Source organism: Chenopodium quinoa, unplaced genomic scaffold (assembly GCF_001683475.1).
Source record: "Chenopodium quinoa cultivar QQ74 unplaced genomic scaffold, ASM168347v1, whole genome shotgun sequence".
Lineage (NCBI taxonomy): Eukaryota > Viridiplantae > Streptophyta > Magnoliopsida > Caryophyllales > Amaranthaceae > Chenopodium > Chenopodium quinoa.
Window position 1 is genome coordinate 297,929 of NW_018743591.1, and position 72,089 is coordinate 370,017.

The 72,089-nt window shown below is 38.9% G+C and overlaps 2 protein-coding genes across 2 annotated transcripts; both read right to left on the reverse strand.

Annotated features, from left to right (window-relative positions):
* Window positions 1-20,575: 20,575 nt before the first annotated feature.
* On the reverse strand, window positions 20,576-34,108 carry LOC110682701 (protein POLLEN DEFECTIVE IN GUIDANCE 1-like). Its single transcript, XM_021859027.1, has 11 exons — window positions 31,838-34,108; window positions 29,136-29,287; window positions 28,504-28,607; window positions 27,466-27,554; window positions 27,194-27,267; window positions 23,502-23,652; window positions 23,247-23,414; window positions 22,844-22,941; window positions 22,624-22,746; window positions 21,759-21,827; window positions 20,576-21,576 (listed from the first exon to the last, which is right to left on the reverse strand). Exons 1-11 carry the CDS (start codon window positions 32,355-32,357, stop codon window positions 21,376-21,378), a joined length of 1,749 nt encoding a protein of 582 aa, XP_021714719.1. The 5' UTR covers window positions 32,358-34,108; the 3' UTR covers window positions 20,576-21,375.
* A 3,729-nt stretch (window positions 34,109-37,837) lies between these two features.
* Window positions 37,838-54,099, reverse strand: LOC110682702 (alpha N-terminal protein methyltransferase 1-like). Its single transcript, XM_021859028.1, has 8 exons — window positions 53,709-54,099; window positions 53,455-53,596; window positions 52,617-52,675; window positions 51,429-51,548; window positions 46,945-47,046; window positions 44,203-44,257; window positions 38,914-39,011; window positions 37,838-38,167 (listed from the first exon to the last, which is right to left on the reverse strand). The coding sequence occupies exons 1-8, from the start codon at window positions 53,841-53,843 to the stop codon at window positions 38,042-38,044; spliced, it is 837 nt and encodes a 278-aa protein (XP_021714720.1). The 5' UTR covers window positions 53,844-54,099; the 3' UTR covers window positions 37,838-38,041.
* Window positions 54,100-72,089: the final 17,990 nt, after the last annotated feature.

The following is a 72,089-nucleotide window of genomic DNA, read 5'->3' on the forward strand; positions in this document are numbered from 1 at the left end:
TGGAAAAACCTAAGAAAAATAGGAGGAAAAAGACCTAAACACTAGCCCTAAGAGTGACATAAATGTCACTCATCAAACCCCTCCACGCTAAGCCTTTTCTCGCCCTCGAGCAAAGCAAAAGAAAAGGAACAAGGGAGAAAGATTTACTTATTCAAACAAGCAAGGAACAAATGAAAAGCCGAAATTTCTTTTAGCAAAAGCAACAAGCCATTTTAACCCCAAGGTCGCCGATGAGGACGAGTTGTGATCTCGTGAGCGTTTCCAAAGAGCATACCCCACAACTCTTACAAAATCGTGTTCAAGACAAACCAAAAACAAGGGAAAGAGAAACAACAAATCCAACACAAATCATAGTCAAATCGAGCTTATAGAGATAACAAACATGAATGAATGCCAAACTTTCTGAGTAGTATAAGTGAGCATGCAAGGGGATGCCGAAGGTTAATTGAAGGATAATTCATGCTAAGCATAGAGAACTCTAACATGCACCATTCCCCCCGCATTCCATACAATCTTACCGCGTTCCCTCATCTAGATTCAAATCCGCCCTTGGAGAAAGCATCAAGTGACTCCTCGAAGGAGCCGGAACAAAGATAAAACACTGCAAAATAGAGGAACCCGATATCTTACCAAGTCATGCCCTCTCCATATGCTTGAGATCCAACTCCCTCCACCGACTAGTGACTCAACCAACCTAGGTCAAAAGAGCATCGAAAGGGTTGTAACGTTGGCTAAGGGGTAAGGGTGTGGAAAAATTTGGAAATTGGTGCTTAGCCTAATTGTGAAGCAAAGGGTGATCAAACCTCTTTTTAAAAATCAATCATCTACCAATTTTCAAACTACGTTGCCACAAACTTGAGCTACATTGCCAAACACTTTTGAGTTTTCGTTTTCCTCTTACATCTTCATTCATCAACTCCCCTTTTTTTCTCTCTCTCTTTTTTTTCTTTTTTTTTAATATGGAAGGCTTTTTCTAGGATTTACATGTTGGGTTTCGTAGTGACCCACACTACGCGGAAAGAAACCCACCAAGACCCGCCCCCATAATAAATGCAATTAACAAGCAAAACATAATTAAACACAAGAAAGGATAAAAGATTATACCTTTGACGCGTGCTTCGCTCAATAATGAGCTCTTACTTGAACCCCGAAAATACGAGGTCTCCAACGGGATCGTACCCTCGAACCCGACCCGAGCGTCCTAAGCCTCGAAGGTTAGTCGAGGCCCGGACAAATATAAACTTGGAGTTTTACGAATTTCAAGGTTTACTCAACAATAGAGTTGCCTTTACTTTTCACTCAAGTGTTCTTCTCAAAATCCCAATCAAGTGGGTATTTATAGAGAATGGGAACTTGAATTCCATTTCATGATCAATGTGGGATCATGTGCAAAAACATTAATTTATTTAATTCCAAATCAAATAATTAATTAAATGCAATCACAATGCAACAAGTGTCAAGGGGAGAGAGAGGGTTAGGTGAGGACCATGAACCTTAGGGGGGACCATTGCCTTGCTCCCCAAGGCATGCTCCAAGCCCTTGGTCCCCACTCACCTCAAACCGCCTCAAGCTATGGCTGTGTTGGCAGCTTGCTTCGCTGGCCAGCTAGCACAGCTAGCCTAGCTTGCCCAGCTGGCACGCATCACCCAGCCCTGCACTTGCGCGCTGCTAGCAAGCCACACCTTGTGCTGGGCGCTGGGCGCTGCTGCTTGGCTATCGCACACACACGCACAGCCTTGCTGGCTGGGTGCGTAGTCTTGCTGGGATGCTGGGCCTTTGCCTCTCTCGCCATCGCACACGCACACGCAAGGCCCCTCGCACTTCCCAGTCGCACGCACACGCACAAGCCCAGGCACCCTTTGCTGCTGCTACTTGCTAGCAAGCATGCAATGGCACTCGCAAACACATACGCACAGGGCGATGCCTGGCATGGTGCTGCTGTGCGAGGCTGCTGCTGCGATGGTGCGAGGAACACACGCACACGCACACACGCAAGTGTCCAGCACTGCGATGGCTATGCTTGGTGTGTGTGGCCTTGGTTTGCGATGGCTCTAGGCACATGCACATGCATAGACCTAGCCATGCGATAGTCATGTGCATGGTGCGTGTGGCCTGCGATGGTGTTGCCATGCCATGCGAAGGCTGCGATGGGCTGCCTTGTGCACCTAGCACGCATGGCGCGCCTAGCACACCATGGTGCACCTAGCACACACATGGTGCGCCTAAGCTTGCGATGAGCTAGCCTAGCATAGCTACGGCTATGCTCGTACTTGTTGCTTGCGATTTTGCGACGCTCGGTCTCGACGCCCTAGGCTCGATATCCGACGTCTGTATTCGTAAAACTCCGTCGACTCATTAAATCCTTCAGATTAATTCGTCGTCTCGGATCAGTTGTTCGATTGGGTTCGACCCGAAGGGTTCAGTTAAGATTAAGCTGTAATATTAATTATACCTTAATATTACTAATCGGAAGCGGCCTCCACCTAGGCATTCCTATCACTTGACCTTACTGAAGAATTAGCTCTGTAATAATTCTGAATCCTCTATTAGAATAATACACTTGTTGGAAGGACACCATTCCTTTCATTACATTTGTTTTTATTGAACACGTATTCACAAAATCACTACTTCACTTTCCATTTAGAACCATTCCCTTCCAAATTTGAAATCAAAACTACAATAAGCTCACATGGATTGAGTTTCACGATTCTAAGGGTAAAAGTAAAACAAAATGGCCATGGGCTTGCAATGTGCTATAATCAAGGAGGGGAAGACTCAACATGGTAAGGGCAAATGCAATCAAAAACACAAAAGATAATAAAAATAAAAGCTAATCCTAGAAAACAAAAATAGTCACCGAATGAAGAATGCCTTTGTCATTCATAGGTTAGTTCGGTCTCGATCTCGGGAGCCAGACGCCAAGTTCTAGATCTAAGCATGCCTTGGTGAGGATCCTACGCCGCTCATACAAGTAATGTTGGAGGCTTGAACAATAAAGCTCACATCGGGTTACAAAAAACCATCTCTAGGGCTTCAAATCCCCTAATGAGAGCAACACCTTCTTACTACAAACAAGTGAATTTGGGTTCGATGGGCCTTACGAGTTCTAGAACAACTACCTTAGCATGAACATGTCCTAGAGTCAACCAATGGCAATCTTGAAGCATGCAAACTTATAACACTCAAGAAGCAAAGTATTCAAACACACAAGTCAACTTTATTATGCTCGAAATGAAAATGAAACAACTAAGCTTTTCGTGGTTTGCCTTGAATAAACAGGAAAATCTTTTTCATTTTTCACATTTTTCAATTTTTTTTAAAGGAAGGAGTACAAGAGAGATAAGAGGCTAGTAAACATATAATTCCCAATCGACAAATAAAGATCGTTCGGCATCAATACCAACGATCACCAGATTCCGTGGAATCAAATGTAAACAACCTCGAACAATAAATTCCATCCTAGTCTAAACTAACTATGCACACAAAGGAAAATAAAGGAAAGTAGGGAAAGATCTCACCAAATGCTACTTGAATTAGAACATAAGACAAATATTGCGATCTCACCAAGGTTTCCGGAGCTTGAGTAGCTCCTTATTCCATCTTTTTGTGTTTCCGTTTTCAAGCCACAAGGAAAGAGAGCCAAAAGAAAAGAAACACTACAACTATACAGAGAAAAGTTAGTGAACAAAAGAAAAAGACTAGAATTATAAACAAAAGAAAATGACTGACAAAAAGTTATCTACAAAATTTGGATTAAGGGATTTGGATTATCGGATCAAGAGAGAAGAGGGAAATTTTTTTTTTTTTTTTTGAAGCTTCATAACATCATCATCATAAGAATATAACCAACTAAAAATCATCACTTACTACAATAAATTCATTATCCTTGATGGTTCTCCATATGCACAAGCTACTATCCTACCACACTACCCTCCTATATACACTTCAACCAAAAGGAATATCCTCCCCCACGCTAGTCTTTTGCACGTCTCGAGCAAAAGGGAAAGGCATGAAAGTCCGGTGGGAAAGGGAGGGAGAGAACCCTCATTGGGGGTTTCTATCCTCCCGTTCCTTAAGAGGGTTCATGAAACCAAACCCGGGGCGATCCATGAATGGATGGAAGGGTTGGTTAAAGTGCTTATAGGGCCAACCTTGGGTACCCCAACCACCGTCAAAAGGATTCGGGGTTGATGAACATGCCGGATCATAGGCATAGTCCCACCCACCCGGCTGATATGGGTTGTATGGTGGGGTACCAACACGTTGGGATGGGTCGATAAGACCTTCCCAATAAGCATAGGTGTTGGGGGTGGGGTTGTTAGGGTCATAGGGGTCCCAATGTGGAACCGGACCCTCTTGAGGCGGGTGGTAGGGATAGTTAACATAGGGCGTTTGAACGCCCGCTTGCACAAGACCATCATAGTTCACCCTTGCGTAGTACCCCCATTGTTCAATAAAAGCCTGATTATCATGACGAATACCATCGAGGGTACTACGGAGGGCACTCATATCAAAAGGAGAAGAGGAAGAAGAAGAAGATGTCTCACCTAGAGGGGAATGGGATGCTCCATTTGGTAGACCGGCTGAGGGTGAGGAATTGCACCGCGTACTTGATTTTTCCTTAATTCATCGGGGATGAATTTCCGCGCAATCTTCCACCTTAGCGGGTTAGAAGGATCTACCAAAGTAAGAGGGGGATCCGGGAGGACACACCATTCTTCTCCAATATCAACCAAGAGGATAAATATGCGATTCTGGGTGGTGTAGTTGATGAAGCGTTGATTGAGGAGTGCAACAATAGAAAGAGAATATGGAGGGTAGCCGACGGCTTCTTCTTCTTTGTTTTGGAGCACATGGGGGAGCAAATCAATTTGGTCCTTGTGAGCTCCACCATTCAAGGAAAGGGCAATGAGGGTGATCATGCCCCCCATGTGTATCTCATTACCAAGCCGCCCCTCTCGAGTGTCCAACAATCTCAAGATAAAAGTGGTGGAGCATTGGAACTTTAAACGCTGAGGATTGTCGGCCAAGTAAAGGCAAGCTACCTCATCTTTCACCATAGAGGCCGAGGTTTGATTTAAAGAATACGGCATACTGAAGGAGCCGGGCAAAGTATCTCAAAGCAATATGAATGATGTTGTTGACCTTTGCGGTGTTAGTGCGAAAGACGGGCTTGGTGGAGATGCTCCGCCACCATTCTTGTTCATTATAGGGGATGTGACACATTGAGGTCATATCGGAGGGTCGATGCAACCCGGTTGTTTGCCAATGGAAGATCTCATTGAGCTCACTCTCGGTTAGGGAAATGGTCTTCGTTGAACATGCGAAAGTGAAGAATAATTTGAGATTCATTCCCTTCATCATCTTCTTCAATGACTTCCTTGCGGAGGGAAGCAAGGAACTCCAATGTGACGCGCTCATAGGTGTGAGCGTGGAGGTCAATGAACTCGCCCCAACCAAAGTTTCGTGAAAGCCGGACTACTTCATCCATGATGCCAAGCTTTCTTAAGGTGTTCCCGCAGAAGAACCTTGTAGATCGTATAGGACGGTCTATGAGGGTCTTATAGACATCCCAAAAGTGTTTGTTCGGAGCGATGATGCCATGATCATTGATGCTGGGCGGAGGAGGAAAATTGGACGACGAGGATTCACCTGTCCTCTTCCTCTTGGACTTGCTTTTGCCAAAAAGATGCATTGTGAATCTACAAAAATCACCAAGAACTAACATTAGGAAGATTCAAGCCAAAAGGAGACACAAGAAGCTTGCCAAGATAAAAAGTGTATGCAATGAGAGTAAAAGCCATGAGTTGTGAAATAGATGTAGAAGGTAACAACAATACAATTCAAGGCATTAATGGACACTTATAAACCAAGGCATGAGCTAAAAATCCTATGGCAATCAAATGCAAACCTAAGAAAACCTAGGCGAAATTGGGCATGATGTCCCCTAAAATTCATGAAATTCACTCAAAACTCATCAAAATCAAACCAAGAACAATGAGTAATAGTCACAAAATTCCATCCAACTCAAGAATTTCTCAATCAAAATGTAGCATGAACAACCTAGTGAAAAATTAACATATTCAAGCAAACAAACTGAAATCATGAAAAAACCAAGGCATACATTCATATTCATCATGAAACAAGTTCTACTATCAACAACCAACCAATTACAACAAGGAAATCCCAATAACCACTTAAATCAAACAAGCCATGACTAACAATTTCAATTATACCACAATTCATACTTGAACATGTAAAACATGGTAAAACTAAGAGAAATTGAAGAAATGAACTTGCAAAAGCTAGAATAACCATACCACAATTGATTGGAAGCAAGTAGAAATCAAGAAGTTTCGAGTCACTCAAACCCTAGAAATTGGGGAAAAATTGAGGAGATTGTAGGAATTGAGTAGTGGATGAAAATGAAGTGAGGAAGGGAAAAGATTGGAGTAATTTTTATGGAGATTTGAGGTTGAAGGAGGGGTGACAATGGAGTAGTAGAGTGAGAAGGAGAAGAGAGGAGAGAAAGAGGGCCAAAAGTATGAAGTAGGAGTGAGAAAGCAGCGGCTCTCGCTTGTTAATTCTGGGCACTTATTCGAAAAAGGTTCGGTCGGACCATAAGAAGTTCGGTCGGACCATAAAAAGTTCGACCAAACTTTTGAAAAGTTCGGCCAAACTCTCGGATTTTCCAGAAACTGCTGGATTTCAGCCTAATTTAACTTCCAGAACAGGAGCGGCCAATTTTTTGGTTAGTTCAGTCGAACGAGCAGAGGTTCGACCAAACTTTTGAAAAGTTCGGTCGAACTTTTTGATTTTCCAGAATCTGACAGATTTCAGCCCATATTGAGTTCTAGTGGTGGAGCGGCCGAACTCTTGGGAGGTTCGGTCAAACTTTTGCAAAGTTCAGCCGAACCTATTTGTAGTTTGGTCGAACACCCCTAAAATCCTCAATTCTGTAAATTTGCACAAAACTTCCCCTCAGGACACACTAAAATACCACACAATCATGCCAAAAGTACATGGAAAATGCATTCCTTTTTAAGGCAAGACAAACAAGAGTACCAACACAAACTAAATACACACAAAACCATCAATCCAAAGTTGTGAAAGAAGAAAAGAAAACATCAAGAAAGTAGAATAGAGGAGGGTTAGAAACTCGGGTTGCCTCCCGGAAGCGCTTCTTTAACGTCACTAGCTTGACGTACTCCACGCTCAAAAGATGAGATTACATTGCAACACTTCAATTAGACTAGCATGAGCACCCTCATAGTAGAGCTTGAGGCGATGCCCATTAACTTTGAACGATCTCAGTCCATCTAAATCTGAAATTTCCACGGCTCCATGAGGGAACACTTCTTTGACGACAAAATGACCACTCCAACTTGACAAAATTTTCCTGGGAAACATTTTCATTCTTGAATTGTAGAGAAGTACCTTGTCACCCACAAGAAATGTCTTCTTTTCAATGTGCCAATCATGTCATTCCTTTGACCGGGCCTTGTATATGCTAGCAAAATCATAGCCATCCAATCAAAGCTCTTCTAGCTCATGCAAATCCAACCATCTTTGCTCTCCTGCACTTGCCAAATCGAAATTTATTTTCTTTATGGCCCCATTGTGCTCGGTGCTCAAGCTCCACTGGACGATGACAAGATTTTCCATACACAAGTCGGTATGGAGTTATGAATATAGGGGTCTTGAATGCTGTTCTATATGCCCAAAGAGCATCATCGAGTTTTTTTGACCAATATTTTCGATTCCTTGCAACCGTCTTCTCAAGAATCAACTTAATTTGACGATTAGACACTTCCGCTTGCCCACTTGTTTGTGGGTGATAGGTCGAACCAAACCGTTGATGAACTCCATGCTTCCTCAACATTCTTTGAAAAGCACTGTGCACGAAATGTGAACCATTATCACTTACCACCGCTCTAGGAATCCCAAATCTCGGAAATATGACTTTCTTCAACAATTTCATCACTACCTTGTGGTCATTAGTTGGGGAGGCAATGGCTTCAACCCATTTTGAGACATAGTCGACCGCCACAAGGATGTATTGATTCCCATGAGAAGAAGGGAATGGTCCCATAAAATCAATACCCCATACATCAAATACCTCTAGCTCAAGTATTGGTTGTTGAGGCATCTCATTTTGCTTGGATACGTTGCCGGTTCGTTGATAATGGTCACAAGTCTTCACAAACCCCCAAGCATCCTTAAAGATGTGAGGCCACCACCAACCGCTTAGCGAGATCTTCAAGGCTGTTTTGTTTGTCCCCATGTGGCCTCCACAAGGATCAGAATGGCACATCTTTAGCACATTTTTCACTTCTTCATTTGGAACACACCTTCGGAGCAAACCATCTACTCCCCTTTTGTAGAGAATGGGGTCATACCACACATAATGTCTTGCTTCTCTTTTAAGTTTCTTCCTTTGATTCTTGGAGAAATAGGGAGGAAACTCCCCACATGCCAAGTAGTTCACCAAGTCGGCGAACCAAGGAAGCTCTTTCTCATTCAAGACATAAAGCACATAATCTCTCATTTCATCACATATAGGGACCTCATCATCACTTGCTTGCACATTCTCTAAACGGGAGAGATTGTTCGCAACTACATTCTCGGCCCCTTTCTTGTCACGGATTTCAACATCAAATTGCTGGAGTGATAGGACCCAACGAAGAAGACGAGGCTTGGACTCTTTCTTTGCCACAAGGTACCTAATAGCTGCATGATCGGTGTAGACAATAGTTTTGGAACCAATGAGGTAGTTCCAAAACTTCTCAAAAGCATGTACCACGGCAAGAAATTCTTTCTTCGTTGTGGTGTAGTTCCGTTGAGCTTCATTCAAGGTCTTGGACATGTAGTAGATCACATGAAGTCTCTTTTCAACTCTTTGTCCAAGCACACCCCCAATAGCTACATCACTAGCATCACACAAAAGCTCAAAGGGCAAATCCCATCTCGGCCCTTGCACAATAGGAGTGGAAATCAAAGCTTGCTTTAACTTGTTGAAAGCATTGAGGCACTCTTCATTAAACACGAAATCAGCCTCCTTTTGAAGAAGAGCATTAAGGGTCCTAGCAATTAATGAGAAGTCTTTGATAAACCTTCTATAAAACCCCGCATGCCCAAGAAATGATCTTACTCCCTTCACGTTGATAGGGGGTGATAGCTTCTCGATTACTTCAACCTTGGCTTTGTCAACCTCAATTCCTTTATTGGAGATCTTATGCCCAAGGAAAATTCCTTCTTCAACCAAAAAGTGGCACTTCTCCCAATTCAAGACTAAATTGACTTTTTCGCACCTTTCCAAGCATTTGCCTAAATTTGTCAAGCAATCCTCAAATGAAAGGCCACCAACCGAAAAGTCATCCATGAATACCTCCATCTCCTCTTCGAACTTGTCACCAAATATGCTCATCATGCATCTTTGAAACATCCCAGGTGCATTGCATAGACCAAATGGCATTCTCCTGTAAGCAAAAGTTCCATAAGGACAAGTAAAGGTTGTTTTCTCTTGGTCATCCGGGGTTTATGGGAATTTGGAAGAAACCCGAATAACCGTCGAGAAAGCAATAATACTTGTGCCTAGTTAGTATTTCAAGCATTTGATCTATTAAGGGGAGGGGGAAATGATCCTATTTGGTAGATGCATTTAGACGTCTATAGTCTATACACATCCGCCAACCGGTCACCGTCCTAGTTGAGATGAGATCACCTTCCTCATTCTCAACTACGGTCATACCCCCTTTCTTAGGAACAACATGCACAGGGGAAACCCACCTTGAGCTCAAAATGGGGAAGATGATGCCGGCATCTAGGAGCTTGGTGATTTCCCACCACAATCTTTAATTGTTTATTTGGTTGGAACTTTGATTGCTAAATTCCATGTTGAACTAATTTTTGGATTTAATCATTTTTATGTTGATTAAAGTCATTAAAGTTCAAAACTTGTGATTGAATTTTGATTAATATTCATATTGGAAGATGTAATTTTTCAATTTTACACAAGTTATTGTTGGGAAATTTTTCATTGGATGAAAGGGTTTATTTTTCCAACCCCTTTAATTTTGTCAAATATCATTATTAATTTACATTTGATTAAATTAATTATGAGTGTAGCCCTTCAATTTTGAAGCATCAAGATAGACCTAAATTGATTTAAAGAATGGTTCTTGAATAATTTAGGCTTGTGCACTATTTAAATTGCATTTAATTAAGTTGGACTTATTTTAATCTTTCATTTTGCTCTAAATTGATTCTAAAATAAATTTAGAGTTAACTTTATGTCGCACATATAGCAGGATTAAAATCCCGAAATAATAGCACGCAAATCAAGGTAAAATCACCCAAACGCCACCAAGGCTAGCCGGGCTGCTCATGCAACCCACATGTGGTTGCCTTGGTGCGCATGGTGGTGCTCCCACCTCGAAGAGTTGCGGCTGTGTGGCAGGGCTAGGAGTGCGCAAGGGATATACTTGTGGCTTGTGGTGCGTGGCTGCTAGGATGCTCGCAATGCTGTTGGGCAGCAAGGTAGTGAGCCCTAAGCAGGCCCAGCCACACCTGCCAGCACGCATGCTAGCATGCGCAACATGCTGCGATGCATGCTGGTGCCAGTAGGCGCAGTAGTGCCTTGCTAGGCATGCTGCCAGCGCCCAAGAAACCCCCCAGTCGTAGCCTTGGTGCCTAAAAAGCCTAGCCCCATGGCTAGGATGCTAGACACTCGGTTTTGAGTAGGCTGATTTTTTGTTGCGTGGGCTATGTGTTTTGCAAATTTTTGTCGTTTTAATTTATTTAATTATTTTAACGAGGCTAGGCCTCAATTTTTCCGGCTCTTGCAAAATTTTAATTTTGACAAAATTTGGGTTAACTGGCTTAATTTATTGGATTGATTAAGTTTGATGCCGAATTTTGTTGGAGCTTCGTTAATTGCATGAAATAATTGCGTCTTAATCACATAAAATGTTAAACAACTTTGGCTAGTTTTAATTAGGAGCGTTAATTGGATTAACCACCTAATTTAGTTACTAGTTCGCGCCCGTTATGCATTGTTAGTTGTTTTTCGTTGTAAAATGCATGGGCCATTCACATATAGTGAATGGATGAATGGAAGATATATTGTTTCACAAGTTTCGTGAAAATGGCAACTAGTAGAGCCCGATTAGGATAGTAAATACGAACTGCGATCCATTATGTATTTTTGTAAATCTAAATACGGTCTGCATACCGTTGCGTATTTTTGTACCTTAATATTTAGATTACTCCTAGTCGTAGTAGCTAGTAATTTTGTTTTTGCGAAGATGTCTCAAGACAGCGTTTCTATGAAGACGAGCCAAGATGAAGACTCTTGATGATTTGAAGATTTCAAGGGGTCATGCTAGTTGCTAATTGCATCTTATTTCATGTTTTCTATATATAATTGTTCTTATATATATGCGAATGATATGTTAGATGCATGTTTAGGTTTTCAAATGTTGTGATGATTAATTGAGTTCACGTAAATCAACCAATATAGAAGTCTTAGGTCCCTAAAATATTGAGCTAAAATATGCCATTCCAAGAACAACACTTACCGAACTAATGCACGTATGTGATAGGCTACGCCAAATCGAGGCATCACTACTTCCCTAAGAACGTAAAGTATACTAGGTATACAAGTTTTCTTGGTTAAGCTCAATGATATCGGTAAGGAGTCCTTAGATGTCGTGGCAATGGAGATAAAATGTCAAGGAGGCATTAAATGCGACGTTTTATCGAACCAAGAGTAGCTTGGAGCTATTAGCAATTGGATTGCTTACCCTAAAATATTAAGTGTTAAGACAAGCCAAAGCATGCTTAATCACTTTTTGATTTTTAGGATCTTGGAATCATTTTATTCTCGGCTAAAGGGGACTAATGTTAATGCGTGGATAAAATGCTCAATAAGATTGAAAATTTGCACGAACGCTTTAAATTTTAAACTTATTGGTTTATGAATGGTTTTTCATTTCAAATTCTTTCAATTGTAGAAACATGTCTGCAAGTAACTCAAACAATCAGTTTTCATTACGCTCAATTCTCGACAAGGAGAAGTTGAGTGGGCCAACTTTTCTTGATTGGCAAAGGAATTTGCGTATTGTTCTCATGCAAGAACAAAAGGAATACATCCTTGATGAGGAAATGCCCGACACTCCCAATGAGGAGGTCACCCAGGCTGCCCTTTACCGATGGCAAAGTGTCATTCGGGATGTCAAGTACATCATGTTTACCACTATGTCTCCGGACCTTCAAAAGACTTTCTTGAGATCATTTCTGAACTTTAGAATATGTTTCAAGAGCAGGCCCGAACTGAAAGGTTCGAAACCCACAGGCAGATCCTTGAGAGCAAGCTCAAGAAAGGAGAGTCAGTCAGCCCGTATGTTCTTGAAATGATTGGATTATTTGAGAACATGGAAAGGCTCGATGCTGGGTATTCGAGCGAGATGACAATTGACATCATTCTCCACTCGCTGCACAAAGGCTATGATCAGTTCAAAATGAACTATAATATGCACAACATGGAGAAAACTCTCACCGAGCTTCATGGTATGTTGAAGCAGGTTGAGCAAACCCTCAAGGATGAGGGAAAGCATGACATGCTCATGGTGAGAAAGGGCAAGCCATTTAAGCGCTCGGGCAAGAAGAGAAGCTTTAAAGGGAAAAGGAAGAAGAACTTTCCGCCTAAGTCAAGTGCTGCTAAGAGTGGCAAGGACAAGAAGGTAGCCTCTTCTAAGTCCGATTCCGAATGTTTCTATTGCAAGAAGAAGGGACATTGGAAGCGCGATTGCCTCAAATTCAAGGAAGATAAGAAGAACGGCACCGTTGCTTCTTCATTAGGTATTTTTGTTATAGATTTAAACTTCAGTAGCAAAACATCATGGGTATTAGATATCGGATGTGGCTCACACCTTTGCTCCAATGCTTAGGGACTAAGGATAAATAGGAGGCTAGAGAAGGGAGAGGTCAAGCTTCGGGTCGGAAATGGAGCATAGATGTCTGTCGTATCCGTTGGAACTCTCAGTTTGTCTTTGCCCTCTAGGCTTGTTTTAGAACTTGACAATTGCTATCATGTTCCTAGAGTTACCAAAAACATTATTCCAATTTTGGCGTTGGACGCCAAAGGTTTTGAATTTCGAATTAAGAACAATAGTTGTTCATTTTATTTCGATAATATTTTATATGGTAAGGCATATTTAGAAAATGGTCTTTATGTGCTTTCTCTAGACAAACAAGTTTATAACATTAATGATACTGCCAAAAGGGCTAAGACCATCGAGTCGAATCAAACCTACTTGTGGCATTGTCGTCTAAGCCACATTAACGTCAAACGCATCAAGAAACTTCTTCAAGAAGGTGTTCTTTACTCATTCGTCTTGGAGTCGTTTGAAAATTGCGAAGGATGTCTATTAGGCAAGATGATAAAGCAGCCATTCTCCAAGTTGGGAGAAAGGGCATGTGACTTATTGGGTCTAATACATACGAATGTATGTGGACCAATGAGTACACCCGCAAGGCAAGGTTATCGATATTTCATTACCTTCACCGACGACTATAGTAGATATGGTTATGCCTACCTTATGTCGAATAAATCTGAATCATTTGAGAAATTCAAAGAATTTCAGAGTGAAGTTGAAAATAAAATTGGCAAGAAAATAAAAGCACTTCGATCAGATCGAGGTGGCAAGTATTTGAGCCATGAATTCGACGATCACTTGAAAGAAAATGGTATTCTTTCAGAGTTGACACCTCCCGGAACTCCACAATGGAACGGAGTATTCGAACGAAGGAATCGAACCTTGTTAGACATGGTTCGATCAATGATGGGTCTTAGTGAACTTCCTATCTCTTTCTGGGGACACGCACTTCTAACTGCAAGCACTAACACTGAACCGTGCTTCGTCAAAAGCTATCGAAAAGACTCCATAGAATTATGGACGAAGAAACCTCCGAGGTTGTCTTTTCTTAAGATTTGGGGTTGCAAAGCATATGTCAAGAGATTAATTTCTTACAAACTTCACCCAAAATCAAACAAGTGTTTCTTTGTGGGCTACCCAAAAGAAACCAAGGGGTATTACTTCTGCAATAAATCCGAGAACAAAGTGTTTGTTGCTCGTGATGGTGTCTTTTTGGAGAAGGAACACCTTTCCAAAATGACAAGTGGGAGGAAAATCAAACTCGACGAAGTTCGAGAGGTAGAGCAACAAAGTCAACATGACAAAACTGACAATCAAAGTGCTTTAGAAGCAGCTGTTGACATTGGTCAGAGTCAAACCGACAATGCAAATGCTCAACTTATTACCCTGCGTAGGTCGCAACGGCCAAGATCTCAACCAGACAGATACCTTGGTATTGTCTTAACCGAAGATCAAGACATCCTAGTTATGGATGGAGATGAGCCAGCGACATACAAACAAGCTATGACGAGCCCCAACTCTACTAACTGGAAAGAGGCCATAAAATCCGAGAGGGAATAACTCTGACACGATTCAACATGGAAGGGGCCAAGAGAGGGCACCTATGCATGTCCCATGGAAAACTCTCACCAAGAAACAGTGTCCACAGACACCTGATGAGCGAGAGAGAATCAGTCAGATTCCATATGCTTCGCTTATTGGATCGATCATGTATGCTATTTGGGATTTGCCACGTGGCCCAATACCACGCTGACACGTGGCAGCCCATGAAAGGCCCAATGGGATCCAATCGGATGCTGACACGTGGCATTGTAACCCTAATGGGGGAGTAGATCTTCATCTGCTATAAATCGAGGAAACTCCTTATTTATTGCACATTCACAAATATTCACATATACAAACACAAAAAACCGAACAATATTAATTGCAGAATCTCTCTAAATCAGAGAGAAAAACCCATTTACTTTCCGCACTTTTCTACATCCGGAGACATAATAACTTGATCGTCGAAGGCGAAACTCCACCCAACCGGAGTTTCGTGGCTTTGCAGGTACAGACAGTTGGCGCGCATTCCCAGAATTGTAACTCTCCCAAGGGACTCCAAAAACCCCCGAAACATTTGGCGCCGTCTGTGGGGAGAGTACTTCTGAGATGGCATCCGACACTGTACCGCCTGTTGAGGACAGACGGCCTTCGACCGAGCCTGAGGTCCATACGGACTAGGATAGTGGTGACGATTATGAGGTTGACACCTATATGGCCCCAGACGGGTCATTACGAACGAGGCGCATCCGTTCCAAAGAAACAAGGGAACGGGGCCAAGACAAAGCTGGCCCCAGCAACCCAGCCGGCAAGCCTGCTGGGCACCCCCAGGCGGTAAAGGGCACAGCCCCCGTCACCAGAGACGAGGTCATGAAATTCATGACAAGTTTTAAGGGGGATATCAAGGACATCATCAAGAAGTCAACTGGCTCAAACAAGGGTCAGTCGGCAAAGAAGCCTTCTCCCTCCGGAAAGAAGCGAATCAAAGACCGGGTGCCTACTCCTCAGTCTATGTAGCATGTATTAATTTTTCATGGATAAATGCATTGTTACAGTACTATACATCATCTGCTCAAAATTCTGATGTACTAGGCCGGATGTATCGTATGCCTTGAGTGCTACGAGCCGATACCAATCAGACCCAGGAGAGGCGCATTGGTCTGTGGCCAAGAATATCCTAAAGTACCTGAAAAGGAACAAGGATAAATTCCTGGTCTATGGTGGCTATAATAAGTTGGTTGTTGAAGGTTATACTGACGCGAGCTTCCAGACTGACAGAGATGACTCCAAGGCATAGTCGGGGTACATATTCTGCCTTAATGGAGGAGCGTTTAGTTGGAAGAGTGCTAAGCAGAGCATCACTGCAGATTCTACAACCGAAGCCGGATACTTGGCAGCTTCGGAAGCAGCTAAGGAGGCAGTTTGGATTCGTAAGTTCATTGGTGAACTTGGTGTTGTATCCTCAATCAAGGGTCCAATTGACCTCTATTGTGATAACAATGGAGCTATTGCTAAGGCCAGGGAGTCAAGGGAACAACAGAAGGTCAAACATGTCAAGCGGCGGTTTCACATGATAAGGGAATGGAAATCCAAAGGTGAAATTAGAATTTGTAAGATTGGAACGGACGACAATGTAGTCGATCCTCTGACTAAACCTTTGTCTCAAGTGAAGCACAACAAGCACGTTGAGGCAATGGGAATCAAGCACATTGGAGATTGGCTTTGATTTCCTTGTATAGATGTTTTAATTAAACTCGATGTCTTAATGTAAAACACTATATTGAACCATTCGATTTTGGAGCAATTAATTTTTCTACAAATTTATGATTACTCCATATCTATTTAATCGTGGTTTAGAATTAAATAATGAGTCCATTCGATTTTTGAGAATATTCAAAACAGGGTATCAAGACCATGTCTTGGATAAAGAAACACCTGTTAAGTGAACATTGAATATTTTAATCGAAAATTATCCCTAATCAAGGTCATTTAAATGATGGACGATTAATGACCACTTGAGATTAGTGTGTAGTATGATTTATAGCACCGTTTCTTTTGCTACAAGGACATGATAGTCATAAATCATTTGCACAGGTACTAGTTTGGAACTATACCGGATAGACCTATGAGAATACTTTAAGATATATCAAATCGTCACAAGTATATTTCTCATTATAGCTATCGGAACCTTTTTCCTCGACCATGAGTATTGCAAGTTCTCTTGTTTGAGTACTAGTCGTTTTGATGTTGTTAAACGTCTGCCATAAATGGGGATTATAACGGCAGCACTCAGGCGACTAGGTCCTCTTAGTAAGGGAAGCTTTCAGTACAAGACTGGGAATGTCCCCCTATTAACAATAGGGAATATGTCTTTGTTGTTTACAAGGCCTCTCGAAGAGCGAGGCTATGAAAATGCATGACCGTGCTCAGATGGATTTTAGAAATCATCTGTTTATTAACAGTCAAACTCGGGAATCGAGAAACACTTCTGGACGTAATAAGGATGACGAAAAATTTTACCTTATAGTTCAAGAAGAGACATTAAACGACATAGGAAAAGGGTTGTACACAAATTGCACACTTACCCGAAAGGACAAGTGGGAGATTAAAAAGAATGGTGTCCTCACAACAAGTGTATTATTCCGATAGAGGGTTCAGAATTATTGGAAAGTTAATTCCTCAATAAGGTCAAGTGATCGGAATGCTTAGGTGGAGGCCACTTCCGATCAGTAATATTAATGTACAATTAATATTACAGCTTAATCTTGACTGAACCCTTTAGGTCAAACCCAATCGAACAACCGATCCGAGACGACGAGTCAATTCGAAGATTTTGTTGAGTCGTCAGAGTTTTACGAACAAAGACGTCGGATATCGAGCTTAGAGCGTCGAGACCGATCGTCGCAAGTCGAGTCGAATTTAGAATTCGACGAAACGCGAAATCAATCAAGTTACAAGTTCGAGTTAGGCCGTAGCCTCGCATTGGCCTAGCCATGCGAGGGCTAGGCTATCTCGAGCTAGCATGTGTATCGCAATGCTAGTCGCAAGCCTAGCATGCTAGGCGTGGTAGGCCCATGCATGCTGGCTAGCCACCGCAAGTATCGCAGCCTTGCGTGTGTACTAGCATGCCATGCGCCCAGGCATCGCAAGGCTAGGCCTTGCTAGCATGCTAGGCGCATGCAGCCTCGCACAACATCGCACAGCACCACGCACCAGCCAGCAGGGTGTTGGGCTGTGCATGTGTGTGCGTGTGCCTCGCATAGCATCGCACAGCACCACGCACCAGCCAACAGCGTGCTGGGTTGTGCGTGTGGGTACGTGTACTTAACATAGCAGCGCCCAGCATGCGTAGCTCGCTAGCAGCACGCATGCACTGGCTGGCTGCGCATGCGAGCTCGCTGTGCGTGTGGGATGTTAGCTGGCTGGCCAGGTTGCCCAACTTTGGTGCTAGGCGCCAGCTGGCAGCCAAGGCAGGCTGCCAGCTAGCCACTTGGATGGGGAGAGTCGGTTTGCTAGTGGGGACCAAAGGATGTGAACTTTACCTGGGGAGCAAGGCTATGGTCCCCCCCTAGGAAATGGTCCTCACCTAATCTCTCATCCTCCTTTGGCCACTTGTAACTTATTGATTGAATTGCAATTTTATTTTTGTTTTTAATTAAAATAAAATTGGAAAATTGCAAATCTCCCACATTGATTGAGAGTGGGAATTCAAGGTTCATTTCCCTATAAATATCAAAGTTTTGGGATTTGGGAAGAACACTTGAGTGGAACTAAAAAGGCATCTCCTTAGAAAAGTGAGAAAACCTTAAATTCGTAAAAATCTAGTTTTTATTGGTCGGGTCCCGACTAACCTTCGGGACTTGGATCGTTCGGGTCGGGTTCGTGGGTACGAGCCGTCGGAAACCTTCGCATTTGCGGGGTTCGAGTTTTGAAGTAAGAGATCGGGATTCGAGTGAAGCACGCGCCAAGGGTAAGAATGTCTTTTCCTTCTCTCTCTTAATTGTTGTTTAATTAGTGATTGCATGCTTAGTCGCTTTAATTAGTGTGCAGGTCTTGGGTGGGTTTCTTTTCCGCATAGAGTCGGACTCTACGAAACCCAACAATGTGAAGCTGGGCTTGTTAGCATGGTGGTGCTGCTGGACGTAATGCTTGTTGGTGGTGCTTTCTACAAAAGAGGCAATAGCTTAAGTTGGCAGGTCAGTCTCCTCTCATGAGTTGGTAGAAAGTAATGATTAGATTGGTTTTTCAGGTGAATTCGGGCCTAAACGACAAGGATTAATTGCCATATTTCATGTTTGCTTGTTTTCAACTCTGTATTATCACAATCCAGGTTATATGACCAATATGAGGTTCGTTATACCAGTACTTATCTAGCGTGTTTCTTTAACCAGTTCATATTCTGTTAGCAATACATAGCTCTATGTCACCACATTGACAATTCATTTGTTTGTTTTACATTACAGATAATAAAAAGCTGGAAATTGGTATAGGTAATTAAATATTTTTTTCGAAATTAGCCAATTCCATTTTTTCTTATTCTGTACCTTGATAAGAATTTAGCTGCTGGATCCTATAAATTAACTGATAAAACTTTACTTACCAATGATAAGGCATTGGAGGAGGTTTACTTGTTCTTGTAGTAATATGCATAGCTATCTGGTTCCGGAAGACAAAGCCTGGTCACTCAATTTTCATAGCCCGAAGTGCCTCTCTTGACAGTAGTGCATCAGACCTCGAAAAGGGAAGCAATTCTTTAACGTGCCACTCTTCTCCTATACCCAACTTGTAGAGTGGTAATGGTGGCTTTGTTACTGATTGTGGCTAATATGGACAAGCTGTAAGTTTAGTAATCTAAGTTTGGAAAGTGGACTATAATTGGGGGACAATCCAAATATAATTGTGTTCTGTTATGTATGGTTTCTTTATTTATAGTGCTTCAACTATATTAGATTTTAATGGTCTCACAAAGTTCTGAATTTGGTTCTGTCTCATTGTTGTTTAATTTCAGGCAGCTTGGGTTGCTGGCCAATATGCTCACATTGAATTCTCCGACCAGAACAATTTCCGGAAAGCACATCATAGTGTGGTGGCTGGGCTGCGTGATCCGGAGCTACCTGTTCGTGTGGATTCAGTCTTTGCACTGCGTTCTTTTGTTGAAGCTAGCAAAGGTTCTTTTTGCTTGGTTGCTGAGATCTGTTATATGTATTCACTCTGTTCTTCATTGATGGCATGTCAAGAATACATGTTCTCTTATTTAAATCCCGATTTTGCATGCAGATTTAGGAGAAATAAGTCTCATTTTACCACAACTACTAGATGGTACGTAATATATAGATACCTGGTTCATTTTATATATGACATTTTCATTTACAACCTTTTCATGAGCTTTTGTTCTCGTAGAATTTTCAAACTTATGAACGAGGTTGAGAATGAAGACCTTGTATTCGCTCTGGAGACTGTTGTTGACATATTTGGGGAAGAGATGGCACCTTATGCTTTTGGACTATGGTAGAATTTAGCAATTATTTTTTTAAAATGTTTGACACTTCATATTTAATAAGTGGTCAGTTTAATGAATACTTATCCCTTGTCAGGCTGCTGCATTCTGGAATGAGTACAGTTGAAGCTGACGAGGAGGAGGAGGGTGATGATCCAGGCAGTGCATTGGCGACTGTTGGTTGTTTACGAGCTATAAGCACAATTCTTGAATCTGTCTGCAGACTTCCTCTTCTATTTGGCCAAATTGAGCCTACTCTTCTGCCTATAATGCGGAGGATGTTGACTACTGATGGCCAAGGTCTGGCTTTAGTTTAGCAAGTTCCCCTGAAATTGTTTCATTCTTGATTCTACATTTATATGATTTTAGGTTAAGGGAGGGAAGAGCAGGTGTTCGCGTTTTAAAATAAGAGATATAATTCTCCATTTGTGAACTATCACTCAAGGAAATTATAAATTTCTACAAAGTAAAAGTATATGCAAGAGAGAGAAAGAGAGAGAGAAGTAGATGGTTTGGGCATCACCTACTTTTTATTAGAATGCCATTCATATGGGAAGAGAGAGAAAATAATAAAACAAACTACATTCTAAATTTCTAATTGTACCACTAAAAACTTATAGTTACCACTCATTTATTCAAGTACCATTGGAATTTGGAAGTGTCATTGGTACATCTACGTAGCACTGGAAGTGATGTGATTTGACAACCCAATTTGCCAATATTTACGAAAATGCCACGTTAGGCATTTATCAAATGCACATCAGTTAGCCGCTAGAAATGCCTCGATATGTTGAATATTTTGAAGCTAACTAGGTATTTCAAGAAAACATTTCTGTGAGATAAATGTATGTATTACTTGTGCTAACTGAAAACCAATAAATGTGTGCTCATCTACATTATATAAACAACGATTAAGGCATCGAGCTCTTGCTAACCAAACATTGAACCCCCATTTTCTCTCCCATTTCCATACACAAGCTGAAAATCTTAATTTTATGTAAAGAACCCCAAATTGGTTTACAATAGTGCATCCTCCGAAGAACAAAGCACAACCATTTGCCCTATCACCGTGTTCAACCAATTGGCCTTGTGGATTTCTATCCTTCACACCAAACAAGAGTAGCAATGAATGATCAACTTATGTCTGCTTGCCACTATATACACATTGCTGTTTGAGGCGATTGCAGTGGCTGAACTATGATGGTTTTAAGGCAATACCATCAACTCAGGCATTTGTTCATCATGGTTCACACATTATCTAAATCAGAGTATAACTCATTCTGCAAGATTCCGCCCCTCAACTTGTGTTGATCCCCATACCAAAAAGGTAAGACATTTACCTTGGTAACCCTCCACTTCCCATCATCAGCAATCAGTCCTTCCTCATAACAATGTCATTTAGTCAGAGTGAAGTTTCCTCTTCTGGCACCTTTTGATGTACCAAGCTGCATGCTTTTGAAGCCCCATCCCTATCATCACCTTCAGGCTCACAAGCATCACATAGGTCAACATTGTCAAACATAACATCCAGAAAAGTCTCCAAGCCAGAGGACTGCAGGGAAGACGAGCAGCATATACAGGGGTGAGCACCCTGATGACCTGGTGTTTACAAGTACAAGATAGAAGATTTAGCCAGAGCCCCATACATACTGTGAAAAGATATTCATCAAATAGAAGATATGCAGTCTAGCGCTCTGCCTCTAAGTACATGACACAAATAGATGACAAATACCTATAGGAAGAATTTCCCCAAGGTACAACATAAAAGATAAAGAACTTACTACACAAGCTGGGGCCACAGGAACGAAAGTGAGTGTCTTTTTTTCACCATCAGTCTGAATGTTCAGAGTCTAAAGTAAGAAAAACATAAGCAGTGGTAAGTACAAGAACAATTCAAAATAATAAAAACAATACTAAAACTACACATGCGGATATAAAATCTTAAAGATTAAGGCCTTATTTGGAGATGGGATATTTGACAAGATGGTAATTTTGTAGTTTTGTACCAACTATTGCCTTACTTTTTAGTTCTTAATACTTTCTATCTTCAACCGTCACAGAAAGTTCACACTTCACTTTCTTGCATTTTTGGCAAACCTCTTGTACCCCATACGTCCATACCCCATCTTACCCCACAATGGTATTACCTTCTTCGTCATTTCTTAGCAAAGCATCTCTCAGTACCTTGTCATACACTTCTAGATTAATAAAGCCCATGTGTAGGTCCTTCTTTCTTGCACTATAGTACTCCATTTTTTGTCTAATAGGGTGAATAGCTTCTATTGTAGATCATGTGGCATGAATCCAAACCAATTCTTCGAGATACTAGCACATTTTCTCATTTTATATTTTATCACTTTCTCATAACTAAAACAACCAAATAAGTGGTGAACAGTCCCTGTCCTGCTGTGTATCAGTGAGGAAAGAAAAAGGATGAAAAGCTAAGGAAGTTATCAAGTTCCGCTGGTCAATATTCTAGTGGTCAATGTTTAGAAGGCATGAGGTACAATTCATACTTAGGCAATATGAGTCCTGGAGTACAGGCTTGAAACAAGAGGTGAAGCAAGGCCAATAATGTAGAATAACACACAATCTCCCAGTTTACATGCATGCACGATCTGCAAGATAATAAAGCAAGTAGTGTACCTGTTTGCAGAGATCTTCAAGAAACTCAGAGTACACAATGGGTTTTATGTCATTAAATTTGGCAATAAATGAATGCTTAATGACATCAACTGCCATTTCGGAGAAATAAACCAAGAGAGCATTCTGTCAAAAGTAGCACATTCAGTAAGTTAAAAATAAGGTCAGTAAAATGGACACTTGTTTGTAAATTAATTAAGTGAAAAGTAATCTTCAAACTCACTGAAAAGAAATTTCCGAACCATGGACCCTCAGCTTCCTGAATATTTTGTGCCAAAACAAATATGACAAATGCTGTGATATGGAACCTCTCAATTGAATCTGATCATGTAAAAGAACAAAGGAGACACAGTAAGTACCATCAGAAATCAGTTATCAGTCACATCACAACCACCTAAATCAAAAGGGAGATGCAGTAAGATTATTTAATAACAGCAATAATATTCATTGCTGCATTTAAATTAAAATGTTACATTGACTACTAGATTACACTTGCTCATTGGATCTTATTTTAAAAATATTTGTTTAAGCTTCTGAAAATTTCACTTTTTCTTTTTTACCCAAAAGACAATAAAAGAGAAGAGAGTTAATTGATGGTTACTGATAGTAGCAGAAACAATGCTTACCAGAGTATACAATGCTATGAACATTATCTTTACTGAATCTCTTGAACACATTGCTTTTGATCTCTGCAAAATTATTTGAGACTAGAAGAGCAAGTAAAGCATTATTATGAGCCACTATACAGGTTGACAAGGTTATTGCCTGAGCTAATAATATAAAAGAATGAACAAGTAAAAATAAGAGTCAAGGAACCCAACAAAACTAGAAGTACAACAATAATTTCAAGAGCAAACATATATATTCAATATGAAGGATATTTGAAGCAGCTGCAGCCAACAATAAATCAATGGTATATCTTTCCAGCCAATATCTTGATAACTCTGGTGAAGAACATGCAAACCCCTCAGCAGTATTGAATAATGTCTGAAACACATCACCTCCAAAACTTTGCCATAGTTTATCAAATATCTGCCATGGATATGAAATAAATAAAATTTGTCAATACCTACAAAAATCAATAATGTTAAGCAACAGATGCATTTACAAAATGAGCTTAGATATGCAATGCCACATTCACAGATGCATTCTACTACCCCCTCCCCACACCAGAATGAGCAGTAGGAAAAAGAAACATATCAAAAGCAACACATACAACAATCTTGGTTTTGGATCGAAAGTGCCAACAACAAAACAAATATGCCGGAACCATCAGTACATCACCTATTATTACAAACTATAGTCATAAAGTAGAGTGGAAGAAAGCCTTATCAGGAAGTCATACTAGAATAAATCTAGTTGGTGTGGAAGGAGAGGCAGATAATTCTATAGATCTCATCCATCAAGCATGGGAAACGTTCTTCCCCAGCTGTAAGTTTTGAAACATTCAAGTATGGGTATGAAATGCCAGAAAACCCAAGCTGGAAAACAAAAGGCTTCAGAAAAGGGATGCTGGAATGAAGTTTAAAACAGGCATAATGGCCTTATGTGTGTTTACTACCCAGCAATGTCCAGCCAAGGTACAAAATTAACTGAAAACCCTAGCTGCTGAAAAAGTCATATAGACCTGTTTCACTTTCTGTCCAAGTCTTGGTCTCTCTAAGGTGCACACAATAAGAAACGATTTTATCTAGCAGTAAGGTTGCCATTCTCATCTTTCCTTACTCTCGTATTATAAAAAGCTTCCCAATGAAGAACCCACCCACCTCCCACAATGGCGAGCTCATCAATCTCATTTTCATGGGATGCCTCCGCATGTGAAAACCCCAAAAACTGTCAATATAGCATACAGGTACTAGAGGCCAAACACCATAACAATTGAAATGTTAAATAATAATGGGAAAGAGACACAAAAATGAGGCTCTCATCCCACACATCCTGAATGTGTTACCCAGGATGAGGCTCCCATCCCACAAATCCTGAATGTTTTACCCACACAAAGTGCAATGACTAATCTTGAACCTAACAAGCGGCAAAAAAAAAACCTGAGAATTAATTTTTCATGCGCAAGCATATGTCACAATGTCACTGTTTCACCACACAAAGCATCTCACCTGTTTTATAGTAGCCCATATTGACTTTGGCTATATGAGTGAGTACCAGTAGGTTTTAAAATAGATATATCTATCTTATATTTTTCTCCTTCACCATTACTCTCATTTCATTCATAAAAATGATCCAACTATTTTCTCATCAGATAAGGCTTAAAATTTTCAAATTCCAAGCAGAGTAATATATAAATTTAATAACTTTTCCTTCATTTTATTCAAGATATTTTTTCTGTACTTTGTTTCTAAGTTTTCCCTGTTTATTAGTCATTGCACTTTGTCATTTTCTTGTTTCAATTTCTGTTGTCATCAGTAGTATAGAATAATAATGGGATGAAGTCATGAAATTAATTAGACTGGTTAAGTACAGAACAAAGAAGAAAGAAACAGAGAAGAGAAAAAAGATATAGACAGAGTGAAGCAACAATCTAGAGTAGGAATCTTAATTTATCATTATGATGCTACCATTATCAATCATCAATGATCATACAAAGTTACAAATATCCATAGCTGCAGGCAACCATGATTTATACAAGTAATAAGTTACTTCCAGAAAGAAATAAAAGAGACTTGAAAAGAAAGGACCTTACTATAACAACAAAGCCTTAGCCTCAAAATGATTTGGGGTTGGATAACATGAAATGTCATAAGGAACCGACCGAAAAGCATAAGGGGTATAGAAAAATAATTGATCGAATAAAAGTTGGAAAAAAGTGTGTAAAGTGAAAAACAGAAAGAGAATACAAATAAAATTTATTAGAGTTTTAAAAAAAGTGGTAAAGGGATAAAAAAAAATTATAAAAAAAAAAAACATACTTGATTTCCTCTTACTCTTTCTAAGTCATTCATTAAAATTATGACGATTGATTCCATTAAATAGAAAAGACAGAATTCGTTTATAGTGTAATTGGTCACTTGAATTTCATTAGAAATTCTGGAATTGGATTAATCAAGTGTTTGGATGATGAAGAATTTCAAATGTAGAATAGGCCCAATTCCAAACGCAATCAATAAGGCTCATGGCTTTGAAATTACAATTTTTACAATGTCATTTGAAATTACTATACTCCTCTACAACATACAGCCCAACCTAATTCTACAAGCCCACAGCTCAAACCTAAAACACAAACTAGGATTTCAAATTCCCTCTCAATCTCTCTTTCCTCTGCGGTTCATACCCCCAATTTCTCTCTCTTAAAGAGTCGTATATATTAATGCTTATCGACTTTGAGAAAAAGCATGAGAGAATGAAAACGGTGTATAAGAATGTGTGGATTGGAAGCTATTATGTTAAAATTGAAGAAGAAGAAGGAATTAAGCTTCTTTTTATTTTATTTTTATTTTTGAGGTCATTGTGAATTTTTGAAAATCATTTTCTTCATCACTTAAAGAATCAAATATCAGAAGATCCAATGTACCATTTTTTTTGTTTGAATTTTACTTTTTAGTGTTGATTATTATGGTTTTGGAGTTAGTTTTCCTAGTCATTAACGTATTTAAAATATTTCGGAATTATATAATTATTCAGTGGTTAGGAAGTATTTAACTTTAGTCAAAGTTTAAATTTCTTCCAAAATAGCAGAGGATCTAAAATAATGGATTCAGAATTCTTGTAATTTCCAAACAGGTTATTTGGAATCAAAACTCAGAATTTGAAATCAGATGAAGAATTTGAAATCAAATCCTGGTATCCAAAGTCCAAACACTACCTTAACAAATTGCAAAAGGGAGTAAGTACATCAATCAAATTTTTAGAGCATTTATAGGACTCCTACATGAGTTTTGGCAGCCATAAAGACTGGAGAAATCTATAGCATTCAGATTCTTTGCTGATATTGTAAGAGATTCTGTATTGATGAATTATAAAATTTCTGAGTCAATGTTTCTAAGCAAGACTTCATAATAGATAGGGTACTTATCCTGACACCTCTTTTTCCTCAAGCCAAAGGCCTACTGGATTTCTACAAGTGAAGGCCAAATAGATTGGCAATTTGGCATAATTTCAAGTAGTATATTAGTATTCCCTCCATTCCATGAAAGTTCTTATTTGCCTTTTATGCAGTCTGCGATGCACACATTCGACCATTAATGAGAATCATGGCCCGACAAAGCAGGGCTGACAGTAACATAAAGATTTGAATGAGTTGACTACGTGCTATTTCTATATGAATAAAATTATGAAAAGTTGATACATTTCACATAATGAATTCAACAAGATCCTACATGATATTATTATTTCTATACAAGTATATAAGTTACTAAAGGTCAAATTTTCTTATCTTTGACTACATAAAAAGTGAATAGGAAGAATACTATGGAACAAGAAAGTATAATATACCAATTAGAAACACATTGCTCCAGTTCTGCACATCACAAAAAGGGAAATCTAAAAGAAAAGACAAAAGAACCTTGAGATAGGAACTGTCTTCAAATCTTCAATGCAGATATCTCTGACTATAGCTTACCTCTAAAACATTATAGACAACATAAAGCTTGATAATTCCTTGACCACGAATCATATGGTATATGAGGCTTATATCTGAAATATTATCAAAGAAGGAAATAAGTTCAAAGATTAATGAAATAAAATCAAGTTACAAACACCAGATTCCTTCACAAAGTCCAATAGAAAATGTTATGCTTAATATATCAACATAAAAGCCTAATTCCCAAAATATTATGCTGCACTCACACACGCACACACGAGAGAGAGAGAGAGATGAACTTATAGTCATACCTGTCCTCCCCAAAAGCGTAACTCCAACAGCTAGAACAAAGAGACAACCAAAATCTGACAGCTCTGCAGCAGAAGGTGTTTTGGGCTGCCTGCCACAAACATGATTATCATGTAAATATAAGGAGCTACCAATACATCAAACCAAGGAAACTATAAACTATAGTAGTATTCATTAGTGATTGTGAACCACAAGATTGCAACATCCTATATCACCAGTTATATCACCACCTATGGCTATAAAACAAAGTCCTTGAAAATGCTCTGAAACCATTGGGTTTGGACAAAAACCATCAACCTTATCAGCTTTCTGTGGTTGTTTACTACTCTGGATACCAAGATTGTCATCAGAATCTTGTATTAGCAAAGAACAGTGTACTTCTGTGCTTCTTGGAGAATCCCAATAGTTTGCAACTGAATGGTAGATATCTCAGATGCAGGAGATTCCTAGATTTTTTGTTTTTCCCCATCACTTATCCTTGACCTCAAAGTAAAAAGAGATTTCTCCAGTTCCGTAAACAATCATCCCCCTATAAGAAACTTCAATCATCAGCTGAACTGGCATCATCATTCTTTTTAATTCCTTTGCCCAAATTTCTGCTGGATTAGGGCGAAGGTATTTAAAACAATGAGTGTTGACCCTTCTAATCAGTAAATAAGAAAATCGCCCCTTACAAACCAAATACATCCGACCAAGAGGGAGTTTGGGCATTTTCACACCTGACCCCAAAGTTACACTAGCGGCAGAGAACGGGTAATTCAGAACAAGTTCAGTTCAAGGTGACAAGTCATTCATTCCCTTTTAGGCCAGTTCGAGTCATCTACAGGTCTACATCCTATTATGATAGTGTGATAATCTAATCAATATCTACCACATTAACTTTTAGATCAAATTAGGTGGGTTTGGGTTTGGTTAATTATGGTTATGTCACACCCTTAGAGCAGGCATGCACTTGAGCACCTTATTAGTTACTTAGCTGTCTTTGATTCACAAACAACCACAAGAACCTTACAAAAATGAAGCAATGGTAAGCAACAAACCTTTTACTAAGTAACCTCCATAGGGTTGCCAGAGCTCTCATAGGTATTATAGTCAGCAACGACAAAAACGAATTCAAACAGACGAAGAAGCCCACGTCAATAAGCTGCCAAAAAAACAAATGTATTCTAAAGGATCCATCAAAGCTTTAAGTAAACAAGTAAAACATAATCTCTTCTACATCAATAAGCCCACAACTAATAGTAAAAAATTTCTTCCCTGAAAAGATACAATTTAAATTGGATAAGGAAATGGGAATGACAACCAATGCATGAAATAAACTAATGAGTTAGCAATAAGGAAGATGAAATATAGATAAGATCCTAGTAGCATCAATGAGCTTCTTAAATTCAACAGAGCACGCTTGAGAAACTTAACAAGAAACCTCACCATCAATTTGTGCAAAATACTAGAACATATTTAGCAATCATTGAGCTTTAATTCACAGCATAAAGCTAATAGTACTACTTAATAACTAACGCAATATGGGATTGGAATGTAGTGAAAAACTCATGCTATAGCACTTAAATAATGTTAATATAACAAGAACAGCATGCATCACAATACACATGAAGCAACATAAAAAATGACTTTCTCCAACATAAATACAAAGAAAGAGAAGCATAACAAATACCAGTTCACACCTCCATGGCAAGCGGAAGATAGTGTCATAAACTCTCTCTCTTTCTTTCTCAGTTCCTCGTGTCGTTGTGCTTCTAATAGAATTTCCATTGTGCATTTCTTCCATGAAGAATTTTATTGGTGAATTTTCCACAGGAAAAGGATCTAGAGTATAGTGAAGGAGACGAGATAAAAAAAATCCATGATTATAATAAAAAAGACATACCCCATCCATCACATAATAGGTATCTCATTAAAGCCTTGAGTTTAAAGCAGCATGAGAAAGTCACAACTAAGATATTACAAATTTACAATTAAATGAAACTAAACTATTCAATGGAATATTACAAATTAATTAGTAATTCAATTTTCCAGACGCTTTAGGAATTGTAAAAAAAAAAAAAAAAAAAAAAAAAAAAAAAAAAAAAACCAACTAATTGTAAAGGAATTTTAGCATTTTTACAATTAGTTCATCAACCTTGAAATTTATTTTTGACATCCCCATTTGAAAAGAGATTATTATCATAATCTAAAGGAGCTACCCAACTAAAGATGGCTGTCTTCAAGTCAAGCCCGTGTCTCTTAGAGCTCGCAGGCCCACTAGTCAAAATTTTCAAAAGGGCAGTCTAAGCACAACCCAAGTCCACATGCCACCATGTTGTACTTGTGCATATAAGCCGAATTTCACTAATAATAACATGTTTTCTTAAACTATAATTCTTGTTACCTTAATTGGAAAATTTACCTAACCCCATTCATTCAACCCATATGATAAGGGGCCCACCACTATGTCACCCTCATTATCTCTCTTACAAATTATGTGATGTGAGACTCTCCACTAGCTTTTCCTCAATCACATTTTCACACTATTTTCAATATATACCAAAAAAGACTAGACTAACCTACAATCTACTCTTGATATGTGTACCTAAGCCTAAGAGGACAATAATTTGAGGATGGAGGAAGTAACACATCCACACAAAAGAATGATCAACAAGCCCACAACACCATATGAAAGCTTGGACAAACTTTTTCAATATATGCTCTATTGCAGAAAAACAAATAGAAGTATTTCAACCAGACATCAGGCATGAGAAGCATCTAGGTAGAGAGACTAGGAATCAAGCTCCTTTGAACCAAAAAAGGCTGACATTACTCCGCAAAACTGCTAATTGGAAGGGACTTTGGTGCGTGAAATCGGACAAAAATTAGGCCAATTTTGGCTCTTTTGGTACCCTATAATACAAGGAATTCACCTCTACAGGGATTAAGTTGCTAGAAAGAAAAAAAAAATGCTCATAACTTTGAAGCCATCTAATAAGAAATTTGCTACCATGAGTGATATCACTCTAAGAGAAGACCATGCTACCAGCATAGCCACCACAAGTAGTATAGATACAACTATACAAGTATGAAAGACCCTCTCTTTGCACACACATCCTACACCATTGCTAATTTTATCATGAAATTGGCTAGGCCATCTCTACTCAATAAATAGTACAATTATCCAACAAAGAAGAATAGCATTAGAGTACCAAAGGTTTGCAAAGTGCACGTCAAGCAAAGAGTCTTACAAATAGTGTCATAACAAGATATCTTAGCAATAGTGTAGCAAGATATTGAACTCATTGACCTATGGCTTAATGTGAAGAATTAAAGTACGCACTAAATGCCAGCACATTGCAGTGAAAATGTAGAGAAAATGCATTTGATTGGAAAGGCTTATATTAGCAACCCAAGTATATTAGGTAACACACCAAAGTTTTTGAAAAGAAAAATAAGCTATCTATTAAAAAACATAGCACAGAGCAAGAGCATATCATTGGAGAAGGAAGTTAATTTCAATTTTAGTAAGCAATATTTTTTTTAATCAGATTCTCGTCTGCATTGCTATAAGGATGATTACCTTTCTTTGCTGAAAATCTATAAACTACTTCAAGTCAACCCAATGATAGAGGAAAAATACAAGCTGATGAAAGCTAACAAGCATAAAAGCAGATCAGAAACATTACATGACTTCATTTGCATATGGATATTGTTAGTATCACACGAAGCGATAAAAGATGACAGCCTGATGCGTGTGCAAGACAAGCATAAAGATCATGTCAACATGCAAGACGAGCTAAAATTTGCAAGAGAAATTCAATGTATATGCAACCTTTGAATATATAATTAATCTAGCACATCATGAATTAGAGCAAAATTCGGAAGTAAAAAGCTTCCAAATTTAGGTGTATCTCATGGAATGGACTCAACAAAGCTGCTAATCACGAATGTAAAAAAAAAAAAAATTAAAAAAACAAAAACCAAAAAGTTGGAAATGGTGTCGATCACTCGATCAAACTCCTTTAACCCTACAGCTCATCATAGCTCTAAAAACTACAAATTTAGACTGCGAATTGACGAAAGCAATTTCAACTTACTAGCAAGAATCTCATTAGGTTATCAACTCTAACAAAATCAACAATGCATCACTTGAATAAAACAAATACTTGTATCAATTATCAAAATAATTCTAGAGGGCGAATTGACTATCGCGATTTCAATTCTACTAGCAAGCATCTCATTAAGTCTTGGTTCAGCTCAAACAATATCAACAATGCACCACTCCAAATAAAACAAATACTTGTATCAATTACCAAACAATTCAAAAATTAGAACTCTAACTAATCACTACCAAGGACATGAAAAGCCAAATTGAAGTAAAATTCTTACAATTAGGATCTTCTTCTGCCATAAATCGGCTCCAATCCAAAGACTCTGCAGTATCCAACTTCCCATTAACAAGATTAGGTCTCGAATTTGAATTCGCCTCGGCTTCCGATACCTCTACTACCGGAATTGAATCTCCGCCACCACTTCCGCCACTACTGAAACTTCTCTGCCGTAATTCCCCCTGCGAAACCTGGCAAACCGTACTCAAACTCTCTTCTCTCATCTCACAAACCACGAAACTCGGCGCCGAATAACTGTGTGAAGTCATCGACGGCTCCTCCTCCAATACGGCAACACCACCATCACCACCATTTTCAAAGATGGTGTTGAATTCAAATGGTGATGGTGAATTAGGGGTGGATTTCTTCCGCTTTCGCTTCCGCCTTCGGCGATTGGACTTGTTGTTTTGAGGCAAAGGATCGGAGTATGAACGATCGATAATGGTATCATCGGAGTAGACTGGAAAATTGGAAGAAAGGATCTCAAAAGAAAGCTGTTTTCCTTTTGCTTTCAACGCCATTGAAGAAATTGGCTGTTGAATTACTCAATTGTTTGTTTCAAATCATCGAATTCTTGAACAGAAATTGTTTCGAAAAGTGCAAGAAGATCAACCAGAGAGAAGTGTCGAGCAATCGTTGGTTGGGTGGTGCGCTGCTGAGTGCGGGCGGTTGGCTGTTTGGGCGCGAGAGAATGAGTTGTAGTGTGGGTGCTCAGGTGGGATTATTAGTTTACTACGGAGTAGTGCACTAGTCCCCGCCGAGAATTGGTCGGACGAGCCAATCTCAACTCTCAAATCTCAATTCAAGGCAATTTTTATGACTATTACTTTGTTAATTGGGAAAATGTTACGTTTCTATTAGAGGTGATCATTACAGGCCGGATCGGAGCATTTTTTTTTTTTTGAACGGGTTTAGGAATGCGTTTTTATGTATATTTAGTTGATTTTTTAGGCCCGGTCTGAAAATCTCGCACGGCCCGACCATTTTAGGCGGGTTTGAGCACAAAAAATCCGGCCGGAAGCTTGGCCCGGCCCGACTTGAGAAATGGGCCAAACCTAATTTCGGGCCGAAAAATTCTGCCCAAAATCGGGCCGGGCCATACTTGATCAGCTCTAGTTTCTTTCCCCCCACCCCCACATGGATAAAAGGATTAAGGGGTCGTTTGGTTCGCCCAGGGGAATCGGAATGAAATGAACAAAGGGAATGAAGGAGAAAGGAATGGATTGACCCTGATTTAGCCAGGTTGTTTGGTTGTGTCCAAGAAACGGAATGAACTGCTCATTGATTTTTTTTGTGACTGTTTGGTTCAAGCCATGAGTCAAATTATGAGTTTTTAAATTTTTTTAATTTTTTTCCAATAGTAACCTGTTATTATATGATAAACTTGTTTTATGAATTTACCTTATCTTCATGAAAGGAGTATGATAATTCATGAAAACAATTTGAAGATTGGTATATTAAACCAGAAATCATCCAATATTAAAAAAAAAAAAAAAAAAAAAAAGGTAAATTCCATGAAAAAAAACGTATAATTCATGAAAAAATTGAAGATTGGTATATTTAAACAAGAGATCATCCAACATTAAAGAAAAAAAAATAAAAATAAAAAAGGTAAATTCATGGAACCACTGTTCGTCATTGCCAAAAAAAAATTAAAAAAATTAAAAAAAAAAAAAATCAAACCCTTGACAAACGACAGCACTAGTATCAATTACACACCATAATTCAACAAAAATAGGAATAAAGTGTAGTTTCCTCAACAATTCATGAAAAAAAGGAAAAAAAAAAAACTTGATTAAGGTATAAAACACGAAGAAAAAGGAACAAGAACATGACGAAAGATGGTCGGAGATCGTCGTTGGTGGACGTACATTGTCAGAAGCAATCGGAGAACATCACTGGTGCATGCATATCGGCGATGGGAGGGCGATGGCGGCGACATTTTGGTGAGGGGCGGCGACGTTCCGGCGAGAAGTGGGTGAAGGTGGCTAATGTGGGTATGGTGGTTGTTGGGGAAGGGGAATGGGAAAGGCTAGGGGGGTGGGGAAAGGGAGTAGAGGGTTTTTAGGTAATCAAAGGGGAAAGGGAATGATAGAAATGGAAAGAAAAACAACAACAAAGGGAATGATTTCCATGGATTCCCATTCCCTTTGGTTATTACTGCGAACCAAACGGCTAGAGTGAGAGATAGTTGGTTAAAAGGATTAATTAATTAAGGGTTTTTTTACACAGTAACCTCGTTTTTTTCACTTTTCTACGCTGTGACCTAACATATATGACTTTCTACGCTGTAACCCTAAAGTACAAAAAGTCACTATATTGTGAACTCGTCGTTAACTTGTCGTTAGTTGCTTCCGTTAAAATGAAAAAATTAAACTTCTTCTTTTTTTTTTTCATTTCCCCTTCCCCTTTCCCTTCTTCCCTCCATAACCACCAGAGCAGACTAATCGCGACCACCCTCAATAGCTAGCCCCCTCCCGTCAGCCACCCCTCCCTCTCCATTTCCAACGACCCCACCCCCTCCACTTCCCCCACCCAAAAACCGGCCCCCTAACCCTAAACCACCAGCCCGAAACCTTCCCTTCCTCCCCCCTCCCTTTTCCAATTTCCGACCACCCTACTCCCCTGACGCCCCTCACTCTCCCCAGCCGTCTTTATCCCGTCCTTCCCTACATCTACCCCCGAAACCCAGGCCACCCCTTTATCTATGAAACCCAGAATCCAAACACACAAAATCCAAAACCCAGATTTGCGTGGTTGGGGTTCTTGTATTTGAGGGGGGTCAAGATTTAATTTCTTTGGTTTCGAGGAGGGTAGGTGGGGTTCAACGGTGTGATTTGCGTGGATAAGCAGGCTGGAAAATGCTACTCCGTGATGTTTTTGGGTGGGTTGCCAGGAAATTGAAATTGGGGGTGGCCAGAAATTAAGAAGGAATGAGGTGAAGGGGGAGCAGGGGAAAAAGGTTGGCAGGGGAAGGGCGGCCGGAAAGGGAAGTACGAGCGGGGAGGTGAGCTGGCCGAAAATGGAGGGGCTGAATTCATGAAGAGGGGACCGATGCCGGTGAGGGTAATGCCGATGCCGGTGGGGAAGGTGGTGGAGCTGTCAAATTTGAGAAGGGAAGGGGGTGCGCTGGTCGGAATTTGGTAGGGAAGGGGGTGGGGTGGTCGGATTTGGGAGAGGAATATGGTGGGGCTGCCGAATTTGGGAGGGGAAGGCGGTGCAGTGGTCGGAATTTGGAGGGGAAGGGGATGAGCTGCCAGAATTAGGCAGTGGGAGAGGAAGAGGTGGCTGGAAGGAGGGGGAGGGTGGTGGTAGGATGTATAGGGATTGTGGTTGGTGGGGAAGGAGTTTTTTTTTTAAAATTAATTTTTTTATAAATTAAATATTTTTTTTAAAAGAAATATGTTAACAGAAGCAACTAACGGCAGTTTAACGGTGAGGTCACAATGTAGTGACTTTTCGTACTTTACGGTTACAGCGTAGAAAGTCATATATGTTAGGTCACAGAGTAGAAAAGTGAAAAAAAAACGAGGTTATTATGTAGAAAAACCCATTAATTAAATTAGAGTGAGAGATAGCTCAATTGGTTAGAGTTTCCCTTCTAATTTTAATTGATTTTAGGATCAATTCTCATCACTAGTCCACGGAGGAAGTACATATATTTAATCAACTCCCCTGATGAAGCCATGAATGAAAGGTGGGTCACGATCAGAGCAAGGAGGAAGATGATGTTTTTCTTCTTTTCAAAATGTGATATAATTACAATTTTGCCTTCGAGATAAATAGATCCATTTATCACAGAGAGAAACCGGGGCTCCCTCGTTTTTTTTAAGTGCTACACTTTGACTTTTTTCACTATTCTCATATTGATTTTGACTTGACTCTTTAACCAATTCATAAAACACAAATGTTATATATTATATATTTGAAGAAATCATAATGTATACATTCATATTATCAATATTCTTATAATTTTTACTAGCATATAATTGAAAAAACAATGGTCATAGTCGTGTCTTGGTATGCATGTTTAGTCAAAGTGTAATATATAAAAAAAGAAAAAATTCAGATAAAATATTGTACAAGTGTTGCATTTTGAATATGTCTCCCAAGGGAATATACACCCCTAAGGAAAATGCCAAAAATCCCCAAAACAAGTTGAGTTCCCCCCTCCCCCCAAATTCTCATTTATGTCATCCAAAGCAGTGAGAGCAGAAGAAAAATTGGGGGCTTTGAGGGTTTTGTTAGGTGAGGATGTTGAAGTATTTCGAAATTCAAACCACACGGCTTGCTTAAGTTTTGGAAACAATGGGAAGCGGCTTGGCAATGTCATCGACCCGAGCAAAACGCAATAAGATAGATCGACCTCTTCTTCTTATTTTATCATGAATGGATGAAGAAATAAGCAAGTCACTATAATTCTTTGGTTGAGAAGGAAGATGATATGGATGTCAACTTCAATTTAGGGTTTGTTGTGCTTGTTGTGCACAATAGAAAAATGTAGAAAATACAGTGTATTGAAATGAGAGCAAAAAGAGAAAAAAAAGGCATTAAAATAAGGAGGGGTATTAAATGACCAAATGAGGGTAGGTCGGTAAGAGTGGGTAATAGTTTATAATTTCCCATAAGTAGGCGGGCCATAAGAGAAGGGAGAGAAATTGACTTTACTTAAAATGGTAGTATAGCAATTAATTAGAATAGGATGTTAAAGAAAAATATTGTGATTATTCTTAAATGGGTGAGTAATTATTTTCACATTGAACTACTCGTATTTAATTTTTTAAGTTTAATTGGATTGGGGGTTGAGTATATTTGGTTTGTTAGATTTGTAAATATTTAATTGGTTTGGGCTACAATAGTTACAATTTGTAAGGAATTAATTTTATTTGTGGTTGATTTTAAACTAGATTTTTAAAAACTGTTTTTCTTTTGCTTATCTTTGATAAACGCCTTAATTGATATCATGCTTGTAGTAATAGCTTATTAATCGTGTTAAAATGTATTATTGAAAGCAGTTTTCAAGTTAAAAAACCATTAGAGTGTTACAAAGTGAATCTAGGAGTTATTGGAAACACATGAAGTCATGTATATTCTGATTTCATTTGTGGTTTGGGCCATAATAGTTCCAATTTATAAGGAATTAATTTTATTTGTGGTTTGGTTTTAAGCTAGATTTGTGAAAAACTATTTTTCCACTTCTTATCTTATCTTTTGATAAACGTCTTTTCATCATCACACTGACCGTAATAGCTTATTAATTTTGTGAAATGTTTTATATAACGCAATTTTTAATTAAAATGAACTATTAGGGTATTACAAAGTAAAATCTAGAAATGCCAAAGTAAAGGTCGATTGAGGGCGATTAGGCACTCATGACTCATGAGTATTTCTTTGATCCTTTCCACTTTTCATCTCCAATCATATCCTAATCGTATACTTTTTAAAGTGTTGCTTTTGATGGCTTAATCATTTTGATTTATGCATCGGGTTTACAAGTTTATTTACAAGATTTGTTAGTGGCTCCATACTTTATCTTTTACAAACTTTATGCCACACATGTATGTTTTTAACCCGCATAGACAAATTTTCATGCCTACAATAAATTCTCCCGATGATGAATTAGAATGAATTATCACTTCTTTGCCTCAAAGAACCCTAATAGATACAAACACATTCTTAACTACCAAACCTTAAGAGAGATGAAAGTTCCATTAATCTAAGATACCATAGGCGAAATCAATTGTATCCAAGTGTCAAAAGAGAACAAGCGTCAAAAGTAAATCCTGCACAAATCATGATAAATCTGTATATGAAATCCTAATTAGTGTTATTTTTGTACGTTAATTAGATCATCGTAAAACACAAACACAGTATGGTTCAGCTTCGTGCGTGCCACTACAAATGAGAACTAAATATAATTAGCTCTTGTTTTGACATGACCAACAATATCACTTGTTGAAGCACATAAATACACTGACATAAAGCAATTACTTATGCAACATTCACAACAAGTTCCATAGTGCAAAGCTAATATAACGATTTATGTTCAAAGCATCTCCAAAGACATACATTTTGGTTACAATAACTCTTACACTAATTGGCAATTTACCACCATGCACAAACAATGAGGTGAGCATATAAGGGATTAAAAAGTGAATAAACCCAAATCTTTTATAAAAAACGACACTTATACATAAGAATATCATTACTTGATGATGCTCGGTCTATTAGCATGTTGTTTACATCTGGACAAACGACTTCTCTTGGGCACTTCTGTGGTTAGTGCATACATCTTTACCGGAAAGAGTTCTTTAGGAAAATCTCTTTGATCCTGAAATAAGAAATTCAAATAAGAATGATATTTGATATGGTTTGGTTTTGTTTTGTTTTTGGGATTTTTTTTTTGTTTTTTATTTTTTTTTTTAATTTTTTTTTATTTTTTATTTAACATGGTTCCTATACAAAATCATAATTAGGTTACGTTAACCACACTTTGAAATTTCCTTTGATCTTGCAACAAAAAGTTTCATTGCAATTATACTAAAATAAAATTAATATCCCACATATTCCAATACACATATAGTTCATCCATGCACCATACAATTCAGTACGAGTTAAAACCTAAATTGCTGAAACTTTTCTTATCAGTTACAAACATCAATAAAACCTTCCTACAATGAGGCAAGGTTCAACTTCAATGCTAAGATAAGACAAACAAATCAACTTATGAATATAAATTGAAATTTCATCTTAAGAAACTTATGGATATAAATTAAAATTTCTTCTTAAGAAAGATCCTTGTTTATCTAAACTTAAGCAAGGCTAGAGCTTATTTAAAAATTTAAATTAAGCTCAGCAAACATGCAAATCTTCAATTGCTTAATGCAGAGTACCATGAGGAATGTGTATAAAATAGTCTTGGTAGTCGTGGAAACCATTAAAAATCACAAAACACATCTGGAGTCCCAATTACCATAAAACATTTTAGGTATCGAACAATGAAATTTCCAATGACTACTTGAAAAGATGATTTTATTCTATGTTAAGCATGAGGGTATGTGAAATTGTAAATAATACCTTAATTTTATAGAGATGAAGCCCAGACTTTTTGAAAAGTTCCTTGTAATATAAATCTGACCTTGTTATGCTGCAATCATCCTTATCTAACACAAATCCTGAAAGCAAGCAACACAAAATTTCACTTAAAAACTCAATGGACTATGTGAAGCCACCAATATAATGAGGCAAACCAGCTTTTTATTAATAGCCCAAAACCATAACCGATCACAAGATATCTTGTCAATTTTAAACCTGTAGGGCAATCACCCATAATCCAGTCTAATACATAGCAAAAAGATTGTGTAAAACATTAAACTTTATCATCCACTTAGGTGTTAGATTTACGTAGCGAACATGACGCTAGAAGTCATATGGTTTGACATTTGTGATGCAGGTGCATGAAATTTCTTATTTAGCAAAGCTTCAAATATAAGCTTCTTTTGGTACATCAATGTTTATTTATTGTATTTTGCAAAGTGGCCAAACAAAACTAATTTCCACGTGCAAAGGCTTTATAACTTAAATCATTTCAATTCGCTACTATAAACAACCAAGACACAAGACTACTTGATAGGTCCTATTTTGCACATGTTTTAGGTGGGTATCTAAGCTCATTTGATTACAAAATTAGAGATCTTTAATGCAAATTTGCATTATTTGCTTAAGTTGTGCTCTACTACTCTTCGTTTGTGTGTTTTGATGAATTTCAGGTGATTTATATGCAAATGGAGTATGGTTGGCTAATCTTGAGTATAATACTCATGGAGTATGAAAACATATTGCTTAAGAATATCAAAACATGTGTTCGAGACGAACTTGAGTGAAAATGAAGCAAAACGTTGATGAAATACTTGACAAATATGACACCTGTTCACTATTATGCTCATAACTTTTGATATACAAATGATAATGGAGTGATTCAAATTGCATTGGAAAGTAGACTTGAAGACCTTTCCAACGATATATTACACGCCTCAAACGGAGCTCCGGATATGAAGTTGTGACTGATTTAAGATGAGTTAAATACAAACTATTTGCTGCAGCCTCTACGTGCCCGATCGGGCATGGTCCGCCCGGTTGGACCGGGCACATAGGAGTTAGATGATTTTTGGTATTTTCGAAGGTAGCAAGCAATTTATGAAGACCGCCCCACGCGCCCGATCGGGCAAGGTCCGCCCGGTTGGACCGAGCACGTGGTGGAAGAAGTGCTACGAAGGAAAGCAACTCCGTACTCTCACCGCCCGATCGGGAGGTGCTTGCCCGGTTGGACCGAGCACAGTTATGCGGCACTCCGTATTATTATTTTCTTATTTTTAGGTCATTAAGGGTATAAATACCCCTTGTAATCTTCATTAGAAAACGAGTTTTAATTTTCCTTTAGTCCTCTTTCTCTCTCTAGAGTTCTAGTTTATTACTTTGAAGCAATTTTAATTCTTTCCATTAGATTTGAGCATTGTTCTTCAACAATTTAATTCCCTTCAATTGAAGAATCTTTGGTATTTATTTCTACCTCGTTCTCTTTCAATTATTTTTACTTTTCAATTTTGTTTTCTATAATTATGATTGTTATTGTTTATTTCATTATGAGTGAGTAGATCTTGGATGTTTTAATTACTTGATTTCTTCATATTCTTTAGTTTATTTTCGAATTTTCCATACATTAGTTCCTTAGTTAATCGATCATTATTGATTCTTGCTTAGTAGGAATTTGAGTCTACTTAATTAGTTGAACCTTAGTCTCTTGGGATTCGACCCTTACTTGCCTGTCTACATAGTAGTGGTTAGTTAGGTTATTTTTGCTAGGTGTGCGACCGCCTACTAAATTTTGGCGCCGTTGCCGGGGACCAATTTTGGCGCCGTTGCCTGTCTACACATCTCTAGCGACACTTGCTAGACTTCGAGTAGCCTTACACGAGATACACATACTACAACAATTGAAATTAAAAGTACAAACACGTAAACTAAAATTAAGCATCTTGTTTGGATGGCCAGAGAGATTCATTGATGTACCACCTTTCCTCTTCATACCTGCATGAAAATTTGACTTTATGATAGGATAGGCATGGTTAGTGTGCAAACTCTTGCTTCGCTTCCAAATCCTTTCTCTGGTTCTCCTTTTTTGAAGACTGAAAATATTGTCAATGGCTTCTAAAGAGCCTTTCCTCCTCGACTTACTTTTGAACTCTAGTAGAGGTTGAACGGGGTCTTTCCTAATTGGCAAACTGGTATCCTTCTCTTTGGGAGCCTGCACTTAGTACTCATCCTTGATATAGCTAGATTATTGCGGCGGGTGGGCATGATTTGTTCTAACATCAACAAAGGCACTTTCAATTTCATTCACGAATGATGACTGTTTTTGATTGGTGTCATCATCCTTAAAAACACTCGAAGATGGTATCGAGTAAGAGACCCCTGCTTCCCTCGAACTATGGTTGTGGGGGGTCTCCATCTTGTGATCTTTGAGGGTGAAGGTATGTACCTTCAACAAAGACATAGAATGTGGTTGATAGAGCCACAACTCTTTCCCCTGCCTCAATTTATATAAATCTGCACGGATGATTCTCAAACAAGAAGATGGCTTTTTTCGATTGACAAAAGCCACCTTAACCTCACGAAAGGCAAAACTCGAACAATTCGAACCTTTTAAAGTATCCACCTTCATGGGAACTCCACTATCCTTCTTGTAAGACTCCTGACACCATTAACCACTTCAATGGTAGCTTCCAGCTTAGCAACAAAAGTCTCCACCTCCTTCTCCACCTTGGACCCTTCAAGTCTGGTACCAGAATCCATTTCTCTTTCATTAACTGAGCTTATTTGATCTTCACCATATTGAAGATGCATATTATCCTCACTCTTTTCCTCATTACCATCCTGTTTCCTAAACACAACTTCCCTCAGTCTTGCCAATTCCTTCCCAATTTCCTTATTATTAGGTTCAATCTCTTTTGCTGATTTAAAATCATCAAATGCCTTCTCCAAAGCTCCCAACTTCTCCAATGCTACTCCTCTTCTAAACAACGCCTTTACATTTCTCTTATTAGACTCTAGAATCAAAGAACATGAAGTAATGGCATCACTAAATTTGTTGAGCTTAATTGCACTAGCCGCAATATTCAAATGAAGGCTAACACTAGTTCTTTCAACTCAAGGCTAACCTCACACATATGAGAATCATCACTAATGGCACAAATTATAACACACAAACATTTGATGTCCTTATTGTACATCACAACCCTGTTACATGGACTCGGCAAAAATCATCACGTACCCGTGTCGACAAGACACGACGCCGACACGAGTACAAAATCCGGATCCGACCCACCTGAATGCACTCAGACATGGCAGTTTCAGTTGACAACTTCAGCTTCATGTTCTTGAAGCTTCAAAAATGGCAGCAAGCTTGAGGGTGAAGACCGTTCAAATTTACTCCATTTAAGAGAAGAGAGAGGGTATAGGAGAGAGGAGAGAGAAATCAGAAAATTAAGGCTGGAATTAAATGTTTGACTGACACTAGACCCCAAATAACTTTCTTTTTCTGTTTTTTACTTTGTGGACCCACACTCCACTGTCTCATTTCAATTTTTTATTTTTAAGGTACCCCCTCATTGTAATACTTAAATTCCTTGTGTCTGATTACACTTCAGAGTATTTCATTTTTTGTTCACTAACTATTTTTTGTTAAATTTCCTTCACTAAAAAAATAAAAATTATAAGTTATTATACATAAATGCCGTGTCCAGAACTCGGACAGAGTCCCATGTCCTAAATTTTCGAGATTAATGTGTCGGACACTCGGATCAGTACTAGTGATCCTTCTATCCGAGTCCATGTAACAAGCATCACAAAAGCAGTATTAAAATTTCTCAATTTGAACAGGCCATTTGCTTCATCCTTTAGAGCAGTCACATAAGAGATAGCCTCCTCCGAACTACTGTTTTTCTCAAACATTTCCTCAACATCAAAGTCATCCTCCCACAAATGGTCTAAGTGATATAGCAAGATAGGTCCTAAACTTGAATTTTTCCCCAGCCCTTAAAAATACCAGACAGTGATATCCAAACAAACTACTAAGCTAAAGCCAAATTAGCAAACAAGCAACATCCCACGAAGCTAGAAAGATGCACATTCAAAGCAAGAACAAATCTTTTGAAAAGGACTTACAGATTAATCGCAATGCCGACGCCGACGAAAAAAAAAAAAAAAAAAAACCCACGGTTCTTTTAAGAAACACAATTATCGAGACAGAAAGGATTTGGTGCTTTAAGGGAAGCTCGCCGGCAACCAAAGGAGGGGAATTGGCCGCCGACGAGCTTGCAGGTGTTAGGAATGCAGTGGGTAGGGGGAGAGAGAGAGCGGAGTTTACTAAGCTTGGTGTTGACCTTGTACACGTAGGTGGGTAGCACTCTATTTTCAAAAGTTGGCAAAACAAGGAGGAGATGTTATTTCCTCACCAGTAACTTTGCAAACACTTTTTTACAAAACTGATGTGAAATTCTAGTCCAACCTTCTCCTAAAACAGCACATTTATTTAAAGATATAATAGGTTACTTGAGTCTTAAGTTCTTTAACATTTCGCATAGGGTTTCTCAGGGGGACTAAGGAAGTAACTCGAATAAGGAGTGGTTTAAATAAATTCAGTTGCATTGTTCTTATCCATTTCATGTATAATAGCTGGCACCTTCCAACTTGATTAGTTTTTGCTTTGGCGTGTACTAAGCTACGTTAGGAGCTATCTTCAGTATATATTCAGCATTATGAGAACAAAAATTATATGGTAGTAAAGTTTCCATCGGTTCTTGATATGTTTTAAATCTTTCAATTTGCTCTTAGCCAGTTGCTGAAGGCAGTATTATCAAAGCTTAAAACGGCATTTTTGTACATTATGGTTTGTGTTTAACAGATAGTAAATAGTAGTGGAAGAATTTTCCTTGCATATCTTCGATTTGCATGTGAAGCAATTTTTAAGGACCCTTGTAATTTTTTTGTTTGTTTGTGAGAGGGACACTAAATCATTTATTAAAAAGAGGTGATGTGAGCTATATGCTTTTTGAAATTGGTATTGAAATTGTTTGAACGAGATGAGAACATGGACATTACATAAAAAATAATGGTATTGTCATGCGCTGCTTCTAATATATTTCCCTAGCACTGTATCTTAAATAGGTAATTAAGGAAGTCAGAAGCAAATTAGGCTACTTAAAAGGCATCAGCAAGACCAAAAAGAGAATGTTTCTAATGAAACTGTTTGTTAAATGTAATGCCAGAGCATCAGAAGAACTTAAATGTTACAGAGATTGTCCTTACCATTTCTGGCAGTGTTCTCCTTAACGATGAAATATCCACCTGGTTTGAGACCAGCCTGAAATTAATTACAATGATATGAAAATTTTGTGTTGTGAGAACCACTTTATATATATAAAAAACATCAGCTACTAATACTTGAAAAAAAATAGAGAACTTATGAGTCCCAAGTCAACAATAGAAACAAATGACATTGCTTCATGTTGCAGGCAGTACAACCAAAACACACACACAAAGGAGAGTTGAGAAACCAAGGATTAATACTTGACAAAAACATACGAAACGAATAATAGGATGCTTTCTTCCAAAAGATTTTGCACCACAAGTAACTTAAAATATACATGATGAGACATTTTCTTCCAAAAGATATTGTTCAGGAGTTTATTATCAACCGGGTATCCATAGTGTTGATGAGAAGGGCTATATGAAAAAGGAAGAATTGAAGATTGATTGCTTTGTCAAGGTTTGATTCCTTCCATTTCTCAAGGGATGAAAACTTTAAATTTCAAAGGATTTGATGAGGTTGCATATCTACCTACGAGATTTAAAAAGTCAGAAAAAGAGAGAGAGGAAAATAAAACTCCGTACTCTAACTCGAAATCTTTTAAGGGGTTAACTCATAATTATTCATTTAAGGAAGAGAAGGGAAACAAAATAACGATTACACCAGAACAATAGGCTATGAAAGACTATGCTTCAAGTGTCAAGGTAATGAGCTCATTGCTACGCAATGCCACAATTAAGATCATTGCGAGCCTTGCTGAATGCTAATCATCATACACTTTAGATGTATCACATGGAGGGTAAAGTTAAAAATATGCCTTCATTATGAAAGAGCAAGAAGGAAGTGGTTCTGAATATAATTATTCGAAACATTACAAAGGTCTTATATTTGAGGCTGCCCCATTCCACAATATTGTTATCCTTAAAAAAGGTTTCATATTAGTACATCACCAATTGAAGATCGAGTATACGTATACTAATTTTTGTAGAATTAGTACATCATCCATTGAAGATCGAGCATACGTGTACTATTCTTAGGAAAATTTATTTCACACGTAAATTGGGTTTGTAATCAAAACCCATCCTAGTCCCTACAAATCGAATTGGTTGAATGATGAAGCTGATCTATTGAGTAATTTGGGTATGCAATCATAACACCATCCTACTCCCTAGAAGCTGAATCAATTGCATGATGAAGGTGGTCTTTTAGGTGAATAAGCAAGTATTAGCTATTCAGGAAAGACGAGCTATGGAGTGATGTTAATGTTATACTAATGACAGCTCAATAAGTTCTTTATTTTAGGATCATCCATGGCAATGGGATAGGGATGGAGTTCATCTATATAAGAAAAACATCAACAGTTTTTTATGGAGACACAAATTGGCTTGCAACCACTACCTCCAATATTTAAAAAACCTAAGCAAGTTGACAACACAACTAGTGAACCTGATTCCATTTTTTTTTTTTTTAGATTTTGATGACAAGCCTAAAAGAAAGAAGGAAAAGAGAACAGAAAATCAAGAGCATCTCTTAAAAGCTGCGCAAATATCTCCATTTGAAATTGGTGACTATGTACGGCTTTCACATAGTGCTCAAAAGCATTCAAAGGTGAAGAATAAGCCGATTGAAGAAGGTCCATTCAAGATTATGCATAGGGGAAATCACGACACATTTCAACGTCTTCTCAACAAAGGCATATATGCTACTTTATTAATTGTGAATTAATTCCTTGACAAGAAGACTCTCTCAAACATTATTTTAAAGGGGGGACTGATGTGAAGCATCCCTTAATATATTTTTATAGCTTTATTAGAAAAGTTATAAGATTTTACTCGCTCCTTAAGGGTGAAGTTTTACATGAAATAAAAAAGATGTCTTAATAGTAGTAGGAAGTTTTAGGAAAATAATAAAAGTTACTTTCCTATTCTCATTAAGAATTAATAATTTTCCTAGGTCATTTAAAAGTCTAGTCTTGCTGCCTATACACATTAAAGTTTATAATAAGAACAAGCATTTTGATTGCATATTCAGTTTTGTTTGTTGAACCAAAAATTCAGCATGATTATTGATAAGTGACCATCAATGCTTATGAGTTGGGATCTATCTTTTTATTTTCCATTAAGTCTAAATAGATCTACATCAATATGGCAACAAGGTAGAGAGAAGAAAATAAAAGCATAAACAGCACGAGGAGTGATTGACAAGGGTGATAGAGAGAGAGAGAGAGAGAGAGAGAGAGAGAGAGAGAGTAGAAAATGACAATTGTGGAAATTACACATCAAAAATTGTAATGGAAAATTAGGTCATAATTGACCAATAAAGCTTTCTTTCAAAACACCCATATTTTGCCGAATTTTTTAAAAGACCAAAATATGATTTAAGGGGATATTTTAAAGTAATCCTTATGGATAATCGGCCTTGTTGGACTTATTTAACTCATTAGCCTCCCTGCCCTTGTGGCCATGCATTTGCTTATTTTAACTCTTAGACTCCAAAGAACTCAAGAATCCATGAATTATCATCATAAAAACCTACTTCGCTAAACCAGCACTCCCAATCGTTCCATTAACACCATATCCAAGTACAAGTCCCAACAATTAACTCACATGTGTGAAGTTCTAATAATTAACTCACATGTGTCGACATCACCAAAATTTGTCCATCTCCAAAACTTACACAAAAAAAAAAAAAAAACAAAAAAAAAAAAAAAAAAACATCATCAATATGAAGCACCAACTCACCTTGGCTCTTTTAAAGAAAGATACAAAGTCATCATCCGTAAGATGCCCAATGCACCATTGAACCCATATCACATCGTATCTTCCAGAATTCGGCGTAAACTCCTAATACAATACAAATTCAAATCGTTAAAACATCACAAACTCATATTGCTGTTAAGAAAACTAACAAATATTTTTCTAACATCTAAATAAATATAAATGGATCAATCTTCTCTTGTTAAATATAGACATTAACAAACCAAAGAAATCAAAAAATCCTACATTTGCTAGAAAGAAAAGAAAGAAAGGCAAAACAGTAATGGCTAATTGAGAAATTAATGGTAAGGTGTTTGTTCAGTGTTCAATTTGGATATCAGTGTTCAATTTGGATATGAGCCGAATAGAATCTGATCCGAATTAAAATAAACCACCATTTATTTTTTTAGCCAAGTGACCCATTATTGTTGGAACGAAATTAAAAAAATACAAAATGTTACAACTTGGTCTACATCGGTTCACAATCCCAAAATATGTTACGGAGGATTAGGATAGCTTAGTTGTGTTATATTATTGTGTATTCTATGCTATGTTACATTGACACGGGTACGGGTATCCGATATTGGTACGGATCCGAGTGTCCAATACGTCATTTTCAAAAATTTAGGACACGGGAACACCGTCTTAACTTTGGACACGACAATAAAAGAAGAAAAAAAAAAAAAAAAAAAAAAGAAAGAAAGGATAATCGTGGCAAGTCCCCATAATGTACTCTGTAGTACTCAGTACTACTACTTTTTTTTTAACGAAAAGTAGTACTACTACTAGTCTACTACCTAAGTACCTAATAGTCTAATACTGCCAAAACTCTTATTGATACTGCCAAATTTTAAAAGCATACGTTGAATTTTTTGTAAAAAGAGAAAGTGGAGCGTGGGTCCAATAAAAGACTCCACCATTCATTTTTTATTTCTCTCTCCTCTCTCCTCTGTTGAATCTGTTGAGTGTTCGCCATTTTTTAAGCTCCAAGCTCCACCTTCAACCTCTTCTCTGCCATTTTGAAGCTCCAAGACAACTATGCCATACCCGAGAGCCAAGTGGCGTGTCCGGAACAGATTTCATACCCGGATCCGTGTCGAGTCGTACCGACCCAAATATGACGGCAAATTTGCCGTGTCCGAGTAACAGAGATTCTATGTTATCAAATTCAAGTAGTTTAAAAACTAATATTAGACTCCAAGAAAAATTTCAATTATTGTGGATCCAAAGCAATTCAATCCCATCCAGGATGAAAATCAAATTTTTACAAAACTTTAAATCCAATTAGGGTTACTGATTCAGTTTGGATTGGATTAGATTTCGGTTTTCATCCAAAATTTAGACACCTTTAAATTTTTGGAGTCAATTACAAGAGAATCCCGAGAATAATTTGTTAAGATAAAGAAGAGAAAGCTAGGATACCCCAGCAAGGCGGTGAAAATTAAAAAATCTCATTGTTATCTTCATCTCCAACGCAGCAGTTAGAAAGTGGCCAATGAATTTCTTCACCAAAGGATACCCCAATGACTATGGATCTGGATGGGTCCAAAGGATATAAGGCGGTGGGCAGGACATTGAAGGAATAAGAATTAAGAAGCCAAATCCACCTCTTTGCATTACTTCAATTTTAAGATAAAGTGTAGGCTATAATAGTAGTGTGGAGGAGGAGGCATTGCTCTAATTTAAATGGGAGTATACCAATTGAGTGATGGCAAGAGAACTGAGCGCTTTTATCTAATAGTTTCACTCTCTAAGGTATAGGCAAGTACAACACGGGAATATCATTGTTATGAATCAATACAAGGGGGAAAAGCATATTAGGTAGTGTATCTAGAAGAGAGAGATGAGTGAGATGATTAATACAAAAGTATAATTAAGAAGGGACTAACATGTTATGAATGCCCCCTATCGAACATTGCTCCCATTGTTGTTTAAACCCTCTGTTGAGTGTTAGTATCTCTATAGGTGGCTTACTTACCCATAAAACATTCAAAGGCCTTTTGTACCGGTAAAGGTAAAAGCTACCATTTCAAGTCGCAAAGCAACCTCCATAGACAATGAAGATCGCATCAGCACAACCACCAAAAGAATCAAATTAATGAACCTTATAGTTCTAATCCATCGAACTCCAAATCATACTAAAGTGATTTTATAAGAGCAATGTCAACTTATGTTAATCGAACACGGCTAAAATCACGAAGTGTCCGACCCTTCATTGTGCACTTAAACACTTCCATTAAGAGTGGAGAGGAAAAAAGATGAAAAACATGAAAGAAAAACACATCTTGTTCGAAAACCACCATTGATATAGAGAAGATGGAGAGAAGAAGAATGTCATTTATTGGGAGAGTTTATAGAGGAAAGAATTAAAATTAAAAATTAGGGGTGGACGTAATGAATAATTTAAAGCTTTTATAATATACAATTTATGTATTAAAATTTAAGAGACGTATTAACGTGCCCCGTACCCGTATCCAAAGATCGGCCAGAATCCCTGTGTCCTAAAATTTTGGAACTTGCCGGAGCCATTGTAGTAGAAATGTTGTTACTAACACATACTAGTATATTAAAGGTAATCTATACGTATCCATGTTCTTTTAAGAATGCATCTATTTCCATCTTTTTTTATCGTTGGTTAAACTCCCCCCCCCCCAAACTACAACCGCATTATCTTTGTTTTTTATTTGATTAATTAACTTCGTTTGATTAAGCCAAAATTCTTTAAATATCTCCGCCCTCTTTAAAATATCATAAACATTTTGTCGGTTGAGCGCCTCCTACACTTACCACTTACCCACTCTTTCAGCACCCCCGTGAGTCCATATAACATATGCCCGTGTCCAACACCCGACACTTGTTCCTGAATCCATATAACATAGATGTCAACTACTTACACATGCAAATAAAATATAACCAAATTGTCCAATACTAACCAATCTATATCAAATATCTACACCTAGCTCATACGATGCTTCTTCCCATGAAATGATGATGAAGATGACGAGCAAGCATATGCTGAGGAGTAAACCTAGAGGTTGAGAAAGGGTGGTGGACTAGGAGTAACAACTGAAAGTCGAGCAGTAGGAGAGGGAGGAGTATGTAAGGTAGAGTGCAAGAGGGAGTGGGTGGACAAAAGGAGATTTATCTTACAAAAGAAGCAGAAGATGATAGTGTAGTGGACACTTGAGGTTACACAATAAGGTGTGAATGTTCCACCCTAGACAGGTGTGACCACAAAATGAAGTAAGGCTTCATATCGTATAGTGGAGGAGCAATTACTAAAAAGGGATGTGACATTAAGACTCGCATAGTACATGCCAGATGTACTAGGCAATTCATTTCTTAAGGTATTCATACCTTACCCATTCACTTCGGCAATTATCTCTCTTGATTAATTTACCTAGAATTAGTAGTAAAAAGCGATAGGCACACTAAGGTGCAAAGGGTTCTTGGAGCCTAGGCGCAAGGTGCAACTTTAATTTATATAGGTTTGTTTTTAAGTTAATGGTTTTATGTATTAAGAATTTAAAATTTAAATAAAAACATATTGGGTGAGGGAACTTGATTATAAAATTACTAAATCTGAAAGGTTACTTATCACTTTATCAATAAATATGTATTAAAATTTAAAAACAAACAAAAAAGCCCTTAACTTTTAATTATGAGAGCTCAAAAGAGGAGAAAAAAATTTCTGGTTAAGTTTCCAGATCTAAAAGGAAGAGAAAAGAATGAAAAAAATGACACAAAATTAGGAAGAGAAGTTTGAAGGGAGGATGAAGGAAGAAAAGAAAATTGAAGAGAAAGGAGAGTACGCTTACCTAGAAAAGCTTAACCAACGACGGCATAGCGTCTAAATAAAAGGCGACCTAAGTGCACCGCCTTACGAGGCGAGGTAAGGCGCGCACCACGTCTTTCATGTTTATCGTGATTATCTCCACGCCTTGATTCGCCTAGCGCCGAGGCGCATCCAATGCGCACTTTTTAAAACTAAGTTGTGTTATGATAGCTAAGCTTTGAATCAACATAATTCAATTTAAAGCAAAACCATATCTTTCACCCAAGTTCTAACCAAAGTCCAAAACAATTAAATCATAATTATGCTGCAATATAAGCACGGCAGTTTAGCAGTGTGTTATGGTTACTAAATAGGCCGATATCTAACAGTAACAAAACCATGCTATATACAATAAATTGTTAAAATGATTTGCTAAAGCAACAATAGCTACAAAAAAGTCAAAAAAACCAGAGTGCAGACCCCCATCTCTACCCCGTTTCACTCCCACATAAACCAGGAGAAACTGCCAGTCTCAATCATACAAGTGTTCTATGTTCATGAATGCTCAAAAGATTGACCAAGTAAATTTAGTTCATGACAAACTAGTTTAAGATTTCATAGTTGAATCTTAATATGGAAATGTATCTAATTCATACTGGAATAATAAAACAAGTCAGTCCAAAACTAATATTACCTGGAGCGGAACACAATAGAAATTTGTAGCTCTGTGCTCATCAGCACCAATTTTACCATCAAACACCAAACTCTGTTGTGCTGCTTCTAGAAAATGAGGCACTGGCTCGAGAAGATCAACCTGGAGTAAGTTGAAAATATAAAGCTACTTAATTACTTCCAGATAAAGGAACTTAAATCCCAAAAGACTAATCCAACAAGTAAGATATTGAAATTACAATAAGAAAAGCCATTTACAAAATAGTGGCTCGGATTTTTCAGCTTTTCAATTTAAAGTAAGTCCACCTGTTTATCATTTTTTTTTTTAACTATATTTTGAAAGGCTTACAAGTATGCCATATAGATTTCATGGTAGCATTTATAAAATGTTTAACTCTTTAACCCACAATATAGACACAGTAGAAGTAGTAGACTATGCAGATATGTTATACAGAGAGCAAATAAGTAATTGAGAAGATGGTAACACTAATGCAACAAAGTAGGATATAACTAATTACAAAGGCAATAACAAAGGAGGTCTGATGGACATGTATGGCATACGGTGACTAAAACCGATCTTCTAGTTGCTTAACAAATGAAACTAAGCTTCCCAGTTCTACATTAAATATCACTGGAGTAAAAAAGTAAAGAGTTGGCATATTTAGCAAAGAACCAAGGGTCACTAAATTTGCATATCCATCACATTTGAGCCTCAGTCATAAGTCAAAACTCCAATGGTTGGCAATATTGATTCACTTCACTTTTAAAGTACTCTAGACCAAAGTCTGAAGGGAATAAATAAATTGATAAAATAAGATAAACAAATAAATAAAACTACTGTTGTAAAATAGCTCATCGGTCTATTTGAACAAACAGAAATTGCCTCTATTATTTATTACTTGCAAGTTGCAACACTTACCATTTCACATTTTCATCATTTATATCTCTTATTAGTAATAAGTAAAAATTTGATATTATGAAAGTATATATCAAGATGAATCTAACAAGATCCCACGTGACTATATTTTTTCTTTATTATAAATCATCAAAGCTATTCAAAGTGACTGATTCATTTCTTGGAAAGTCATTCTGAAGAAGAAGATCACACAAGTTCTTTGGTTCCCTTGAGAACAACTTTATTTATGTATTTTTTCAAAGAGGAGAAAAAAACATGCAAGAGTCACCACAAAGGTAAATAAGCAAAATATACCTCATTAAAATATCTTATAAGGAGATTCTTAGTCACTCTACCAATGCCAGAGCCACAATCTGCAGCAAGGATAACTGCTTAGAAAAACCAATAGTATTCCCCAGTTGCAATTGTTGTGCGTATTAAATGCAAGAAAAACAAAAATTGGATTCTAGGCACCACTCACTCCCTTAAATTAATACTTCCATGTTTAAAAATAATCAAGGTTGGCTTGACTATGGTTGATTTCAGAAGTGTTACAAGCGGATAAAGGAAGTTCTTTGAAGAGTGTTCTCTTACTTTCACACACGAGTGAACTCTTTTTGAAGAGCACCCTTTGACAGTTACAGAGTATCTTTTAAACATATTGTTCAATATTCCTAAAATCCTAACCACAAGTCACAATACTCCAAGAGAATCTATGCACCTTAATAAACACCCTCTACCTCAAATGTTAGAAGAAGCATAGAGTAAAATAATAATAAAAAATCATCCTATAATGCAAATATAGTTCAATAATGAATCATCAGCTTATTGTTACATTAAAACTTGCAGTGTAGGCTATATTTTAAGTAACACACCAAGACCTCTATTATAACTAAAGTCTTATGCTTAGGAAACAAATTGACAAAGTAATTAGAACGAAAAAATACGACAAAATCTTCCTATAACTCCAATTTACCCTAGTAAATTATTCCACATTTTCTTAAGAAAAATCCTCGTGATCAGCCGTACCACATTCCATATGTTGAAAATAGTAATTAAAATGCACATGTAACAACATTTCATTCCTATTTCAACGTGAATCATGCAACTAACCGAAAAACCAAGTTAAACGAAAGCCGAATTCAGAACATACCAAGAGCAACACGATGACTATTCCCGTTATTGAGCAAAGGGTCTGACAAAAGAGAGTTGAGAAACACCTCACTACCCTTTATATCGGGTTCGGTGACATGCCCGTATCCACCCAATACACCATCCACTGATGCATCCACTTCCTTCAACACAAATCAAAATGCAATCAACAAACATTACAAATTATAATTAAATTTATTATTCAAAACTGATTAAAATTATACCGAAATTGAGTAAAAAAAAGAAGCAACTGACTTGCCAATAACCAACGCCATTGCGATACCAATTGACTTTCTTGTGAGAATCGTCGCCATCGCCGAGTTGTTCTTTCCACATCTCGGCAGCGCTCTTGAATTCGCGCCCTTGATTGTCTGATCCCGCGATTTCCATATTTAGCTTTAAACCCTAAAAACGGTTGGGCGGAATTTGTATTTGAATTGTTAAGTGATGAGGTTGTACTGGTATTCTCGACGGTTATTGCCGCCGGCGACGGTTAGTATATTGGTGTTGCAACCCTTTGAAACCACCCTCAGTCCCTCTGTCAGTCTCTAGTGTATCGGGTTATGGAAGACTGAGAAGTGACGACTTCTTGTCTAGTTGCCTTGTCTTTGAGGGCTCGCGTGTTCCTAATGGACATTAATAGAGTAAAGGGCTTGTTTAGTTAATACACGATAATTTATAACGAAAAAATATGCGGATTTTTCACTTTATACCACTGAGTTAATGCATAATTCACCATATACCACACGAAACTTTCTAATACATCATGTACCACACAGTTAATATACATCAATACAAAATGTCTTTTTTGGTAACTGTCGTTAGTCTGCCGTTAACGCCGTTAGTAATTAAGGTTAATTGTGCCACATGGTTGTCACTTATTGGCTCTTATTAATATTATTAACTAACTTTAAAAAAAAAAAATACCACCAACGCCCCCAGCCCAGCCCCAACCCCCACCCTCAGCTGGTCGGCGCCTTGTCCACTTTTCGGCTGGCCGGCGACCATCCCCCTCCCCCGTCAGCGTCAACCCCGACCCGAGCCACCACCTTAGCCAAATTCCCCAACCACCACCTTAGCCCAATTCCCCACTCCTAGCCTAAAACCCAGCCACCACCCCGAAATCCCTTCGCCAGCAGCCCCTCTTCCTCTTCCCCTTCCTTTTCCGACCACCCCCTCCCCCTCCTTTCCCAAACAATTTCTTCAGCATCGCAAATTCACAGGCAAAGGGTTTGGGGTGATAGAGAGGGAATAAGGGTGCAGTGGTGGGGACTTCAGCCGATTTCAAGGGTTTCGTGGGTGGGGGATTGCCGGAAAGGGACGGGATAGGGGTTACTGCCATGGATTGTTGTCTATGCTCTCAAGAGCAGCAGCAAACTCGGGGAAGAAAACCAGAAGACGGAGGAACCGAGGTGGCCTAACCGTGTTCCGCACTTCTTGATTTGCTGCGAAAACAGGCTGATTGTTTGTTGGATTGAAAGCTGGATTTGGAGGAATTTCTAGGCAGCAACAGGGCGTGAGTTCAGAGGCTTAGCTTGGGAGTTTTCTGGGCAGTGAGCCAGAAGAAAACCAGCAGCAGCCAGTGTTATAGATAGGAGTTACTTAGTCAGTGTTAGAGGTTACTTTGTCCGACCAGATGGTGTGGTTAATCGCATACAAAATGCATTGTTATTTAATTTATTTTAAAAAAATATTAGAGAATTAGTAAAAATAAGTTTTAATCTGTAAAAATAATTTTAGTTTGGTAAAAAAAACTTTCAGTTCAGTGAAAATAATTTAAGTTCAATAAAAACAATTTCAATTCAATAATAACATAGATATCTATTTACAAACAAAACTACAAAAATTACACTATATATAAATATAACCCATATGATATCGTATGTTGAAATATCCTACATTAGAACGAATTATTTGACCATGTTTAACATTCAAGTAAAAATTTTATCTTAAAATTTTATCAACCATTTGGGCATCGCTCGAGCACAAAACTAGTCACTAATAAATAAAGTCAGTCTCGCAGCCAAGCCCGAGACAACGACACTTGACAATCCAGTTTTTCGCCAAGTGTCGAGCCACGTAGGTGACAAATAGGTGTTATTATAACACATATGATGCTAAGTAAGCGAATTTTGGATAGAATTTTTAAGATAAAAATGTTGTATAGAGTTTTATTATCGATATACTTCTAGTTTTCATAACTTTTAGTAAACATCTTATAACTCGGTTCTATTTCAATCATAAAATTCGTTTTAAAAAGTTCTTTAAAATAAGATCCATATATAATATATTTAATTTATTTATATAATAATAGAGAATAGGCTAAAAATAAGCTTTAATCAGTAAAAACAATTTTAGTCAATGTTGTTTCGGGGTTTTTTTATGTCCTGCGGGAGAGTTACAATTCCGGGATTGGGATCCTTGCGCATGTACCTGCAAAGCAACGGAGACTCCGGGTGGTGGGAGCTCCGCCTCCGACGATCAAGTTAGTACTTATATGTGGAGTAAAAAGTGCGGAAAAGTAAAGGTGATCTGCTCTAGGGGGAGGAGTGATCAAGGTGTGCAATTAATTGTTAAGTCTGGTCTAGCAGTCAGAATGCACGTGTGTTTAGGCTTCTCTTGGTGAGATGATTATGTTGTTTAATGGAGGCTAATTACCTGTTTATATATCCTCGAAGTACGTGCCCAATACTAGGTTTTCTGGCGAAACCTAGGACTGATTGGGCTTGCCTCGGCATTCGGGCCTGTGATGGCCGTTTTCCAGGTTGGCGGATTCTTGGCCACATGGCGTGGCCTGATTAGTCCATGTTGGACCTCTCAGAGTGACAAGTGGCGGACGCTGATTGGTCCTTATGGAGGACACGTGGCAGGTCCGGATTGGTCCATTTGTCATGGTTATTTTTTCCCTAATCATTAGCCCCTCGGAAGGAGTAATTCCTCTTTCGAGGAGGGATTGTTCCTTTCGAAAGTTTAGACCCTCGAAGCTTGTTAGGTCGGCATCTTGTCTAGTTCTAATGGAAGATGGACTTGATTAACTTAGAAAATTTTGATACCTTGGGCGGTATGACGTTTTCAAAGTTAATCAATCATAATAGTGATTGCCGCCGAACTAGACAGATGTCGATTCTTAGCCCCACTATGCAGAAAGCCCCTGATCAGGTGGACTGTCGACTATTGAATAGGGGGTAAGCGTTTAATATTATCCGGCCGTTGGCCTCTTTTGGTTCATTCTAAGTTTGGTACTTAGTTTATTTTGTTGGGTGACGGCTGGTGGCTGTATAGAAGTAGGCGTCAGACGGGACGTCCAACCAGGGTAGCTACGCTTGTTGGGTTACAAGCGGAAGCTCAAGTATAGCCAACCTAGTAAGAATAGTGGTCGAGTACCTCTGTTTGCAAAAAAACAAGCGGACTTCTCATACCTTTTAGGTTCCGTACTAGGTTGGTTGAGTGACTATGGGGTAACTTTGGGTTCCCTAGTCTCCGTTACTCAGGTTTGAGTAGTAGAAGAATCAGGCGGCTTAGGCCGGTTGACCCCCCTTTATTCGCCAAGTTTTGCTTGGCTATTAACTCAAGTTCCGCCAAAATGTTTCGGCTTGGTTTTACAAGACTTGTTGAATTTTACCAAGTTTGATGGGGACATGCCCTCTGTTTCCGTAAACGGGACGCCTGGCCGGAGTAGCTACGCCTGTATTGGTTGCAGGCGGTAGCTTGAATCTAGTAGGAATAGTGGTCGAGAGCCCCTGTTTGCCAAAAAACAGGCGGACCTCCCATACCTTTTAGGTTCTGTACTAGGGAGAGCGACTGGTTAACCTTGAGGTTAGTTAATCGTCGTTACTTTGGTTTGAGTAGTAGGGGTACCAGACGGCGGAGGCCGGCTGGTCCCCTTGATTCGTCAAGTTTTGCTTGGCTATTAACTTAAGGAGTGGCAACCTAGTAGGAGTAGTGGTTGAGTACCTCTATTTGCTAAAAAACTGGCAGACTACTCATACCATTTAGGTTCCATACTAAGTTTGAGAGAGTGACTATGAGTTAACATTGGAGTTACTCAGTCTTCGTCACTCCAGCTTGAGTAGTAGAGGTACCAGACGGCGGAGGCCGGCTGGTCCCCTTGATTCGCCAATGTTTGTTGGCTATTAACTCAAGAGGTACCTCCTGCATTTATCCCAAGTAATGATAGGCGGTCTTCCGACTCAGATGTCAACTGACTACCACTAGTTCAGTTAGTGGTAGAGTTATCCTTGTCTCAGTTGTAAACGACTACGTGGTTGTCCTTGGGTACAGTCGTTTAGGGGATGAGTGTTAAGTTTATAGAGCATTACCCAAAAGGGAGCTGCTCTCTACGACGAATCTCATCCGGAAGGATGTCGCCGGACGCCTGCTATGATATTGGGACAGGTTGTATTAATTTAATTTTTAGGTGGGATCAGTCGGCCTGGCGCCTAAGCTGATCATCCGACCCTTGGCTTTTCTTAGTTCTTAGTGATCGTAGGTGCTAGGTTGCCCTAGACTTGAGTAAGAGGAGGGTAGCCGCCTGTTTAGGCACAGGAACAGCCAGGCCCTTTGATATTTTTTAACAAAGTATGGGGGGGGGGGTGGTCGTCTGTTTGGAATCAGTCGACCATCTTCTATGGAGAGTAGCCGACTATATGCCCAGCTGGCATGCCCCTCTGATGATAGAGTAAAATACTCAATGGAGAGTAGCCGACTGTAAAGGTACAGGCGGCATGCCCCTCTGATAACAATACAAAGTATTGAAATGATTGCAAGTGTTTGAGCAGATGGATAAGTTAGTTTCCTTTCATGGAGGATGGATGACATTGGGACGCCTCTTTCTTTGATTGATGACTCTAATTTTTTCGAATGGGGAGAGGTGGTCATGCTAAACTTGTTTTTATGCGGTTTGTGACCTTGCTGTCTATCTCCATCCATTCCCACACTCTGTGGTCAGTGCTCAAGCTATTAACACTCGGCCAACCAGATCGGGGTGCCGCTTGAACATTAACAATTATGATGATTGATGAAGATTTAATTGATGCTCAAGCTACCCAGGCCAGGGTAACCAGGCGATGCTTTTCCAAGGCGCTTGCTTTTTATTTGATTTTCAAATTGAGTAGCACATGCGCTACGCATCCAGACATCTCGGGGCTCGGCCCACACATATGTCGCTGGTCTTTGGCCCCTTGGTGAAATTGCTGGCTGATGTCATTAATGAGGGTCGGCTGCTTTTATAGCTACGAGACTTCGTCGTATAGGGGGCCGGCTACTCTTCAATAGGGTGCCGACTATGCTGCCGGGTTTAATAACCTTAGGCAATATTTTTATCATAATAATGATTAGAATTCTTGTGGCAACGGATATGCATGCGGGCAGCCGTCTAGCTGGTATTGAGCCAAGGACCTGGTATTGAGCTAGTATTGGCTGTTTGTCCATTATGGCCGCCTGTAAGGCTGGTACTAGGCTGGCTGCCGCCTGTTGCTTCGTGGCTAGGCTTAGGCTGGCTGCCACGAGGCCATGTGCTAAGGGATACTGCCACCTGCTCTTGAGGGGCAAGTTTGGGTGCCACATAGTTGGTCACAGGTGCTTCACTTGTGTTTACACGGGGACAAGCATATGCTAAGTGTTGTTCCTTTTGTTTACAAAGCTGGAGGTATCACTCATAACCGTAGCCACCGAATGCCGCCTGACTCTTTGCATTAGTTTTAAGTGATCATGCGTGTTGGCGTCTATCCCAATATTTCTTGTCTTGTCTTTAAAATAATCATAATATTGCTAGTGGTAGCTTAGAGAAAGGCTATGAAACCATGATAATGATACCACCATACATTCGGTATGCCGTTTATTTGGAAAGACATTAATGCCGCCTAGTAGTGATCCTTAGCCATAGGAGCGCTATTCTTCAAACACTACCAAGAGTAATGCTGGCTGTGTGCTTGTAAAACCGTCCGCATGTTTAGGTTGCTTGGCCGACTGTTTTGGTTGAGTTGGTGCGTCTAGCTGGGACTGGGCTGGGGCCGGCTGTTCAAGCATAGGCAGGCCGGGTGTTTTAGACGAGTTCCCTTAGCCGGAGTCTTGTTTTGTATATCTCTCTTAATACCAGGTAAGTAACACAACCGTTTAATGGTGTAATGCATACACATGGCCAGCATGATGCCGTTTGATTCCCATGCTACTTCGAAATTTCAAGAAGCACTCATCTTGAGGTTACATGTGGAGCATGCCGGTTGTTTTAACATGGCTGGCCGGCTGCCTCTTGATTGCTAGCTTGGTATCTTGTTGGAGCATGCCGGCTATATGTAGTTGGTTTAAAAACTTGCTCAACCAGGCTATACATTCGCTTGCTGCAATTACTTTCAAGTGCCGCCTGTTTTAACATGGCTGGCTGCCTCTTACTTGCTTACTTGAGGTACGATGCCTAGGTGCCGGCTGTTATTATAACCATGGGGGGGGGGGCTGCCTGCTTATACGGCCGATTTCAAGGCTGTTAGTTGGGCAACTTGTTGGTACGCAAAGCCACAACATACATGAGGATGCCGAATGTATGTTGTTGGACTTAACAAGTCAAGTAGCCGTTTGTTTGGCAGCCGATTGTTTTCATTTTTCACCATAATGCCGATTGTGATGGCACCTCAATGATGGAGGAGCAATAAGGGCTGCCTAACCTTAAGAGCAGCTTCTCAAATTTTGTCGGTATTCATGCTCGGTATCGAGTTTAGGATGACGCATGGTTGGATGTGAGGGTTGGCTGCTGCGTGCATGGCACTAGGTCGGCCGCCACCTGGCCAAGTGCTGAATAGCTGCCGCCTGTTCCAGCATGGGTGACCATTCTCCGCCTTCACTTGCGAATGATCTCAAAGGCCGACTATTTTAAAGGTGGGCTTTGTTCATCGCATCACAATACAATAAGCCACAACATAAGTGCCGGCTGAAGCTAGGTGACTAGCGCATGATGCCGGTTGCATGCTGTTTACGTGCTTGTTTTCATGCTTAGTTCAAGGCTACACCCACACTCGGTAATGTAACTCGTGTAACTTGAGCCTGCTGGTTACCCAAGAGCCGCCTCCCTTAATGGTTGTATGGTGCCTGCTTTCTTTCGAAGTAAATCATTTCAACATTACCTTTGAAGAAAGATTTGCCTGGCCGTCTCTTTTGCCGTAGGTTGATTGTTGAATCAATCCTCAAAATTCCAGCTTGTAAATGGCTGGCATTTGCTTCTTGTATGATGAGTGCACATCAAATTAGTAGTTAGGCGGCACTTAGCTTTTTGTTTTTATTTTCTAAAATAGGTGGGGGACGACTGATTTCCTATACATGCTTATGCAAATGATATGCATGCCATTTGCATGTATATTGCACGTGTATAAATGTGCATGCAAATTGGTGCTATGCCTACCAGCAACAAATTGATGCATTTTTTTTTAAATCATAATAATGATTTGGCAATAATAACATATAGCTTGACAGCAACTCTGGACAGTCGGTCGTCCGATGCTTGCAATACTTGACTGCTTGGCCGAATGCTGGGAGGCTGGTATTTTGCCGACTGTGATTATTGAGTATCATGCTAGGCACATGTAACTTCAATCGGGGGTGGTTTAACCCTGACTGACTGCTTATGTTGCCGCCTGTCTAACCATGGGACAAGTACGACCCCATGATATAAGACTTGAGGACTCCTTTATCAGCCAGACGGTCCAATAGCCGTTTGAGGCTATAGCATTCGTTGGTGTCGTGGCCAGTATCCTCATGGTAGTGGCAGTATTTGTTTTTGTTCCTATTTTTGGCGGAACCCTTCATAGGAGCCGGCTTGTCAATGGAGACCTGGTCCTTAATCTCCATGAGGATGGAGTAACGGTCTTTATTGAATTCGTACTTTGGGGAGTACGTCTTTGCGTCTCTCTTTTTCTTCTGAGACGGATGTTCAAAGGATTTAGCCACCCAGACTTGTTTTCTTTTCTTGTCTTCTTTATTAGCCGACTGTGTAGGCCGACTCTCTCCGTTGTCAGACCTCTTTGGGTCCAACTGTTTACTGATGTTACAGAGCTCAGTCGCCTGTATATAGGAGTCCGCCTCCATCAGTGCTTCTTAGAGGGTAGCTACCCTCTTCCTGACAAGGTCAAATTTGAAGTTCGACCCGTCCTTCAAACCTTTAAAAAAGTCTGTGTAGGCTACCTCATCAGACAGTCCTTGAATCTGAATTCTCATCAGATGAAACCGCCTAATGTAGGAGCGTAGCCCCTCCTTCTCCCCTTGCCGGATAGCTCCCAAATCGAGGCTTGTTTTCTTGGCAGGAATGTTCATGGAGAAGTTTGACATGAACAAGTATGCAAGCGTGTTAAAGTTGTTGATACTCCCGGCTGGCAAGTTGCCAAACCATTGCTGGGCAAGGCCCTTCAATGTGGCCGGGAAACACTTACACCATGTGGCATCATCCAACCCTTGGAGGTACATAAGGTTGGTGTATGCCATCAAGTGGTCTTCAGGGTTAGTAGTGCCGTCATAAGCCCCTACCAATACATTTTTAACTTTGGTCGGCTTGAAGGCCTCTGTTATTTCCTTGGAGAAGGCGGATGACTATTCTCTAAGTTTGAGCAACCAAAGTTGCCAGTCCAAGGGCTGGACATTCCTTGCCGCCTATCCTCCAAAAGGAGTAGGCTGCATGAAATATTGTGATTGCGGAACGTATGGCTGGGGTGGCACATACGGGGCCGCATGATACTTTTGGGAGCCAAAGCGGGAGGGGGTGCCGTCCGTCTGGCTCTCATAGTTAGATTTTGAACACCTCATGGAGGTATTGAGTGGGCTGTTCTGAAAGTCAAATGTGGAGGTCGACTCCGACAGTTGGTGGTTCCTCCTTTGCTCAATTATCATGCGAGCATCAGAGTATGTCTTCTTTGACCTGTCCGGTTGAACAAGGCGGATGGGTTTCTTCTTCCCTGGAGAAGGGAAGAGATACTTTGCTAGGTCGATCACTGGTGACTGCCTTGCCCTAGATTTTGGATAAGGGGTCGCCTCACGATCCTTAACAGGTCTCGTCCTCCTAGGTTGGGAGGGCCTTCTGGCCGACTGTTCCTTTACGGGAACAGGCGCCCTTCTATTGATCAAGTCTTGGATCTCCCCCTTGAAACTACTCATGAGGGTCATGAGTTCGTTCCTAATAATAGGAGCAGATCCCTCGGCCGCCTGGTGATGCTCAGGCGGTGGGCCGGCTGGTAGATTAGGACCAGCCTAGCAGTCTTCCCATTCCCTCCTTTCGGTGGGACGGGTACATCGAGCTCTGAGGGACCCGTCAAGGGCCGTGTGAGTCTCGACCTCAGTCTCATGATCAGTATCCTGGTCCGTGTAGACCTAGGGGTCGTCCATGGGACGCTTGTCACTTAGAACTGGTACAGACTGTGATGCCATCTCAAAAGTACTCTCCCCACAGACAGCGCCAAATGTTTCGTGGTTTTTTGATGTCCTGCGGGAGAGTTACAATTCCGGGACTGGGATCCTTGCGCCTGTACCTGCAAAGCAACGGAGACTCCGGGTGGTGGGAGCTCCGTCTTCGACGATCAAGTTAGTACTTATATGTGGAGTAAAAAGTGCGGAAAAGTAAAGGTGATCTGGTTCCTCTAGGGGGAGGAGTGATCAAGGTGTGTAATTAATTGCTAAGTCTGGTCTAGCAGTCAAAATGCACGTGTGTTTAGGCTTCTCTTGGTGAGATGATTATGTTGTTTAATGGAGGCTAATTACCTGTTTATATATCCTCAAAGTACGTGCCCAATATTAGGTTTTCTGGTGAAACCTAGGACTGATTGGGCTTGCCTCGAGATTCGGGCCTGTGATGGCCGTTTTCCAGGTTGGCGGATTCTGGGCCACATGGCGTGGCTTGATTAGTCCATGTTGGACCTCTCAGAGTGACAAGTGGCGGACGCTGATTGGTCCTTATGGCGAACACGTGGCAGGTCTGGATTGGTCCATTTGTCATGGTTATTTTTTACCCTAATCAAATGTTAAAAAAAAAGAAATTAAGTTCAGTTAAAAGAATTTAAGTACAATAACAGTAATTTCAAGTCAATAATAGCATATATATCTATTTACAAACAAAACTACAAAAAGTACACTATTCTATAAATAAGCGATATGATATCATATGTCTAAATATCATGCATTATCAAAAGGATTACATGACCGTATTAATGAACATTCAAGCCAAAAAGTTTATCTTAAAATTTTATCAACAATCCGGGCGCACAAAACTAGTTACTAATAAATAAAGTTGGTCTCGTAGCCAGGCCACTAGACAACGACACTTGACATTCTAGTTTTTCGCCAAGTATCGAGCCACGTAGGCGACAAATAGATTTTATTGTGATTAGATTATAATCCACGTTAGATTAGATTGGATAGATTTGTTTAGGATAAAAAAGTATACATAAAATAATTTATAATTCTTTTGAAAAAAAATATCTTTTTATTGACAATAGAATTTTACTTATAGCAACACACCACATATTATAATTAATATGAATATCCAATTAACAATAGAATTTTACTCCTATATGAATAAATATGTAATTATAATTATAAATATGGCCATTGTTTCGAGATCTTTTCATGTGTCCTGCGAGAGAGTAATAACATCACCAAGACTGGATCCTCGTTTGCCTGTATCTGCAACAAACGGAAGCTCTGGTTGTTTGGAGTTTCGCCTCTGACGGTCAAGTTAGTACGTGTCGAAATAGAGAAAAAGGTGGAAAGTAAAGTAGATCTTCTCGGATCCCAAGATCAATTGTTTTCTCTTTTGTAAGAGAATAGTGATTGATTGATGTAATAATCAGATTAAGGGTGTAATAAATGAACGTGCCCCCAAAATAGGGGTAAATGTCCCTAGTTATAGGGCATTGGGAAATGTGCCCCTCCGTAGGCCATTTTAACTTAAATTGGTGGGCTGCGCCGTTTTATGACGCCTTAGGAATTGGGCCCTTGAAGGCCGCCATTTCCCTCATCATTGGCATGCCACGTGTCCTATCCTGTTTGGCCCATTTGAGCGCCTCCTAGGGTGACACGTGTCGCCAGCTGGTTGGACCACGTGGCATGGGTATTTTTACCCTAATCATTTGCCCCTCACAGGGGTGACGATTATTTTTACTGTTCACATTCTGGTGAAATTACAGGGGAGCCCCTAAGATTTTACCCTCTATATATAATTTTTACCCCCCTCTCATTTTTGCACTTTCACGAAAAATCTTCGAGAGAGAATTTGACTTTTTGAGAGAAACACTGCTGCCGCCTGAGTATTGTCCGCCCGCAATCACAGTCGTTACAAATTTTTGCAGCTTCAACATTTCCTTCTCTTTTACAAGGTAACCACCTGCTTCTCTCTTCTTCCTCACTTTGTTTACCGCATGTGTTTACATTTCTTCTTTACAAAAATGGTTTCACAAACACACACGGTATGACCTAAGATAGTTGTCAGCCGGTCACCTAAGACAGCTGAATCTAGGACTAGGAGTGCCGCCTGCCCCTTCTTGGAGTCTCCCCTTCAAACACCCCCAAATTCGACCGTCTTTCTGTCTGTGCAGGACACTATGGCTCAAACTAAGAGGACGGCCCAGGGCCCCATAGATAGTGATGATAGAGACGACACTATTGAAGTGCCAAGAAATGAGGTCTTTGACTACCCACCCGCACCTCTGAGTACACCGAGTGATTCCATCTTAAACGAGTTGGAAGAGAGATCCGACGATAGTGCATTTGGCTCTGTACAAGGGTCATCTAAGTTGGAAGCTGCACCAGGCGGTTTTGAGGTTGGATCAGAGTCGTCTGTATCAAATGCGGAGTTTGAGGACTTCGAGTCCAAGACAAGGTCGTCTGAGTCGGCGGAAGAGGCCGCCTCTACAGAGAGGGGAGGAAGAGAGACTTCCTTCTCTCACCAAGAGGAATTTTCCACCTACTACCAACACCTCACCCCACAGTGTCCCACACACACAGATAAAAGGAATGGTGTCCTTCGAACAAGTGTATTATTCCGATAGAGGGTTCGAAACTAGTTAGGAAAACTAATTATTCAGTGAGGTCAGGTGATCGGAACGCCTAGCTGGAGGGCGCTTCCGATCAGTAATATTATGATGAGTGGCATTTATGCCACTATTTAGCCCTTTTTATTAATGATTTTCCCCCATTTGTCACTTATTTGCGCCTTCTCTAGCCGTTTTTACCCTTGTTGTGGTTATTTTTGTTCTTTCTCGTGATTTTCCTCTTCTTTTATCTTTTCTTTGTTGATTTTGAAGGTTTTTGGCACTCTTGGATGGAGTTAAAGGAGCTAATTTGCCTAAGTAAGAGGAGGAGATGCTCAAGTGAGATGGCGCGCAGCTCTGCAAGGAGTCGCGGGCGTGGGTGTTCAGGGCGCGAGCGCGGTGAGTCTAAATTTGAGCTCAACCTTTGAAACTGTAGAAGGCTGACCGCGCCCTTGGAGAGGGCTCTCCCCAGTCACCCGCGGGCGCGTCACTACATGACGCGGGCTCGACATTTCGAGGCCTTGATTTCCACTGCCCTCAACTGAGGCCTCTGCCCAACTGAGAAAGGCCTCTCCACCATCCACCGTGGGCGCGACATGCTAGGCCGCGGGAGCGACTTCCTGGGTTTTGCAGTTCCGTACCCAGCTTGGAGAAGGTGCGGCCTTGCTCGAGAGGGCTCTCCTTAGTTCGTTATTTCTGGATTTTTGATGCACTATAAATAGACTTACTCTGGAATTAATGAGGGAGGCTATTTTCTTCCAATAATAAGGAGAATTTTGTAGTGAGAGACACTCTAGTACTTTAGAGAGAGAAAGTTACTTAACCTCCAAGTTTCATTATTTTAATCAAGATTTCTTCAAGTTTTCCTCAATTCAATGCAAGTATTTCATGTTTTCTTCATTAATCAAGCTTCATAGTAGTAATCTTTGTACTCTTACCTTTTGTTTTGTTTAATTGCTTTTGATAGTGTTGTTTTCCATCTATTTCCTTGATTTTACTTGTTTGACTGCTTTTTCCTTGAATTTGAATCATGTTTAGCTTTGTTAAAATTGAATCCATGCTTAGTGTAGTTGTGATGACTATTTTCTCTTCTCTAGCTTAGATATCTACCTAGGGAAGGGGGTGAAGATCATGATTGATTGGGATTAAATTGATGATTGATTGGATTTAGCCTTGAGTTGATTATTTTGTATTGCTTGGAGTTATTGACGTGCACCTTTAATTTCAATATTTGAGTTCTAAATTAGATGGATGGGAATGATCTAGTTTAGTTTTGATCTATTTCATCAATTTGCTTGAGTAATTGCATGGGAATGAATTATTTGAGTAGAAATTGTATTCCTTGGTATGAATCCATGTTGGAACCCCCTCTCCCTAGTGTTTTGATCATTGTGGTCTTAGTTGATCATGATTGGAACCCCCTTTCCCTAGTGTTTTGATCATATTTCTCTCAAATCTAGTTTTCCATCCTTATTTTAGTGTTTCTAGTTTGAACTTTCTTATTTTGCTTGCTTTAATCTTTTTAGTAGATAAGTTGATCATAGAAATTCACGAAAACAATCAAAATACCCCTTGTTACTTGAAATAGATTCTTAATTCCATTTTGATTGTGCAATGCCTCGTTTCCTCGTGGTTTGACCCTAGCTTGCCACTATCTAGTGTGAACTTGATAGAGTTAGGTTAGGATTATAAATTGTTGATTTGATTTAGGATAGTAGACACAACCTTTTATCCAGGATCATATTAATGTATAATTAATATTACAGCTTGTTCTTGACTGAACCCTTCGGGTCACACCCATTCGTGTAACCGAACCATGCCGACAAATTAATTCGGAGGATTAAATAAGTCGATAGAGATTTTATGAACTAAGACGTTGGATTCCGAACTTAAAGCGTCAAAGTTGAGCGTCGAACGTCGAGTCAATTTATGCAATCGACGAGACGAGAAAATTAGTCAAACAACAAGTCAACGTGCGCAAAAGTCCTAGCATCGTAATGGCCTAGCCATGCGAGGGCTAGGCAGGCTAGGCTAGCAAGGCTGCTAGCCATGTGCATGGATTGGCCGCAAGCCCAGCAGCCACGCATGTGAGCTGCGTGGGCGATGATACGTGTTGTTTACCATATAAGATTAAATATTTATTTTCCTAACTTAACCTTCAAAAATATTAACAACTAGTAAAAAAGGGTAAGTAAGGGTCTATCCCACGAGGAGATTAATCAACTCTTAAAACTTAAAGTCTAACTCGAAAAATAAACCATATACATAATAGAGTATTATTCACACTATGTACATGAGATTGGGGGGGTTTTAAATCGTGATCTAATAACTAAACTACCAAGACTAAATATAAATCTACTATTTACAATAGACGACAAGCAAACCACCATTGGTATATTAATTTGATCATAGGATAAAACGATATAAATTAGCTCCAAACTTCACTCCTTTTAATTTCCTTCAATACTCAGTTTAGTACTTAGGTAGACAAATTACCGCCGCGGTCTATTTGACATATATTGCTCACTAAAATTAGAATCTTGCTATATACTTTCTACCCCAATAAATTGGTTTTAATAGACTAATTCACAAACTCAACAATACTAAACTTGAGTCGCTCAAACTAGTATCACTAAGGTATTTCTCTAAATTATCAATTAACAGCGCGTCAAGTAATAATTTAGTATAGTCTAATTACTCCATACAAGCAATTGTGCACTACCACAAGTATAGATTAATTAAACCTACATGCAAGAACAAATAATCATGTGAATTAATTAAACACACAAACTAAAGCATTGAAACTCGTTCAACTCAGCGTATAAACGGTGAAACAGAAAAAATCATAATTTTGAAGACAAATTACATCGTACTCAGTTTAAGCAACAAGATTAATCACAAAATTGAAAGAATTTAAGAGTGAGTGAAGGGAGCTCATAACTAAGCCACGATCAAACGGCCGCCGCTAGATTGTTGCCGTCAAGTTGTCCCTTCACCTTCCGATATCATTCAGTCTATCAACTTTGGACCAACCGTACTCCACCAAGCCTCCCAAATTCCCGATGAACGCTTCGTAGTAAAACTTGTGTCCCTCTTTTGAAGAGATAATTGAGGGTTTTTATAACCCATAAACGGCCTCCGAATTTTGGGTTGGAAAAGATAAATAGCATAAAATTCATCTTTTCTCTCGGATGATAATGTTGTTAAAGATATTATGGTTGGAGATGAAGATGGAAGTTGGAGCCTCGGTTTTGACGGAAGAAAATTTTCTCTTGTTTCCTTCTTATCTTATTTCCTTTTCCTTCTTTTTCTCTGATTTCTTCACATGACTTCTTTCTCTCTCTCTGTTTTTTTTTTTTTTTTTTTTTTTTTTTTTTTTTTTAATTTTTATTTTATTTGCTTTGCCACATTGTCTTCGCTTTTTCTTTTATTTTTTCTTGTTTCATCGTCTCACATGTAAGTCAACTTGAATCTCCAATTCCTAATTAACAAAATAAACGCATTAAGTAATATTTATACCAACTTAATAATAAAATTAATAAAAGATAAATATACGACTAAAATAATAAAATTTAGTTAAATTTCTAAAATAATGACTAAAAGACACTTATAAGACTAAGACACTTATAAGACTAATATTAGGGGCTAAAAATATGGTATATTATGCACTTATCAAAATCCCCCACACTTAGTCTTTGGTCGCCCTCGACAAACTAAATAAAACTAACCTATAAAAGCAATAAACCTAACTTACTGTCGTAGGAATCACGGTTACACTTAGCACGTGCAACAAGCCCTTTAAACCCCTAAGTTCCCCCTAGAGGACGAGTACGATCTCGTGAGGGTTTGTAGAAGACATACCCACAAAGTCTGTTATTCAGAATTTTTCAACTAAATAGCAGTAAACAATTTTAAAACACATTTTTATAAAAGTTTCTCCAATATAACTTAACAACTTGGTTGATTGACTTTTGTCATTTCTCACCTCTTTAAGCCAATTTGCATGTCTAAAATCATTAGGACTTTTCAAGGATATCATGGGGGTTTAGGTAAATGTTGGATATGACAATAATTATGGGATTGTGGTGGTAATATTCTATAAATTAGTAGAGCATAGTATGATTACAACCAAATAATATCAAATATTCCTCATAACAAATATTTCTTTAGTGCACACTGAACTTTTATGTACACTGCCCCCTTCTTTGTTTTCTCTTCTTTTTATTTTTATTTTTTTGATTTTTAGTTTCATGCCTCTTAATGTTCAATCTCTGTTGAATAGTCCATGTAGCGAGTGTTTGACCAGTGACTCCCAGTCCAGTTGGTCCAAGGCACTAGGCTTTAAGATTCCCCTAAGGATCTACTTACCCGAACTACTCAAGTAAGAGATAGAAACATCACACGTACATAACTGGGTTTGATTTTTTTTTCTTTTTCCTTTTTTTTAATACCAATATGTGAATTAATTAACACATATACCCAGTCATTGGTACGCAGAGCCTTATATTGAAACCTTCACTTTATAGTACTATATCACCACTGAATATCAACCATTTTTTACATCACACTTTAATATGCTCTACTAATTTCAGAAGGTTAATCATGTGACTTGTAAGTAGAGGTACATTTGTGATTTATTCATGGAAAATAACAGGGATAGGATTTTTGGTTGATGTGGCGTATAAACTGTTTTAATTGCCTAAATCATTTTCAAAACATAGATTAGTTGCAATTTGAGGGAGAAACGACACAAGCCCAGAGTGTAAGTTATCAAGAAGATTGGAGAAAACAAATTTTTTTTTTTTTTTTTTTTACTTTTCTGCTGTTAGTTCAAAATTTCCAATATCTAAAAAAATCGGCAGCATCTCCCCTAAAAATGGGCATAATGAAACAAAATTTTGTTGCTATTTTCAAACTTGTAACCCAGCCTAACATCCCAAAATCCAAAATATAGAAAACAACAGTTGTCCCCCCCCCACTTAAACTTTTCAATCGTTCTCGATAAAAGAAAAAAAGAAGAAGAAGAAAATGAATTAATAAATAAATAGGAGAGGAGGAGAAACTTAGCTGGTTTCTTGAGACGTTCTGTTGTTTGAACATGTGAGATGCTTTCTGTCTCATTGTTGCATTGGTCAGGTCTACATACAGTTATTGTGCTTCTACGCCGCTTCATCATCTTGGATATTCATATTATAAATTATTGGTGAAGCTGTAGGAATTTTTTTTTTTACAATCACAGTCAGTAGCAACATGTTCCTTCTCTGGGTCTTGAGTCTTGAAAACAGAAGAATTTTGTGTGCTACCAGAATGGGTAGAGGTAATATGCCTAGTGAATGAAAATAACAGCCTGTGATCAACATAAAAAAAACTAAGCCTCAAATAAAGAAAATTGTCATTATATTATGAAAAACAGAATAAAAAACAAAAAAATAAAATAAAACCAGTAAAGTAAAAACAAAATTCATCCATGGGTTGCCTCCTAAGTAGCGCTTCTGTTTAGAGTTGTTAGCTCGACCTACTTCAGTTATCATTCCATTTGAAGCTCGATTTCTTCAATCATCTCTGCAGATTCATACTCATAGAATGTTTTAACCTGTGACCATTTACTTTGAACTCTTTATTAGTTTCCAAACTTTTTATTTCAACTACACCATGTGGAAAAATGTGAGTAATAACAAAAGGTCTAGCCATCTTGACCGAAGCTTTCTAGGAAATAGCTTAAGACGAGCATTATACAGAAGAACTTTCTGTCCCATAGAGAAATTAGTCTTAACAATTCTTTTGTCATGAAAAGCCTTAGTTTTGTCCTTATAAATCTGAGCATTTTCATAAGCCTCTATTATGATTTCCTCTAACTCTTGTAGACTAAGTTTTCTTTGCTGCCCTGCAAGTTCATAATCCATATTACACTGTTTCACAGCCCAATAAGACTTATGTTCAAGCTCTACTGGTAAGTGACATCCTTTACCAAAGACAAGGCGATATGGTGACATTCCTATAGGTGTTTTGTAAGCTGTCCTATAAGCCCATAATGCATCATCTAACCTAAGGCTCCAATCTTTCCTATTAGGATTCACCATTTTTTCTAGGATGGATTTGATTTCCCTATTTGAAACTTCAACTAGCCCATTAATTTGGGGATGGTAGGCAGTGGCTACTCTATATTTTACATGATACTTTGCAAGAAGAGTGCCAAATGTTTGGTTGCAAAAATGGGTTCCCCTATCGCTTATTATGGCTTTTGGCAAACCAAACCTATTGAAAATATGAATTTTGACAAATTTTACAACAGTTTTTGCATCATTAGTTACGGTGGCTTTAGCTTCCACCCATTTAGAAACGTAGTCTACAACTAGCATAATGTAAAGATTACCAAAAGAGGAAGGAAAAGGCCCCATAAAATCGATTCCCCATACATCAAATATTTCACAAACTATGATTCCATGTTGAGGCATTTCATTTCTTTTAGAAATATTACCTGATTTCTGACATTGCTCGCACGATGCACAAAACAGGTAAGCATCTTTGAATACTGTAGGCCGATATAAACCGCATTGCAATACTTTAAAGGCAGTTCATTGAGGTCCAAAGTGGCCACCAACTTCCAGAGAATGACAAAAATTCAACACCGAAGAAA

Coding starts and splice junctions, on each gene's coding strand:
- LOC110682701 (XM_021859027.1), bottom strand. CDS start 32,357: ATGGCGTTGAAAGCAAAAGGAAAACAGCTTTCTTTTGAGATCCTTTCT. Junction 27,555..28,503: donor TGGAGGTTACTTAGTAAAAG/GTTTGTTGCTTA, acceptor TGTTTGTGGCAG/GCAGCCCAAAACACCTTCTG. Junction 23,415..23,501: donor GTTGGCTGCAGCTGCTTCAA/ATATCCTTCATA, acceptor TCTTATTTTTAC/TTGTTCATTCTTTTATATTA.
- LOC110682702 (XM_021859028.1), bottom strand. CDS start 53,843: ATGGAAATCGCGGGATCAGACAATCAAGGGCGCGAATTCAAGAGCGCT. Junction 51,549..52,616: donor TTATAAGATATTTTAATGAG/GTATATTTTGCT, acceptor AACTTACTCCAG/GTTGATCTTCTCGAGCCAGT. Junction 47,047..51,428: donor TCTATTGTGTTCCGCTCCAG/GTAATATTAGTT, acceptor GTATTGTATTAG/GAGTTTACGCCGAATTCTGG.